The following is a 72,089-nucleotide window of genomic DNA, read 5'->3' on the forward strand; positions in this document are numbered from 1 at the left end:
TTCTTTTTTCTTTTGCCCTACCCAGGTACATGGGGAGTTTCTTGCCTTTTGGGAGGTCTGAGGTCTTCTGCCAGCGTTCAGTAGGTGTTCTGTAGGAGCAGTTCCACGTGTAGATGTATTTCTGATGTATTTGTGGGGAGGAAGGTGATCTCCACATCTTACTCTTCTGCCGTCTTGAAGGTCTCCCCCTATTCTGCTATTTATTAAATAGAAATAGCTGAGTAGTAAGACTGTGAAGAAAGCTGACAATGGTTAAAGTCATTTGTTAGAGAATAATCACCCAGTGAGACTCCCATTTCATATGAAAGCTCTTTTGAGGCTTCTCCTATTGTACCTGAAGGCAATAAAAATTAATGTCTTATAACTGGGGGGAGTAACGTGAGAAGAGGAAAAATGTTGATATTTCTTGACATTTGAGACCAATATGTCTCATCACTGGCCCAACAATCTGCATTTTGTTCCACCCACTTACCCTTTATCTTATTATTATAAAATTTAAACAAAGGTTCCCACGCCACCCCTGGTATAAGCAAACATTGTTAGTTTTCAAAACCAGTGGAGAAACTGAACCAAGCAGCGTTCTAAAACCACAAAGCTTATTTCTAGCAAATGTGAGCTAGCTGTGCCTTACCCACGCTGTCTTGCTCGGTTGTTCATTACATCAGGCACACAAGAGTGTCTTTCTCTTTAAAGAATCTTCATCTTTAATTGCATCAGCCTTCTAGACGTTAACCTGCGGTTTTTCTACCTAAAACTGGTATCCCAAAGTTGCAAACTCTTCTTAAACATTGGCTTTGCCCCCAGGAAAGAAAGTAATTTATGAGTCCATGCAAACTTTCAATGCATGAAGAGTCTGTGAATTCCTATAAGGCAGTTTTCTCTCTGTCCTTCAGGTCCTCGTGTGTGTGAGAGTGTGTGTGTGTGTGTGTGTGTGTGTGTGTGCACGCGCATGCATTTTTTTTCTTAAGACTCATTGCATATCCATATGTATATACACATATATAATGGTTCTTAAGAAAATGGTTCTCAACAGTCAGCCAGGGATTATCAGTTAGGGGAAACAGCTCACTTTCACCCAGACAGCATGGTGGGATTTTAGGGGTCAGGAGGGGATGTATCTCTACCTGGGCTGAGACTGTGGTCAAAAGCTGCTGGACAGAGTGAGGGGTCTGCAGGCATCCTGGAGAAGTGGTCCTTCCTCCTCCACTCACCCACCCACACACCACAGTGGATTTGCAGCACTATTCTTAGAACTGCAGTCTGTTTTCTGGCAGTTCACTGCACAAATGGTGGAGAAGAATTCATCTCTTGTCAGGAATCCATCCAAAAGTCAGGTGTACGAAAGGATTTTTCTCCTCCTAGGTCAGTTCAATAAGTGATTTTTAAGCACCTGGCCTAGTTGTCCTGGAGGAGTAATATTTACTGCACAGTTATGGCTTCCCACTGGTGTTTGGATAAAGACAAAATTCTTAACAAGTCCCCAAGCCCTGGGTGGCCCGACCCCTGCCGACTCTTCCAGCCTCATTTTGCTCAAGCCCCACTGCCGCCTCTGTCCTGAAGCCATGTGGTCTGTGGGAGAAAACTATCCCAGGGAAAGCCATCTTTGAGTCACTGGCTGATGCTGTACTCAGATCAGGGGGTGGCAAACTTTTTCTGCAAAGTGCCAGATAGTAAATTTTTTAGGCGTTGCAGGTCATAGGGTCTAGGTCACAACTACTCAACTCTGCCATTGTAGCACAAGAGTCCACAGATGACAACTACCTGAATGGGAAGGACTGGGTCCCAGTGAAACTTGATGACACTGAAATTTGAATTTCATATAATTTTCACATCACAAAATATTATTTTCCCTTGATTTTCTTCCAACCAATTAAGCTGTAAAAACTGATCTTAGCTCATGGGCCAAATAAAAGCAGGTGACAGGTCAGATTTGGCCCGTGGGCCATGGTTTCCAACCTTGCTCTAAATGAGCTGCCCTTGCAATCTCCGGATGAGGCCTTGATACTGACAGAAAAAGGGTTAATGGCAGTAAAGCTCCCTAAGCTAACCCATCAACGGGATAAAATCTTAGGCATTAGATGACCTAGAATCTATCAGAGAAACTATTCACATTATTCAATCATTATCACTGTGAGTTATCATTTCACAAAGATGCCTGTATTAATTTGCTTGGGCTGCCATAACAGAGTACCACAGACTGGGTAACTTAAACAACAAAAATTTATTGTCTCACAGTTCTGGAGGCTGGAAGTCTAAGATCAAGGTGCCAGCATGGTTGATGTCTGCTGAGACTTCTCCCCTGGAGCTGGCAGATGGCCCCCTCCCTACAACGTCTTTACATGGTCTTTCCTCTTGGGGTATTGTGTCCTAATCTCCTCTTCTTAGGACACCAGTCATATTGGATTAAGGCCCACCCTGATGACCTCATTTAACCTTAATCATCTCTTTAGAGATCCTACGTCCAAGTACAGTTCATTCTCAGGTATTAGGGTCGGGACATGAATATATGAATTTTGTGGGGAGGACACAATTCAGGCCATGACAATGCCTTACAGTCATCCTTTTGTCAAGATCCAAGAGCCAAAACACTTGGGGATGATACGCACAGGAAATGACAAGACTGGTCATTCTCACAGGTCAACTGGGATTGACCCTTTGGCTCCAAAAAAGACCTCCCTGATCTAATCCCACCCAGACCGCCCCGTTTCCTGTCTTGGCCAAAAACTCTTGTCAAGGCTAGTGATCCACGTGTCCAAACTTGTTGGCCTAAAATAACCTGGTGGAACTTTCAGGCCGGCAGCACATGGACTCTATATGTAAGGTTCCCCCTGGCAGCCCCCCGTTAGCCCACCACACTGCACGCTCCTCCGAGGAAACAGGGGAGATGGAGCAAGTGTCACCGAGGCTGCACTGTGTCTGTGACAAAAGACAGAGGCTGGGGTCCTGGGGAGGAGGGTTGATTCTCTTCCATCCACATCCCTGGTTTTCCACTTGACAAAGCTATATGGCATGAAGAATGGGCTCTTTCTCTCCACATTCACGTGCACATTTTCCAAAACGGCCTGCTGTGCACTGGGAACCCCAGTATCCCAACCTCGTCAGGAAGTTCTGAGACCCTGTGGGAGGGCCGGTTTCGCTTTCAGTCCTAGAAATATACAAGGATCTTCTCCCAAAAGAAAAGGAAAAGATGGGCAGATTTGTCATGTTACCCACGCACAGCACCTTGACTGCAGCCTTTGTGCCTTGCAGCGTGCTGCTGCCTCTGCCTGGAATGCCTTCCAGCCCAGCCTTCCTAATTTCTGCTTCAAGGTCACATCCTCCAGGGACCCTGCTCTGAAGTCCCCAGGCGGACTGGCGGGGGCACACCTCTATTGTTGCACTTCCCAATTGCACCCACAAGGTGGCAGCACAGGGCTGTGTTTGAGAGCCCAAGCTGCCTAAATTCAACCACCAGTTCGGTCAACTACTAGTTAAATGACCCTGGGAAAATCAACTAATGCCTCTGTGCCTCATTTTTTTTTTTTTTTTTTTTTTTGATCTGAAAGATGGACGTAAAACAGAATCTGCTTCATAAAATCGTTGTGTGGATTATACGAGCTAATACGTGAAAAGTGCTCAGAAAGTCCCATGGTAAATGCTCAGTAAGAACTAACTGTTAAATTTCAGTTTTCTGTTGAGGTGTCTGCCCCTCCCAGCCGACTGTGATTAGTATTTCATGTTTAAACATGAATAGGAGAGAATCTATTTCATAGGAGCCGCTTAATTCTATCCTAGGGGTTTCACATTTTCAAATTACTTGCGAATTTTCCTGGCCGGTTATAATTACCTCCTCTCCTTCCCCTCCCCCCTGCTTCCTTCTACTTTCCATGAACTGCTTGGTCAAACTCTTTGTTTTTTTTTATTTCCTCATGGGGGAACTTTTGAGAGCAGCTCTAATCATGCCACTCCCCTGCTTCAAAGTCCTGTCTGGTTCACCGTTGCCTGGAGGGTAAAGTCTGACCACCTCAGCCCAGTTTACAAAGGTCCACCGGGGTTCTGGATTAACTCTAGAGAACCATGAGGCCCTTTTCAATTCGCTTTCAAGAAGGGAAGAGGTCAAGTGAAGACAAGAGGCCTGAGACTAGGAGAGGGAGAGAGGCCGGCGCCTCCTGCCACGTGGAACCTGGAGGACCCACTGGCCATCTGAGTGCAACCAAAGGACACAGACATAAGAACCACCAAGCTGAACCCTGCCAGCCCACAGAACTGCAGGGGGTCATAAAGCAGCTGTTGTTTTAAACCACTAAGCCTGGGGGTGCTTCAGTGAGGCAACAGTAGATAATAGAAACATTCTTAATTACTAGTGGGTTTTCTGAAGACTCCCACCTTTGCCTCTTGCTGACTATTCTGAATTTTGACTGAGCAGGGCTGCCCCAGGCTGACGTGTGGTCAGTGTCCACAGAAAGCAGACTTTTTAGAAAACCCAGTGTGTCTAGATCTGGCGCTAGCCTGACGTGCTCCTGGGCAAGGACAGGTGCCCTTCATCCTTCTCTGAGCTCAAGCCCTGAAAACAATCAGCGCCCATTAAATATGTAATAAATTGAGCTGAATTGAACATAACTCCCTGCAATTTGGCTCTAAGTTCACTATTTCTATTTTCTATGGAAATAAAGAAAAATTGGTAGCCTAAGGATAATTCTTTACATTTTAAAAAAATGTATTACATTTCCATTAGAAATTGATTGGCTAAAGAAAAAAATAGCATTTATTTGATTAAGCACACTAACAATTTTATGAAATTTTTATTTGTATTCATTTTACTTATTTTTATGCCCCACAGACCCCTGCGTGCTTAAAATCTAAACTTGAGACTTTAGTCAGAGGTGAAGTCTAAGTATATGACCCTGACCAAGTAACAAGGTACGATTGTTAAATCATAGAAAAGAAAGGGAACACAGAAGATTGCCACTTCCTGGTGTCCAGAGGCTGGATGATGATGGTCAAAATACATGTGTAGACCTGACCGGGGACACCCCAAACATTACCTACATGGCTGAGAACTCCGGTATTTTGATTCCAGCCATTGCCTACATCAAAGAAGCAATAAAGTCAAGAGCATATAAACGTCATCATCATTCATTCATTCGTTCACTCACTCACTCATTCAGTAAAGCCTTGTCGATCCCGCTGGTCACTTTCTACATGCCAAGCCCGGTATAGCTCTGGGGATATGACATTACTAGCCATGGTTCCACATTCAACCAACAGCAAATCATTCTCCAGAGAGACAGTGAACATCCACTGTATTCATTTTTTATTGCTGCTGTAACGAATTACCACAAACTCTGTGGCTTAAAATACACATGTATTTATCTTACAGTCCCAGAGCTCCAAAGTCTAAATGGGTCTCACTGGAGAAGGTCAAGGTGACAGCAGAGCCATGATCTTCCGAGGCTCTGGGAGAAGACGGGTGCCTTTTAGAAAAGCTGCATTGCCTTGTGGTCCATCTTAGTACAGAATTACAGTTACCCAGGAAAAAATGACAATATGAATTATCAATTCATATTGAAAAATAAATAAATAAATCTTTCCTGCAACCTCTTAGCAAAGTTCAAAGTGGGAAATGGATCACAGAAGCCAGAAAAAAACACCCTAAAGATCTTCATCTCCTGACTCTCCAGCGCCCTCCACACCAGAGTGTGGCCAAACTTCTCACGTCTCCCCCGTCTCTCAAAACTACCCCCAAATTTCCAAAGAACTCAGTCTGGGCTTTCGTCTCTCATGAACCATCTATTTTCTTTCCTTGTCTAATCCTTCCCTATTCTCCAGATATAAATTGATTTTGTCTTTTTGAACTTCTTTCATTCTCTGCTCTCAGAACTAGCAGGCAAACTCAAAAACTGTAGGGTGGAGGGGAGGATGTCATTTTTACACATAACTCGCTTTTATCTGTGTAACATATGCGACACCTTATCTAAGATACTGTGCACACCCATATATATGTACCATGATGATCCCACTTCTGTAATTTTTACCTAGAAATAGGTGGCATGCAAGGGGCTAAGTGCAAGAAAAGAAAACAAAGCATCTTCTATGCTGTTTGTTAATGTTTGATTTTAAATGCACACAGACACATGTTTCCACACATATTCAACAAAATACCTCATGCTTTTTTGAAGACAAAGAACATAGCTATGACTGTGTTAATCATTTAAGAAGCTATTTTCTCCACTGTGAAAACAGAGCCTGGGGAAATGGCTGTAAAGATGCTTTACAGACAATTACGAAACTTTGCCCTTTCCTCGTCTGGTGCACTTTACTCTCTTGTGCTGTGTGCAAAGGGTCGGCACCCTTATTTTGCATAATTGTCATTCAAGCAAGTGAGTATTCTTTGTGCTATCTATGCAGCCAGCTTTCTTCTGTAGACCAGAACTTGTGTGCAGAACACCACAAAAGTGCTCCAGCCCCAGCTAGTAACCGTAGCTGCTGTTCCTTCAAAGGCAAACCATACCCCATTTAAAGTAAAATGTTAAATGAAAACATACCTGGGACCTGCCGCCTTTCATGTATTCACACAGATTTTAGTAACTGACTTCTGCTATCAAATGGTTCCTGGGTGTAGGTTTTGGAAAAGAAAGAGAACATATGAGTCACTGAATACAGGTGAAAGCATGAGCTCTCCTCCTCTTTCACCCCATCAACCTAAAGCACAGAATGGGGATGGGGTGAGGACACCAAGACCAACCATGATCTTCTTCACCAATTCCTCAGGCCAACCCTCCAAAATACCCATCCTGAATGCCAGCCAACTGCCTCACATAAATTAACATCATTGAGATATAGTCCAGCAACCCTGCACACACCTATGCACGTGGAGGAATCCACATCCTATGCTCCAGGAAGCTGACTATCTGTATGATTTGCTAAGCAGCTCCTCTGCCCCTTTTCTGTTTGTTCATCCTTGTTTTCCTTAGACCTTAATCATAAAGATGAGATCATTAGGCAACATTTAACTTAGCTCCTGATTTCTGCTTTTCTAAATATACGTAATACCTTGCCTAACGTGTTGATTCCTTTCCTGGATAAGCAGGAATAAGGATGAAGAATTAGTAAAGAATGACTGACTCTCTACCCCTAGCTTCCCCTAGGAAAATTTGCAGGCGGACACTGTGGGTGCAGGCAAACCACAGGGCCAAGAGAACATCCAACTAAAGGTGGACCACATGAGCAAGACAGCATCCCAAGGAAGATCAGTAGAAGTCAGCAGTCCTGCATGCAATGGAAAAATGAACTCCTGCCTTAATGGTTAACTGAGATTGTTTCCCCTTTTTTTCTTTAAAAATTGTCCTGGTTGAGCAGAATCTTGGGAGTTGGTCTCTGGATGCAAGTCCACCTTCTCCCAGATTGCCAGCTTTTCTGAATAAAGCATCTTTCTTCTCTACCAAAGCTTGCCCCTCGATTTATTGGTAGTTGAGTGGTGAGCAGCCCAACCTGCGTTCAGTTACACTAAGTATCTTCACCTGTAAATTTAGGTTCTGGAAATGGGAATAGTGCCCACTGAATCCCGAACACATCAAGAAATGTTGTTGTGATTAGAGTCTTAGCCAAATAATGGCCAACAAAAAGAAAGTTGTCTATCGAATGGAGAATACACATTGACAATGTGGTTGTGAACATATATAAGTAATAAGCTATTTTTTTTCAAAACTAATAAAGCTTTGTGTTTCTTTGGTTTTATTTTTAACATCTTTATTGGAGTATAATTGCTTTACAATGTTGTGTTAATTTCTGCTGTATAACAAAGCGAATCAGCTATATGCATATGTATATCCCCATATCCCTCCCTCTTGCGTCTCCCTCCCACCCTCCTTATCCCATCCCTCTTGGTGGTCACAAAGCACCGAGCTGATCTCCCTGTCCTATGCAGCTGATTCCCACTAGCTCTTTATTTTACATTTGGTAGTGTATATATGTCAATGCTACTCTCTCACTTCGTCCCAGCTTACCCTTTCCCCTCCCCGTGTCCTCAAGTCCATTCTCTATGCCTCTGTTTTCATTCTTGTCCTGCCCCTAGGTTCATCAGAACCATTTTCTTTTTTTGGATTCCGTATATATGTGTTAGCTTACGGTATTTGTTTTTCTCTTTCTGACTTACTTCACTCTGTATGACAGACTCTAGGTCCATCCACCTCACTACAAATAACTCAATTTCATTTCTTTTTATGGCTGAGTAATATTCCATTGTATATATGTGCCACATCTTCTTTATCCATTCACCTGTCTATGGACACTTAGGCTGCTTCCATGTCCTGGCTATTGTAAATAGTGCTGCAATGAACATTGTGGTACATGAACCTTTTTTTTTTTTTTTTTTACTTTAGCATGAAATGTATTTTCAGTATTTTTCATGGAATTGTGTCCTTACTTTTAATAAACGCAAAACTTAAACGCATATTTAACAAATATGGTATGATATCACTTATATGTGGAATCTAAAAAAATGATACAAATGAACTTATTTACAAAACAGAAATAGACTCACAGACATAGAAAACAAACTTACGGTTACCAAAAGGGAAAGGAGTTGGGGATAAATTAGAAGTTTGGGATTAACATAGACACATTACTATATATAAAATAAACAAAAAGGACCTACTATATAGCACAGGGAACTCTATTCAATATTTTGTAATAACCTATAATGGAAAAAAATCTGAAAAAAAAATGTATAACTGAATCACTGCTGTACACCTGAAACATTATAAATTGATTATACCTCAATAAAAAAACTAAAACAAGCTTTAATATTTTGTTTTAATTATCAGTGTAAACATTTTTTCAGCTTTACGCTTATTAGCCTCTTAATTTCAATATATATATGTCTACATATCTATATATATCCATGTGTGTCTATTTACAACTTCAGCCATCAGGTAATTTTTGTAACTTTGGTCTGATTAGTTGATGAGGTCCTAATCACAAGACAATGTGATCAGAGCAGAAGGTAGGGCTAAGTCCTTACAAAATAACATTTGATGCTTGAACCACACGGGTTTGAACTCTGAGGGTCCACTTATACTTGGATTTTTTTCAGTAGTAAATACCACAGTACCATACGATCTGAGGTTGGTTGAATCTGAGACTCGCAACTGCAGGTATGGAGGGCCAGCTATAAGTAATATGCAGATTTTTGACTGCATGGTGGGTGGGTACCCCTAACACCTGTGTTGTTCAAGGGTTAACTGTAGTCTGATTCTTGTTCATTTCTGCTAATGATGAGCCCAAAAACGCTTGATTTTGATCAGAAATTTGAAAATGATGACAACTGGAATTTCTGAGCATATCTTAAACCACATAAAAATTACCAGTGACAAAGAAAATAGGCTTATATTAAATAGTGTTAATTTTGAAGACATTTCAAACTTCCATGAAGGATAACCTTACAAGTGAAGAGTTCAATGTAGAAACCAGTACAAATTTTGGTTAGCTTGTTCAGAAACAAAATGTTCTAAGAATGTTCTGAATATTGTTTTCATTATTAAAGTGAAGATAATTTTTATAGTTGTTTGAGGTGCTGTAATATGTCTATTGATACTCCCAGCTGTTTTACCAAACTGGCTGTCTGTTCTAAAATCCAAGTGAGGCTTGGGTTTTCAGAATGTGCACACTCCTGTGTTCTACAACATTCTAAAGATGACCAATCTACCCCACTAAGATTCTTGCTACAGTTTTTGTTAAACTCAGCATTATTTTCATAGAATCTTTCATCTTTAGCTTCATCAATCTTTTCCTCAGCTGGAGCTATATGACAAAGGTCCATATCCTGAAGGGAGTCCAATAAATCTACAACATGGGGCTGTGGAGTGATTGATTTCAGATCTATGAGCACATAGTCTTCACACTGACCAACTGCATCCAGAAGATTATTTATTTTACTGATCAAAGACGAACTATTATCATGAAGGTGACACCAGGAGAGCAAAGCACTCAATGTTCCTCTGAGTTGTCCATAGTTTATAATGACTTCTGCACCTTCCTTAAAACCTTGATTGAAACCTTGTTGAAGAGTAACTGCTTTGCCAGCATCTATTCCATCTCTATAGCCTTCTTTGACTCATCTCTGCATGTGGCTCCACCATTCCCGCTGCACCAGGACTGACTCGACAGCTTCCTCGTCAGCCACGTCCCCCTCCTCTCCAGGACCTTGGACCAAAGGCACATGACTCTTTTTGGTTTTTTAATAAATTTATTTATTTATTTATTTATTTATTTATTTATTTATTTATTTATTTACTTTTGGCTGTGTTGGGTCTTCGTTTCTGTGTGAGGGCTTTCTCTAGTTGTGGTGAGTGGGGGCCACTCTTCATCACGGTGCGCGGGCCTCTCACTGTTGTGGCCTCTCTTGTTGCAGAGCACAGGCTCCAGATGCGCAGGCTCAGTAGTTGTGGCTCACGGGCCCAGTCGCTCCACGGCATGTGGGATCTTCCCAGACCAGGGCTCGAACCCGTGTCCCCTGCATTGGCAGGCAGATTCCCAACCACTGCACCACCAGGGAAGCCCCCACTCTTTCTGAATTATGGTTTTCTCAGGGTATATGACCAGTAGTGGGATTGCTGTGTCATATGGTAGTACTATTTTTAGTTTTTTAAGGAACCTCCATACTGTTCTCCATAGTGGCTGTATCAATTTACTTTCCCACCAACAGTGAAAGAAGGTTCCCTTTTCTCCACACCCTCTCCAGCATTTATTGTTTGTAGATTTTCTGATGATGGTCATTCTGTTTGGTGTGAGGTGATACCTCATTGTAGTTTTGATTTGCATTTCTCTAATGATTAGTGATGTTGAGCATCCTTTCATGTGTTTGTTGGCAATCTGTATATCTTCTTTGGAGAAATGTCTATTTAGGTCTTCTGCCCATTTTTGGATTGGGTTGTTGGTTTTTGTGATGAGCTGCATGAGCTGCTTGTAAATTCTGGAGATTAATCCTTTGTCCGTTGCTTCATTTGCAAATATTTTCTCCTATTCTGAGAGTTGTCTTTTCATCTTGTTTATTGTTTCTGTTGCTGTGCAAAAGCTTTTAAGTTTCATTAGGTCCCATTTGTTTATTTTTGTTTTTATTTCCATTTCTCTAGGAGGCGAGTCAAAAAGGATCTTGCTGTGATTTATGTTATAGAGTGTTCTGCCTATGTTTTCCTCTAAGAGTTTTATAGTGTCTGGCCTTACATTTAAGTCGTTAATCCATTTTGAGTTTATTTTTGTGTATGGTGTTAGGGAGTGTTCTAATTTCATTCTCTTCCATGTAGCTGTCCAGTTTTCCCAGCACCACTTATTGAAGAGGTTGTATTTTCTCCATTGTGTACTCTTGCCTCTTTTACCAAAGATAAGGTGACCATATGTGTGTCGGTTTATCTCTGGGCTTTCTATCCTGTTCCATTGATCTATTTTTCTGTTTTTGTGCCAGTACCATACTGTCTTGATTACTGTAGCTTTGTAGTATAGTCTGAAGTCTGGAGCCTGATTCCTACAGCTCCGCTTTTCTTTCTCAAGATTGTTTTGGCTATTCAGGGTCTTTTGTATTTCCATACAAACTGTGCAATTTTTTGTTCTAGTTCTGTGAAAAAATGCCATTGGTAATTTGATAGGGATTGCACTGAATCTGTAGATTGCTTTGGGTGGTATAGTCATTTTCACAATGTTGATTCTTCCAATCCAAGAATATGGTATATCTCTCCATCAGTTTATATCATCTTTAATTTCTTTAATCAGTGTCTTATAGTTTTCTGCATACAGGTCTTTTGTCTCCTTAGGTAGGTTTATTCTTAGGTATTTTATTATTTTTGTTGCAATGGTAAATGGGAGTGTTTCCTTAATTTCTCTTTCAGATTTTTCATCATTAGTGTATAGGAATGCAAGAGATTTCTGTGCATTAATTTTGTATCTTGCTACTTTACCAAATTCATTGATTAGCTCTAGTAGTTTCCTGGTAGCATCTTTAGGATTCTCTATGTATGGTATCATGTCATCTGCAAACAGTGACAGTTTTACTTCTTCTTTTCTGATTTGGATTTCTTTTATTTGTTTTTCATGTCTGATTGCTATGGCTAAAACTTCCGAAAGTATGTTGAATAATAGTGGTGAGAGTGGGCAACCTTGTCTTGTTCCTGATCTTAGAGGAAATGGTTTCAGTTTTTCACCATTGAGAATGATGTTCGCTGTGGGTTTGTCATATATGGCTTTTATTATGTTGAAGTAGGTCCCCTCTATGCCTACTTTCTGAAGAGTTTTTATCATAAACCAGTGTTGAATTTTGTCAAAAGCTTTTACTGCATCTATTGAGATGATCATATGGTTTTTCTCCTTCAATTTGTTAATATGGTTTATCACATTGACTGTTTTTCATATATTGAAGAATCCTTACATTCCTTGGATAAACCCCGCTTGATCATGGTGTATGATCCTTTTCATGTGCTGTTGGATTCTGTTTACTAATATTTTGTTGAGGACTTTTGCATCTATGTTCATCAGTGATATTGGCCTGTCGTTTTCTTTTTTTTGTGACATCTTTGTCTGGTTTTGGTAACAGGATGAGGATAGCCTTGTAGAATGAGTTTGGGAGTGGTCCTCCCTCTGCTATATTTTGGAAGAGTTTGAGAAAGATAGGTGCTGGCTCTTCTCTAAATGTTTGAGAGAATTTGCCTGTGAAGCCATCTGGTCCTGAGCTTTTGTTTTTTGGAAGATTTTTAATCCCAGTTTCAATTTCAGTGCTTGTGATTGGTCTGTTTATATTTTCTATTTCTTCCTGGTTCAGTCTCAGAAGGTTGTGCTTTTCTAAGAATTTGTCCATTTCTTCCAGGTTGTCCATTTTATTGGCATACAGTTGCTTGTAGTAATCTCTCATGATCCTTTGTATTTCTGCAGCATCAGTTGTTACTTCTCCTTTTTCATTTCTAATTCTATTGATCTGAGTCTTCTCCCTTTTTTTCTTGATGAGTCCAGCTAATGGTTTATTAATTTTGTTTATCTTCTCAAGGAACCAGCTTTTAGTTTATTGATCTTTGCTATTGTTTCCTTCACTTCTTTTTTATTTATTTCTGATCTGATCTTTATGATTTCTTTCCCCTGCTAACTTTGGGGTTTTTCTGTTCTTCTTTCTCTAACTGTTTTAGGTGTAAGGCTAGGTTGTTTATTTGAGATTTTTCTTGTTTCTTGAGGTAGGATTGTATTTCTATAAACTTCCATCTTAGAACTGCTATTCCTGCATCCCATAGGTTTTGGGTCATTGTGTTTTCATTGTCATTTGTTTCTAGGTATTTTTTTATTTCCTCTTTAATTTCTTCAGTGATCTCTTGGTTATTAAGTAGTGTATTGTTTAGCCTCCATGTGTTCGTATTTTTTATAGATTTTTTCCTGTAATTGATATCTAGTCTCATAGCGCTGTTGTCAGAAAAGATACTTGATATGATTTCAACTTTCTTAAATTTACCAAGGCTTGATTTGTGGTCCAATATACGGCCTATCTTGGAGAATGTTCCATGAGCACTTGAGAAGAAAGTGTATTCTGCCACTTTTGGGTGGAATGGTCTATAAATACCAATTAGATCTATCTGGTCTATTGTGTCATTTAAAGTTTGTGTTCCCTTATTTATTTTCATTTTGGATGATCTGTCTATTGGTGAAAGTGGGGTGTTAAAGTCCCCTACTATGATTGTGTTACTGTCAATTTCCCCTTTTATGGCGGTTAGCATTTGCCATATGTATTGAAGTGCTCCTATGTTGGACGCATAAATACTTACAATTGTTATATCTTCTTCTTGGATTGATCCCTTGATCACTATGTACTGTCCTTCTTTGTCTCTTGTAATAGTCTTTATTTTAAAGTCTATTTTGTCTGATATGAGAATTGCTACTCCAGATTTCTTTTGATTTCCATTTGCATGCAATATCTTTTTCCGTCCTCTCACTTTCGGTCTGTATGTGTCCCTATGTCTGAAGTGGGTCTCTTGTAGACAGCATATATACGGGTCTTGTTTTTGTGTCCATTCAGCCAGTCTATGTCTTTTGGTTGGAGCATTTAATTCATTTGCATTTAAGGTAATTATCGATATGTATGTTCCTATTACCATTTTCTTAATCGTTTTGGTTTTGTTTTGTAGGTCTTTTCCTTCTCTTGTGTTTCCTGCCTAGAGATGTTCCTTAGCATTTGTTGTAAAGCTGGTTTGGTCGCGCTGAATTCTCCTAACTTTTGCTTATCTGTAAAGGTTTTAATTTGTCCATCGAATCTGAATGAGATCCTTGCTGGGTAGAGTAATCTTGGTTGTAGGTTTTTCCCTTTCATTACTTTAAATATGTCCTGCCACTCCCTCTGGCTTGCAGAGCTTCTGCTGAAAGATCAGCTGTTAACCTTATGGGGATTTCCTTGTATGTTATTTTTTACTTTTCCCTTCTGCTTTTAATATTTTTTCTTTTGTAATATTTGTATTTGTATTAAATACAAATATTTGTATTTAATTTTTGATAGTTTGATTAATGTGTGTCTTGGCTTCTTTTTCTTTGGGTTCATCCTTTATGTTACTCTCTTCGCTTCCTGGGCTTTATTATTTCTTTTCCCATGTTAGGGAAGTTTTCAACATAATCTCTTCAAATATTTTCTCAAACCCTTTCTTTTCCTCTTCTTCTTCTGGGACCCCTATAATTTGAATGTTGGTGACTTTAATGAAGGGGAGAGGCAGCATGTCCAAAGGAGGGCCTCAGGAGTGTGGAGTTCCAGAGTTTGGGGGTAGGGCCCTGAATGAGGGTGTGTGGGTAGGCTTTAGGCCCAGCACGTTGGAAGGGGTCTCAGAGTGTAGAGGTCAGGCCCTGGGTGGGGGTGTAGGGGCGGGGCTTGGGTTCTGCACCCCGGAAGGGAGGCTTCGAGGGCAGAGGATTAGGTCCAGGAGCCCAACAGGCTCCCCGCTGCCTATGTGGACAGGGAGACTATGAGACTGGCCATAGGATAGGAAGACAAGAGGCAAATGGTTAAATTTCCAATTGGATCTCAGAACAAGAGGCAATGGTATGTCTCAGGGGAGATTCAGCCAAACCATTTTTCTCAAAGTCTTTGTTGACAAGTATGGCCTTGAGGGATGGCAAGTGGTATGAGAGAAGAACAATATGTGGAAAAGATGTCTACATTGAAGGAGAATGATTGACATAGATATCAAAAACAGAACTTATCTGAATGTCCACAAACAAGGTATGAGTATGAAGCTCAACCTCTGGAAATGAGAGGAAAGCTGGTCATTAATCATTAATGGTGCATGTGAAGTTCATCTCTTCCAATCTCACCTAACCTGCCTCTCTTTGGCATTATGCACAATTTACTGTTTTGAAGAATTATTGGATCCTTTTCTTTACCATGCATAAAAATAAAATAGGGGCTTCCCTGGTGGCGCAGTGGTTGAGAATCTGCCTGCCAATGCAGGGGACACGGGTTTGAGCCCTGGTTTGGGAAGATCCCACATGCCGCGGAGCAACTAGGCCCATGAGCCACAACTACTGAGCCTGCGCGCCTGGAGCCTGTGCTCCGCAAAGGGAGAGGCTGCGATAGTGAGAGGCCTGCGCACCACGATGAAGAGTGGCCCCCACTTGCCACAACTAGAGAAAGCCCTCGCACAGACACGAAGACCCAACACAGCCATAAATAAATAAATAAATAAATAAAATGCAGTAATTTAAAAAAAATAAAAAATAAAAAAATAAAATAGGCAGAAGTTTGGGGGAAATGAACATAGAGAAAGGTTTTTCATAAAGTATACCCTTTTCCTGCAGGAAGAAAGATCTCAGGGTGGATCAGTAGGAACCAATTGGAGAAGCTGAATTCTTGGGAAGCAACGGCAAAGAGAAGTAAACCACCAACATTTTTCTTGGCTCAAGTGCAGATGGCTTTTGTTGATTGCTTATTTTCTTTCTTGCTTATTTATGTTCCACTTTATTTCACAAAGGACTTGAGAGAGCTTTCAGAAAACACACAGAAAGATAAAGAGTTGAAAAAGTAATGGCAAAGGGAAAATATAGTGTGTAAATCAAAGCTAAGAGGAGAGATTAATACACAGAAATATACATTATTTAGTGCTACCCACCACTAGAGTCAATAAAAAGTTTTTAGGCTTCCTGCCAATCAAAGTCAGGCAGAGAGAGATATGAAACCCAATTAACATTGTATCCTTAGTGTTTAAAGTATGTACTTTAAAAAAAGTTTTTAGAAGTTTGTTTGGTAGATGACTTTTGCAAGAAGTGGCACTAGACTGTAACCCCTTCTCAGTAAACCAGACAAACTGATTCTTTCATGGACCTCAAAGACAATCATAAAGTTGCTGTGTCTTTCTCATTTTAAAAATAATTCTTAAAATAATTTTATAGTGTGTATATGTATCCATGCCAATGTATAGTAATGTTGAGGAAGGTCTTATATGCCATTTAAATTTACATAAATTGTATAATATTACGTCTTGCTGCATTTACTCGTTGTTTCTGAGGTCTTTATCCATGTTGACTTAGTTGACTACAGATGGTACCTGATTTAAGATGGTTTGATTTACAATCTTCTGACCTTGGGATGGTGCGAAAGCAATACGTATTCAGCAGAAATCCTATTTTGAATTTTGAATTGTACTCTTTTCCCAGGCTAGTGATCTACTCTACCATACTCAGTATCCTCTCATGTGGCATCAAGCCCCAGCTCCATGTCAGCCATGCGCATGACCATTCTGTTTTCCATGTTCAGTACAGTATTCAATCAATTACATGAGATAGTCAACACTTTATTATAAAATAGGTTTTGTGTTAGCCCAACTGTAGGCTAATGTAAGAGTTATGAGAATGTTTAAGGTAGGCTAGGCTAAGCTATGATGTTCAGTAGGTTAGGTGTACTAAATGTATTTCAATGTATGATATTTTCAACTTACAATAGGTTTATCAGGATGTAATTTAATACAGGATCTGTATTTAACTGTTATATAGTAGTCCATCATACGAAAATATTACCATTTGTTTAGGAATTTTTCATTCAAATTGTGCCCTTATACATATTGCTGCAATAAATATCTTTGTACATATTTTCTTGTATAAATTTAAAAGTTATTTTGAAACATGAACTTAAAATTTAATTGCTGATTTGGACTGTATGCACAAGAGAAAAGATATTGCCAAGTTGCTTTCCAAAATGTGGTTGTATCAATTTATACCCCCAACAGTGTACGATAGCTACTGTTTCCTTGAATCTTTACTAACTAGAACCTCTCCTCTCTCCCCCACTCACACACACTCACTCTAATCTGAGAGGTATAATATGGCATGTCGTTACAGTTTTAACTTGAATTTCCTTAAGATTGGAAATTATTTTATTTGAATTTCTTTTTCTGTAAATGGTCCATATGTATAGTTTATTTGATTTTTTTCTGTTGGGTTCTAGGCATTTTTAAAATTATCTTTGGTTGGGTTTTATATATACCTTAAAAAAATCTGTTGAAATTTTGTTTTGGAATTACATTAAAATTATATATTTATCTGAGAGAAAACAGACATCCTGACAAAACCATCCTCTTTTCATCCATGAACCTTGCATATTGCTTTGTTAGTTCAGGTTTTCTTTTATGCCCTTTAAATATTTTGTTATTTTCCCAGTGATGGTCTTCCACATTTTCTCTAAATTTATTCTTAGATACTTATAGCTTTTGTGAGAATAGTAAAAGGCGTCTTTTTCCATATTGCATTTTTGTTGGTTGTTGCTGATGTATAAAACAATATTAATTTTTATGTCAATTTCCAGCAACATTTCCATCTTATTCAGGGGTTGGAGGTTCACCCTGGTTTACTAGAGACACAGTTATATCATCCACAAATAATGATGATTTGTTTTTTCCATTTTGATCCTTATCCCTCACATATATTTTTCCTTGTCTTAGTAGCATTGACTAAGACCATCATTACTGTGGAACAGAAATGGTGACAGCACCCACACACACAAAAAAAATGAAATTTACTTCATACTTCTAAACAGCAACACTAGTAGCAAAAATACAAACAGGTACTGTTTTAAAATTTTGAAAAAAAACTTTTTGAATCCAGAATTTTATGTCTAGTTAAATTTTCATTCAAAAGTAACAGTGGAATATTCTCAGGCACACAAGATCTTAGAAGTTTTGTCACACACACACACACAAAAAAACCCAGTAGTGAAAATATTCTTGGAGGAAGTATTCAACAAGAAGAGGAAAAGCTTGAGGAGAATTATGACACATCCAAAATAACACTGTAAGAAATGAAGAAATTGGAGGTGAAAATTAAAATAGAATAGTGGTGAAGAGGGGTCACTGAGGTCTGGCTGCCTGGTCCAAACACTGGACAAAAGCTATGAGATGTGTGACTCCAGGAAAGTTACAGAATAGCTTCATGCCTCAGTTTTCTCCTCTGCACAAAAAAAGTTACTGTGAGTTTATCAAGCCAACACCCTCAAAGTCATTCTGAACTTTTCTATATTTCTCACACCTGAGTCCATCTTCTAGAAAACCCTGTCTCTAGTCTCAAACTCTATCCAAAAACTGTCCACTTCTATTTTTTGTCTCTCCTGCTTCATCTCTCACCTGAATTATTATAGAGCCTCCCAACTGGTCTCTCTGCTTCTCCACTTGGCCCCCATCTACCTACCCATAGTACACTTGCAACAAAGTGTCCTGGGTGATCATTTTAAAACATAAATCATAACACTTTAATCCTCTGCTCAAATTCCTACAAAGTAGAGATTTAAGTGTTTACAGTGACCAAGAAAGAGAGAGAAAGAGAGAGAGAAAGAAAGAAAGGAAGGAAGAAAAAGAGTGAAAGAAGGAAGGGAGAGAAGGAAAGGAAAGAGGGAGGGAAAAAATCAACTGCAGGCAGTAGTAGACAGTTTTAATAATTACTATCTCATAGATAATTTTGTTTCCTGTATAACCTAATTCATTCATCTTCCCCCAGGTTATTCTGAAACAAACCTCAGACATTATATGTCACATCCTTTTAGTAGAAGTCATTCTAAAATTATTTTATTAAGTAGCTCTAAAAGATAAGAAGTCTTTTTTAACTAAATTATCACACCAAAAAAGAAGGTGTATATATATATATATATATAGATATAGATATATATAGATATAGATATATATAGATATAGATATATACCTATATAACTATATATATGTATATGTATGTATATATATATATATATCTGTGTGTTTGTATATATGTGCATAGATAGATAGACAGTTGGTTAGTTTGAATCAGGATCCAAACAAGATCGCATATTACAATTGGTCAATATGTTGCCCAAATCTTTTTAAAATTATAGCCACTCCCCATCCTTTTTTGTTTTCCTTGTAATTATTTGTTGAAGACACTGGGTTGCTTGTACTGTGGAGTTCCCCACCATCTGGATTTTTATTATTGTGTCTTCATGGTATTATTTAGCTTGTTCTCTTGTGCTCTGTATCTCCTATAAATTGGTAATTAGATTTCCAGCATGATCATATTTAAGTTCAATATTTTCTGTAAGAATATTATAGGAGGTTTGTGGCACATACTGTTGGTTATCTCATGTTTGTGATTTTTATCAGCCATTGATACCCCTTAATATTGATATTAACCATTGACAATTATTGCCCAAATCCATGATTTCATTGCAAGATGAAAAATGGTGATATTCTAATTTGGTCATTTCTTTTTCCATTAGTAGTAGGAATATTTGTCTATTAAAAAAGAAACCCCTTGTCAACTACTTGATAACCCTGAGATACTGTTCATAAAGGAAAGTCAGGATAAATGCTTATTTACTAGTAGTTTTCAAAATAATCAGTTGGTTCCCTAGCATCTTCCAAAGTGTGATCAATAGGTTGTTTTTGTTTTGTTTAATTGTCATTGTGAACTCATAGGTTTAAACATAATTAATACTTCAATTCATTGCCATAGCATTCTTATTAATACTCAAACTGTCTTACATTCGGCCAGTGGGAACCTCTCTAAGTTGGTTCCTAAGTCCTCTTAACAGCTTTTTAGAAGAAAATGGTATTTAGAGACCACAGTCTATGCCCTAGGAGCATTCATTGCTAGTAGGCTGATCACTGTTTCTAGATCTTCTCGGTGGACAGAGTAGGACAATTTAAATATCCCATTAGTTCGTATAGATACTTCTCATTCAAAATCAAGACTACAGAGGTTTTACCAACTGTACTTACGTAAGTACTCATTTGTTTTATCCCATAGCACATACACAACCTAACAATACCAAACCACCACCAAACAATACCAAACCACCACCAAAAATTGTTCACCAAACACCAGTTTTGTTTGGTTTTGTAGTCCTTTTGTGCTTAGAGTATATTTCACTAGAGATGTACAAGTCAAATAAACTACTATGCTTTAAAGTCACTTGCAATAGTTTCTGTGTGGTTAGGCTGCCTACTCAATTCACATTTAAGCTCATCTGTTTCATTTACTTTCAATTTCAAGTGTTAATTGTGCTGAATAATTATGTAAAATATTCACATGGTTCCAAAGTCAAATGCACAAAACAAGATATGTTCAGAAAAGTGCAACTTCTGTTCCCTCTTTCTCCAAATTGGGAATCAATGTTTTTAACTTTTTAATTTACTTTGCACTTTTTGAAAGTTATAAGCAAATACATACATTTTCAAAATCCTCTTTCTTAGATAAACCTACCAAATTCTTTAAAATACTTAATTCCTTCCTTAAAAATTTATGTTAGAAAATAGAAAAAAAAGAAGTGAAAGCTGCCTTCATCATTTTATGAGAAGAATGTAAAATTGATTCCAAACTAAGGGTCATGCCTGAGGAGAAATGTGTAGTGACATTCCACTTATAAAATTCACTACTTCACTAGATTGAAGGAGAAAATTTAAAAGACTATCTCAATTTTTTTATGCAGAAAAAAAATTTCATAAAATTTGAAAGCTATTTATGGTTTATGAAAAGAATATCTCTTATCCACCTAGAAATGTCTAGTTAACTTACAACAAACATTATGTTTAACAAAGAGACTTTAGCTGTATTCTAGTTACTGTCAGAAACAATACCGGATGCCTAGAAATATTAATAGAACCAAGTGATAAATCATTAGATCTAATAAGAGAGCTCAGAAAGGTGACCAGATGTAGGACCAAATAAAAGAAATCAATAGCAGTTCTTTATATACCACTCTTAAATGCAGGATATTCAACCCCTATAATTTCCTAGGTTTGCTGTAACAAAGTGCCACAAACTGGGTGAGTGAAAACAATAGAAATTTATTGTTTCACAGTTCTGGAGGCCAGAAGTCTGAAATCAAGGTGCCTGCAGGACCATACTCCCTCTGAAACCTGTAGGAGAGGATCCTTCCTTGCCTCTTCCTAGCTTCTGGTGGTTTTCTGGCTATCTTTGGCGTTCCTTGGCTTGAAGCTGCATAACGCCAATCTCTGCCTTCGTTATCACGTGGTGTTCTTCCTGTGTGTCTGTCTTCATATGGCCATCTTCTTATAAGGACACCAGTCCTATTGAATTAGGGGCTCACCCTACTCCAGTATGACCTCATCTCAGCTAATTACATCTACAATGACCCTATTTCTAAATAAGGTCACATTCTGAGGTCCTGGGGGGTTGGGACTTCAACATATGAATTTTTGAGGGAGGAAGACACCATTCAACCTATACAATGCTCATCTACAGCAGAATATAGCAAGTGCCCTGAGAGTGGGCCAGGCGAAAGGCTATAAAAGACAAGAGTGATGCCTTGTACCCCAGCACATTATGAAAGGCGGAGAGAGCACTTCAAACTGACTTTGTAGGGACTTCTCTGGCAGCGCAGTGGTTAAGAATCCACCTGCCAATGCAGGGGACACGGGTTCAAGCCCTGGTCCGGGAAGACCCCACATGCCGCAGAGCAGCTAAGCCCGTGCGTCACAACTATTGAGCCTGCGATCTAGAGCCCGCGAGCCACAACTACGGAGCCCACGTGCTGCAACTACTGAAGCCTACGTGCCTAGAACCCATGCTCCGCAACGTGAGAAGCCACTGCAATGAGAAGCCCATGCACCGCAACGAAGAGTAGCCCCCGCTCACCGCAACTAGAGAAAGCCCGCGTGCAGCAACGAAGACCCAACGCAGCCAAAAATAAAATAAATAAATAAATAAATTTTAAAAACAAAAAAACAAATTGACTTTGTAAATTTGGTGATGGCAGAAAGCATATTCCAGGTGGAGAAAAATCATCGAATTCTTTTTTTTTTTTTTTATTGAATTCTTGACATCAGAAATAGTGGAAGAAAGTGTGTGACTTAATGCAAATATAGATTGAATGAAGAGAAATTGAAAAAATTAAATTCAGAAAAAAGGCTGAGGAAGGTCTTGAAGGCATCGGTACTTGAGCAATCAGGAAATCGGACTCTTCCTCTTTTTGGCAGGAAAGAGCCTTTTGCAGGAAAGAGCTCTCTGCAGGAGGCCCCTTTTGTCTTGTCATGAACCTTAAACCAGGCGCCTCCAAGCTCCACTCATTTCTGGCCCTAGCACACCTTTCAAATCTTTTTATCACACAATACCTTGACCAACCTGTTAGTTCTTTCCATAGATCAGAGAAGTAGAAATGAAGAATAAGTAATTAACAGATGACCAGATCTCTTCCCTACCTCCCGCTTCAGTCATCTCGTGAAAAAACTGTGTGAACAAAACAGCATCAAGAGAAAGATTGCAAGAAGTCGACAAGCCTGCACACAGTGGGGAATGACAACTCTGACCCCTTATCTCAATGACTAACTGAGATCACTTCTCTTTTTCCTTTTAAAAACTTTCATGGCTGAGCAGAATCTTTGGAGGTGGTTTCTGGGGGACCCTGAGTCCACCATCTCCCCAGATTGCCAGCATTCTGATTAAAAGCAACTTTCCTTTCTACCAACATTTGCCTCTCTTGGGTATTGATTTTCAAGCAGCAAGCAGCCAGACCTGAGTTCGGTAACACTAGTCCAATCTCTACAGACATTCAGTTACTCGTTCTTTTTCTTTTTTTCACTCTACTGATTTGTATTGAGTGACCAGCACAAGTTATTCCTGGTTCTGGAGACATAGCACTAAACCAGACTCTCATGACACTTGCGCTAAATATGGGGGGGTATCAGACCATAAAAGGCAAATTCCTATCATTTCAGTATATGAGAAATGCTATGATGACAGTCAAACAGAGCAAGGGCAGAAGGCATCTCTGAGGAAGTAGCTTTTGACTGAAGGATGACAAGGGGCCAGAAGTGCAAAAATCTAGGGAAAGTGTGTTCTAGGAAGATGGAACAGTAGGTGCAAAGGCCCTGAGGCAGGGAAGATTAACGAACAGACTGCCTGGAGCACAGAGTGAGGGAGAACACTAGAAGCCAGTAGCCAAGGACCAGATCGCATAGAGACTTGGTCAGGAGAAGCCTTCAAATGACAATGAATTTTAAACAGAAATGCTAATATTCAATTCACGTTGTTCATGTCAAAGTTTGAGGGGTGTGGAAAAATAGAATAATATCACCAAATAATGTCAGCGAAGCTGATTGGTGGGGTGCCCAGAAGAGACCTGACTCTTGTTGGAGTCTCTTTCTTGATTTCACTGCTATTCCAAAAAAATAAAAATCAATAAGATATGCTTCTGAATGTGAAAATATCTATACTTAAATGAAAAAAGACAGTCGTCTGCAGGGACAGGAATGGGACAGACATCTTGCTTCATACTTCATAAACTTCTATATTGTTTGAATTTTGCCAGTCTTGTATTCATATACTACCTGTGCCATTTTTTTAAAGTGTGGCTAAGATGGCAACAGCTTATTTTAACTAGTTCTTCAAAGACAGCATCAATTTTAAGTGTCTTAGCTGTAAACTCGTCCCAGTCATACCTCCCTGAGGTTACACCCATCACTATCTAATCAGATTTCAGGTGTTCCTGAATCTCCTTAATCATACATCCCCAGGCAGTTTCTTTGGATTATTTCTTCATGAACCGACGTCATCATGACTTTTTTTTTTCCTCTGAAAAAAATGGTGCAAAAATTTTAATGTACAAAAAAAGACAAACAGTGAAAAATAAATTTCCCTCCCTCTCCTGTTCTTCAGCCACCCAATTCCCCTCCCTTGTCATTATCTTGAGTATCTTTCTAAAGCAGCGGTCCCTGACCTTTTTGGCACCAGGTTTCAAGGTTTCCTGGAAGACAATTTTTCCAGGGACAGGGCAGGCAGAGGGGGTTGTTCAGGCTGTAATGGGAGCGATGGAGAGCAGCAGATGAAGCTTCGCTCACTTACCTGCTGCTCACCTCCTGCTGTGTGGCCTGGTTCCTAACAGGCAGCCGTCTGTGGCCCTGGGGCTGGGGACACCTGTTCTAAAGCATAGTTTACCATTCTGTTCCTCACATTGAAAGTAGTACATAGACAGCTGCTTCATTTTTGTTCATTGCTACATTTTATTCTTTTTCATCTATGTACTGTAACTTAACTAAGTCTTCCTTGGATGGATCTTTAAAGGTTTCCATTTTTTTTCCTTCTACAAATAACGCAACAAATATCCTGGTACACACATCATTTTGCCCCTGTAGGATGCATAGATTATATTAGAAATCTTCTTAATTTTATTCTTAGAAGTTAATTTTGATTCTAGTTTGAGGCTCCCTTAATACCATGTGTTCTGTTTAAACTACTCCACCTTGGTGGGTTTACAATAAGAGTATGTGTTATGAACTGAATTGTGTCCCCTCAAAATTCATATGTTGAAGGTTTAATCTCCAGTGTGACTGTATTTGGAGATAGGACCCTTTAGGAGGTAATTAAAGACAAAGGGGGTCATTAAGGGTGAGGCTCTGATCCAATATTACAGAGGTCCTTTTAAGAAGAGAAAGAGACACCAGGGATGTTAGCACACAGTAAAAAGGCAAGAAGATGGCTGTCTGCAAACCAAGAGGCCTTAGTATAGAGAGGCCTCAGGAGAAACCAAACCTCCCAAGACCTTGATCTTGGACTTCCAGCCCCCAGAACTGGAAGTATAAATTTAAATAAAATAAATAAATTTCTGTTGTTCAAGCCATTCATTCTGTGGTCTTTTGTTATAACATCCTTAGGAAATGAATGCAGTGTATACTCTTGGCAGATGATGGACTTAGAAGTTAGTTAAATTGTTTAGTATGTTACACCACATTTCTTAGTAATTGATCCTTGATATTTATGTAATTAAAAGCGAAATATTAGAATACTTTTTTCTTTATCACTGGAGGTTTAATTCAGTATCATATTATTTTAGGTTAATTAGTCTAACAAATATTAAAAAACAGTTATTACTTAAATCAATTGAAAATGTAGGGTAGATTGAAGGCACCATGCTATTAGTTCAGGTTCTTGCCAAGTTCTAAAGGTACTCTCATGTTGATGAAACCTGAGTCACTGACCAATACAGAAAGTCAGTAAGGCTCTGTTTTAACTTCAGGCATCTTTATGAAAATTGGTCTTTTTTCCTTTGACAGCAAAGAGAGCCATGAGTCAAGTCCAAAGAGAAATCTAAATAGACCAAATCTCACCTTTCCAAAGTGTAAGGTGTGTGTGTGTATACACATATATATATATGTGTGTGTATACACACACATATACACACACACACAATATACACAGTGTCTACTCAAACAGTATTTATTAGCAAACTATAGTATGTGCCAAGCCCTATGATCCATACAAATTATGTTTGGGGTCTACAGTCTGAATCTAATATTCCTCTTAGAAATGAAGGCAAAAGATCTTGATTAGATAAGTAGACCAAAACAGCGATTTTTTTCAAGCCTAGATCTTTTTTGGTTTAGCCAACGTAGCAAATTAAGCAGACCTGCTTCTTCTTGAAACACTCATGCCACTGAAATAGAATAAATACACCGTGAATGGGAACAGAATGATTTATGAGAGAATTTAACCTGTAATTCCTTGGACGGCTCTTTTAGGTTGTTATCGACTCCCTTTACCTTTATGCCTTACAGAGTGAAACAAACAACCTTAAAGGAAATGGTCAGTCCCTCACCTAATTGCTGTCCCTATTTAATACAAATTTTAAAATGGGCTACCTTGTACAGTATCCCATGTCTCTCAGAAAAAAAGAATAAAGGCCACCATATACTGTTCCATCACTCTGTCAGTCAGCTTAGGCTGCCATAACAAAATACCATAGCCTGGGTGGCTTACACAGCAGAGATTTATTTTCTCACAGTTCTGGAGGCTGGAAGTCTGAGATCAGTGTACCAGTATGGTCCGGGTTCTGGTGAGGGCTTTCTTCCTGCCACCTTCTCACTGTGTCTTCACATGGCAGAGAGAGAGCTCTGGTATCTCTTCCTCTTCTTGTACTGATCCCATCATGAGGCCCACACCTTCAGGACCTCATCTAAACATAATTAACTCCCAAAGACCCCATCTCCAAAGACTGTCACATTGGGGGTTAGGACTTCAGCACATGAGTCTGGGGGATACAATTCAGTCCACAGCAATCACCATTGTTATCTCGCCTATGTGTAATGGTAGACATTGTAGACATTTATTGGGGTTTGTACTTGCCCACAAATACCCTGGCTGTCCCTACTCTGCCATTGTTTCAAGTCTTTATTGTTTGTCCCAGGATTACTGACATAGCTGCAGTTCTCCCCATGAACCAATTAACTCTGCAGGTTGCTGCACAAAAGTCCCTTCTCGAAAACCTTCACTGGCCTACAGCATTGCTGCATGTCAGAGCTCCACCACCAGCAGCTGCTGTGTGCTTTAAGCAAGTGATTTAACCTCTCTGTGCAATGGGCATTATAATAGTGCGTCTATCAAAACATGTAGTACATTCTTAGAAGAATGCCTGGCTTTTAAGGGCAACATGTATGCTGGTCGGTGCTGTCATTGTAAATGACAGACCTAGCCTTTTCAGTGCTCATTTCTAACTATTTATATTGATATACTCTGTACTTAGGTCAAACTCATGGCTTGCTAGTTCCCATATGTGTCTTGAACCTTCCCATACATTACCAACATTAGTGCGTGGGAACACAGCCACTCGTGTCAAAAATCTATTTATATTATAAACATAACGAAGTAAAATCATGATAGGTAATATTTCGTTTTTTTGAAAACATTACATACGATGGATTTTTTGTTCTTTTCTGTTGTACATTTACTGACTTTTTCCCCGTTTCTATGTTTTGTAAAAAAAAAAAAAAAAAAAAAAAAAGGAACTCTTTCTTAATTAAAAAATGATCTTTCCTTATTCTAATGTGTCTCTCTGTACTATGAGATGTACACCAGCCCATGGGTGAGGCCAATGGCACAAAAGACGAAGAGTGATACTCAAAGATCGGGATGGGTTTCAGTTAATGGATGATTGGTCCTCTACTGTCCTATATCTGGTTTTACAATAAAGATAGAAATTTGGGGGGAAATCCCCAACCTTTAGCTGTCAATATCATTGAGGGAAATTCCTGTGCTCTCCTACAGATGCTGTTATGACATCTGTGTCTGCATCTGAGTTCTGGTTTTAAGAGTTGACAGCCCCAGTGTGGCCGGTCAGAGCTTCACTCCCTCACTCTATGTGTTTTTTACTCACTCATTCAGCCAGCAAATACGTGCTGTATTAGGCCAGATATTCAGCCAAGCACTAGAGGTCTGAGGTTAAACAATCACTTGCCTTCAAGGAGTCAACATCAGAGAGGGAAATGGAGAGTCAATTACAACACAGCTTTCTATTTCAGTTTTCTTTGTCTGGTCACCTTTTCTCAGTGATTGATCCTATATCAGCAATCAAATAGATTCTTGGGTACATTATTGCAGCCACTTTGATGAGTACCAATGTAAGAGACACTCAATTCACTTCCTGTACAAGCCAACCAAGGGAATAGTTGACACTTTCCACAGGGCTTTTCATCCAGCCTCCCAGCAACAAATGACACAGTTGACCTCTCCCTCCTCCCTGATCACACCACCCCACCCTTTTTTTTCTCCTTCCTATTCAGCCTTCTCTGCGGGTCCTTTCCCGACATTGGTACCCAAGGCTCAGGACTTTGCCCTCTTCTCCATCATTCTACACCCTCATCTGATCTCTACTCTTTTTTCTTTCCCATAGTACTCACCACTTTCTAACATACCATAACATTCATAACTTTACCATGCTTACCCTTTGTCATTCTCTCTGCCTCACCCCACACCCAACTAGAATGTACAAAGATTCTCACTCTTGCTCACTGACATTTCTCTAGCACCTAGAGCAGTGACTGGCACATAGTATGTACTCAAGAAATAGCTTCATAATGAACAGATTATTTTTGTAAACTTTTTTAATCATGGAAAATGTCAAACACACACAAAAGTGGAGAACAGTACAAGAAATTCCTAAGAACCATCACCCGAGACAACAACTGTTAACACATCGCTCCTCCCTTGTCATCTACGCCCTCACCCACCCGCCTCCCACCACTGGATCATACAGAATGGAATCCTCACATCGTCTCCTCAGCAAATATGTTTAGGTTTCTATGAATGAAAGAATTCCTCATCATCTCTCTCTGGCTTAGACTATGGCTAAGAGATATCGGAGAAACACAGCAGTAAACTTCTCAAGGTCCAAGGTGAGATGGTCTCTCAGGGAGATGTGTAGAGGGAATACATGACACCCTCACCTTTAAGAAAATTTCAGTTTTCCCTGGGAGGGCCCTACAATTTACTCATTGCCACTCCTGTGGTGCATCTTGGTAATTTATAGGCAGACTTCTTAAAAGTCACAGGAGGATGAGAATAGAAAATCTAAGCCAGTAGGACTTAGTGACCCAAGACACCTGGGGAGACTTTTAATCAATTCCATTTTCACTAGGAGTCTTTAGAAACTAAGCAGTGTTCATCTTCGGAGAGAGTTTTCTATTTCCAGCAACAGATAAAGAAGTTTTTAAAAAAATCTATTTTAAGCAATGAGAACTTCATAATGCTTTTTTAAAAATCTCTGCTTAATAAAAAGTATTTAATACATGGACTATTTGTATTAGAAAATTCTCAAAGCTCCAGAAAACCTCCCACCTCACCACCTTTAAAAACAAAAACAAAAACAGTGGTTATACACATTGGCTCTGGAGCCAGGATACTCTGACAAAAATCCAGGCTTCTCTATTTACCAGTCTTATTTCCTTCAGCCTCACTTTATTTGCAACATGGGGATCATGACAGAGCCTCTCTCATAAATTCTTGGAATAAATGGATTTATACGAAATGACCATATTTATAAGCAGATGATCGACACTGCATTCTGCTCATCTTGCTTTATTTCGTTGGGTATCAACATACTACTTTCAGCTGGTCTTTTCAGGTACAGAGCTGTTTGCCCGCAGACCGCGGATTCCCGCCTCTAGTTCAAAGGTTCTGGAAGCTTGTAAATAGCCCTCACAAAACTTTGGGGCGGGGCCGCCGGCTCCGAGAAGGGCCGGCCCCGCCCTGGCCCCGCCTCCGGCCCCGCCCCCGCTGCTACCTTTAGAGCCCGGCTTCATCCTACCCGACCGCTGAGGGTGCTGGTCCCGGGGGCTTGATATCCCGGGCTGTGAGCGAGTTGGCGAGCAGAAATCCCCTCCTATAGGTAAGAATGTCTCCAGGAGGTAAATTAATTGAAGAAATACCTTCCTCCCTCGGCCGCCTCGCCACTCCTTCCGCCAGTTTGGGAGCTTGAGCCGGGCGGGTACCTGCGCTGCAGCAGGCGGGTTCGGACTGGCCTGCGTTACATCCCTGGGCCCTTGGCGGACAGCCAGCCTCTTCCTGCTGCTTCTCCCCCCTCGGATCCATAGCTCTGCCATCCACAGTGCTGAGACTCGCCCAAGTAGGTTTGGCTAGAATTGCTACTTTCAACCACCTGGAAAAGCAGATTAAATAAAACCTGAATTCTGATAAAGGGCCAGCATTCCCCATAGTTACATCCATGGTCACAGCTTTTAACTGAAAGGAAATCTTAGCGCACAATTCCAAATCCCCATCCAAGAATGTCGAAAAGGTCCTAGTGAGGAAAAGAAAGGGGACTTTAAAGGTAAGAGATCCGGGACCCTGTTGAGACTACTTTAACTGAAATTTTAAAATAATACAGTCGTATCTTACGATAATATTTCTGGAAAGGATACCTAATTCATTAAAAACGTGTAACAATTACTTATCAAGTCCGTGTTGCTGCCGTAAATATGCAAAAGGTTTGAGCTTGTGGAGTGCTTAAAATTTGAAAAGGGTGAAGGAAATAATGTTTTCTAAAAATACACAGAAGTGTTTTGCTTCTCCAGACAACAGAACATGTTGGCGTCTCGTAAGGCAAAAGGTATGTTTTCATTAAGGTACGTATTTTAAACATGACGTATTTAAAACATGACTTCCAAATACAGACATAATTCCCTTTATTGAGTTTTTTTTTAATACATTTGCTCACTTCTGTGTCTCTGTGTCACATTTTGGTAATTTTCACAGTATTTTCAACTTTTTTATTATTATTGTATTTGTTATGGTGATCTGTGACTTTTGATGTTACTACCACCACTTGCTGAAGCCTCCAATGATGGTTAGCATTTTTTAGCACTAAAGTATTTTTAAATCAAGGTATGTACATGAGTTTTTTAGACAACGCTATTGCACACTTAACAGGATACGGTATAGTGTACACATAACTTTTATATGCCCTGGGAAACCAAAAAACTCCTGTGACTCGCTTTATTGCAATATTAGCTTTATTGGGATGGTCTCGAACCAAACCCACGGTAGCTGGGAAGTACGCTTACATGTTTTTTTTTTTTTCAAACTGTCTTAGTGGTAGCTGAAATGGACAAAAATACTAATTTCTTTCGGTCATTATTGGTTATGGACCAACAGTGGTTTCTCAAGGTTAGGTAATGGTAAATGCAATTCAAGCCTAAGTATTTAAAGATGAATTGATTTGGCTCACTGCCGCCTTAGCAGTTTAGGTGAAATTATCTACTGTGTACCTTTCTGAAATTACTGTCTCTGAACTATGAGGGCCCAGCTGTGTTCATTCTGGATGGATATGCAATGTCTGCTTGCATGAGGGAGATGGGAAGGAAGCTGTATTGAGCGCCTCATATGGGCCAAGAACCAGATGGACCAGTCCCTGAAATAACCTTATGGGGTGGGTGTGATTATCCCCATTTTAAGAGGAGGCTGGAAAAGGTTAAATGCCTGCCATAAACGGGCGGGGCCAGGGGGAACATGGGCTTCAGACTCTAAACCTATGCTCTTTCCACGGGACCACACTGGCTACCACAAACACAAACCTAGGGAAAAGAATTAAATAAAATATGTACAAAATAGATAACTAATGAGAACATGCTGTATAGCACAGGGAACCCTGCTTCACTTTGCTATACAGTAGAAACTAGGACAACATTGTAAAACAACTATATCCCAATAAAAAAAAATTAAATAAACAAGCTTAATGCTGGGTAGTCTGCAGTGAGATGTCAAAAGACCAAAGCTCATTCGGTAATTTAACAACTAGTCGCAAATCATTTAGATTCAGAAGAATAAATTGGAGGTTATTTGCATGGGCTGGAGGCACAGTGAATACTTAACAAGTGTTAAAAGATACTTTTCAGAAAGAGATAGTCATGACTCTCATAGAGATTGAAAAATAAACACATGTTAAAGTTTTATTAACTCCTTAATGAGGAAACTGGTAAGGCTGTGAGAACCAGATCAAAGGAGAATCCAAAGAATTGGTAACATTTATAGATCAGGAATGTTGAAATGGAGGTAAAACTGGTTTTCCACAGAAGTGAGGGGAAGAAAGCTATACCTTCCTTGGACAGAACTCATTTTCATGTCTACAGACAAGAGTTATTTCACATTGCCTATGAGTTACTACAATTACTGTGCAGAGTTGCGAAATAGCTCAGACAATGCCTAGTTTTTCCTTGAAGCACTTTTTCCCTCCACCTCCACCCCACCCCGTGCCTTTGACTAGTTACCACACTGCATTTCAGTGGTTGGATGTGATGGGGTGACCTCACCAGTGTGATGGTTTGATAGGCATATTGCTCCAGCTGCACCTAAGACCAGATTGATCCAAGCATAGACATACAGAGAATAAACTATCTGGGAGGGGATGATTAATTCCTCAGCATATGTTTCGTGCAAGTAAAAAAAGAGTGCCACATGCGATAAGATGGAATTCGAAGGGTGTAGTTTAAAGGTCACCTGTATCTACTCTTGCTGTGGTTTTGACCAAAAGCAGAACTCTTCGAGCCCGCATATTGAATATCTGGACCTAATTACCTTTTAAAGTTGTGTGGAGCTTTGAATTTATGTGTGTGCTTCATTTCAGGGATGATTCCATGGTTTTGGTTTCACTTAGGTTTGGTTTGGGGGAAGGGGGATACCTGAAGGATTATGAGTGGGTGGTGGGTGAGAGGGCTACTTCATAGTTTCCTTAGATTCTAAGTCACTTCGTACAAAATTCTAGAGAGACTAAATTAGATTACTTTAGTAATGGCACTCAGAGGGAAGTGTTTTGTTATTTTTACCTCCCTAATCATCTGTGTTTTAGAGAGATCTGAATCTCTTTGTCTGTTTTAGTCAATGGCATTCTAAAGAGGGTGGCTACGGAAGAGGGTGGGTTCCAGAGTATGAAGCCATCAGAAGGGGGGTGAGGTTTGGTGCATATAAAGCCATTGCTCCTGACAGCTCCATTCTGAAGGAGGAGGGCTTGAAACACCAATGAAAGGAAGGGGCATTGTAACAGCGACTCGTAGCAGCTGGCAGCAGGAAGGAGCTGAAGTTGGATCTGAAGGCAGGAAACTGGACTAAGTTCAGGGCACAGAAGGAACAGGTAACTCTGATTCTATCTGTATTATTTTGAAGGATGTCATATGTGCCCAGACTTACAAAGTTTGTTGACCTGTCCTAGATTTGATTTATGGGCACTGTTTCCATTCTAATATTCTAGAACAGACCCAGTTTCAAAGATGATGTCCTTTTTTTTCGGATTAAATAGAGGCCTTGCCCCGATGTAGAATTTGGAAAAACCTTAGTTGTTGCACCAATAAGAAAAGTCCAGGGCTTTGGGGAGTCCTACACAGTAAAATGCTCTGATGGGGAGGAAGGTGTATTTCTTTTAACTGAGGTATAATGTATACACAATATAAAGTATAGATTTTAGGTTTGAGTGTTTATAATTGTATACACCCATGTAACTATAGCTTATCAATATATAGGATATTTCATCACCCCCAGAAAATTCCCTCATGCCCCTTTACAGACAGTTCCCACCCCACCTGCCGCCAGAGGTGACCACTGTTCTGACTTCTATCAGTAGTAGCATCATATGAGGGTGTCCTTTTTGTGTCTGGATTCTTTTTAGGCAGCATAATATTTGAGATTTATTTTGTTTTATTCCGTGTATCAATGATTCGTTCTGTTTTTTCAAATTATCTTTATTGAGGTATAGTTTACTTGCGTATAATAAAATGTACATAAAATGCAAATGAATTTTGACAAATGTAAGTTTGTAATCGCCGCTACTATCAAGATGTAGAGCATTTTCATCACTCCAGAAAGTTCCCTTGTATTCCACTACAATCAGTCGCTCCCTTATCATCTCCTACCCCAGGCAACCACTGATCCAATTGCTATCACTACAGATTAGTTTTGCTCGTTTTAGAACTTTATATGTATTAATGGAATGTACAGTTTTAAGTCTTGATTCTTTGGGACAGCATAATGTTTTCCACATTCAACCAAGTTTTTGCAATAGTTCATTCCTTTCTATTGCTGATTAAATCAGTATTGGTTGCTTAAATATACAGCATTGTTTATTCATTCACCTTTTAATGGACATTTCAGTTGTTTCCCTTTTTTTTCTTTTGCAATTATGAATACTTGAACTTTCTTGTATAGATTGCCAAAAGGTTTTCCAAAGAGTTGGTACCATTTCACATTCTCACAGGCTACGTGTACAAACCCAGTTGCTCTAAATCTTCGTGAACATTTGGTATGCTAGTGTTTTTGTACTTAGACCTTCTAGTGGTTGGGAAGTGTTCTCTGTGGTTTTTCTTTCCAGTTTCTTAATGGTATCTCTTGAAGAGTAAATATGGTTTTTTTGATGAAATTCAATTTATCACTCTTTTTCTTTTAAGTTGTGTCCTTGCTGTCACTGCAATGAAACATTTGCCAGCCCTTAGGTCACAAAGATGTTTTCTTCTAGATGGTACTCTATGATACTAGAGTTTATGATGTCAAATTAGTTTTTCTGCAGAGAGTGAGATAGAGATAAGTAAAATGCATTTTAAATACGATGAAGTCACAGCTAAAATGCAGTAGCTCACTAGAAACTGGTGCAATCACCCTGCAACCCTGATTTTGCAGCAGAGAACAGTAATTAAGCGATTCCCTGGAGTCCGTTCCCCGGCCCTTCCTCCAGCACTGCCTTGCCTTGACTTAAGCAGACTGCATCTCTTTGATCTGGATGTTTTACTCAAAATCATATTTTCTTCTATTTTAGTAGTAAGTAGATTAAAAAGCATAATTCGTTGTTATACTCAATGAGCAAAAAGCGAATGTTTCAGTTTTCGGTGATTAAATTTTTGATTTGCTTCTAGCTGGTGAGGAGCTTGGCCTGGAAGTGTTGAAAACCTAAAAGGGGAGCTTGAGCTTTTTTGGAAAATGTAACAAATATTGGTTCTACCTCTGTTTTTACAAAAGCTTTGGGCCTTGGGGAGTGAAACCCTTTTGCAAACGTCATCTACTTGCCCCGCTGCCCAAACCCTTTGGAATTTAGAGGCTGTGAGATTCATAATTCTTTTAAATTATCAATCTCTTGCTCCGTTATTTGAGATAGGTGTTTTGACTACAGTGAAGGTTCTGAAAATTATGCCAGCCCGCTTGCCAGGTGCTGGGCATCTTGTCAGGCACCCTCTCCGAGATGAATGGAGTGATTAGTCAAGAGGGGTGGCTAGGGACTGGCTGGAGACCGAGGCTTCCAGATAGTTTCCTTCAAAATTATTAGCATCTCAGTGAGCTCTGGCAGCATCTTCTAAACAAGCGTGGAAGTGGATATGATAAAATGATTCCTTTCTGCTGACCTAGTCCCTTATACTCCGGGCCCTCTGTTGTGAGAACCATTGCAAAACCGCTTTGGGGGAAGGTCTTTGCTCTAATCAAGTCACCTTGACCCCTGCCTCAGGGAGCCCCGCAGCTCTGAAAACTTTGGCTCTGGGAGCAGAATTCCATCTCCTGGGAGTGGGTGGGGGGATGTGATCAACTAAGGTCCTTTTTAGCTAGGAAATCCACTCAGATCTCAGAGCCAGGAAGCCTACAGGTGTGCGTCAATTTCTACAGTTCTTGCTTTTTCATAGCTGCCTGTCCTACGCCACTGGAAATATGTATTTAGAAATTTGTGGCCATAAGAATTTTTGTGTATATATACACAGCCTATGGATTAGGAAATAGGACACTGTCCATGCCTGAAATTTAGATGAAGTCCAAGTTGTCATAGGCCCAATATGGGTCCCTGTGGTAGACAGGAATAATACATGAAAATTTTTATGTGCACAAACATGGAAAAGGTTTATTTCACACAATGAGTCTACAAGTTAAGACTAACTGAAGGACATACAGCAAAGTGGAGGGCTCTGGACTCCCTGGTAGAGGAACCAGGAAATGTGCATTCTAGGTTAACCTTGAAACTCACTCAAAATGGGATCCTGGCAACAAAGTCAATATTTTTGTTTGCTTTCCATTAAAAAAAAGTTTTATTTTCCCCATACCATAGAATTATAATGACAAATGAACTTCTTTTGCAGTCAATATAAGAAAAATGGGAGTTTCAGGGATGATATTATAAATTAGGGAAACACTTAGGATTATTCCTAAAGCTATGCACATTCATATGGAAAAGAGTGTTGGCCTGAAACCAGTTGGAAAGATTTAAGGATGTGATTAAAGAACAAAAGAAATGGAAAAATTCAACAACATAGTAATTATTGGAATAAAAGAGGAGAGGAAAAACTGAACTCTGATACCAAGACACTAAAAACAGGTAAAAGGTTACATAGAAAGAAATTTTTCCAAGGCAGATGGAAACAACCAGCCCAACTTGATCATAGTCGAAAGTAAATCTTAGTTTTTTTAGGAGATTAAGAAAAGTCTCTGAGCACCTCAAAATGAATTCAGATTAGAAGGGGATTGTTATGTTAAGAAGGTTACTGTCTCCACATACCCTGAAGAAAGGGAAGCAGCAGTAAAAATGTGGGACCTTCTAGGACTAGGTCCAAATTAGAGATTGAGAGACGCTGAAGACTTAACAGTAGAATATGAAGGATCCCTGGTGGGATGGCTGTGGACTTTAAAGAAAAAAAATCATTATCCCCCTGCCAGCAAAAAGAGAAAGGAACACATAGATCTCAAAGTAATTTAGGTGGGTCCCTTCCCATAGCAAAGGTGTTGGTGGTCTTTGGGGTTCGTTCCAGGTCACATGGGCTGGCTGGTCACCCCAGTGGTGCACAAGGCAGTGTACGCCCAGGGCCCGTGTGATGTGCCCCCTGTGTGTGCAGATAGCACAGCTGGGTCTGGCCTGCGGGGTAGGCGGAGCAGGGAGACTGCAACCTGCCTGGGGCCACCATGGCTCAGGAGTGACGCAGAGGCTAAAGCTCAGCGCTCACCTGCTCCGTCTGCTGTGTCAACTGGAGTTCGCCCTCTGAAGAGTGCTGCAGGGCATCCCAGGCCACCAAGGGAGTCTCTATGGTAGATGTAGCTGCTCCAAATCTCTGCTGATTCATACAGCCTCTCGTGTTACTTGCGCCGTCTTCATTGTAGATTTTGGGTCACGGTAGCCAGATAGGCTGACTTTTGTTTGGAGACTGTCCTTTTTTTTTTTTTTTTTTTTTTTCTCCTTTAACTTATTGCCTGCACAGTGTCCTCGTACCTTTTTTAAAACGGTGATGGAGCATGTGAGTAATGTGTGAGAATTACTGCCACAGGAGCAACTTTGGAAAGGATTATCTTATTTGGAAAATGCAGAAAGGGGAAAGAAAAACATCTCCTTTCAAAAGTGCCAACTCAGAAAATCAACCTGATTCATGTCCTCAGGATAGATTCAATGAAGCAAAGGGAGGCTTAGAGTACTCTTTAGGAGGAGGATAATTTTATGGGGTTCAAGTGGAATGATAAGTGGTAAAGTAGCAAAAAAAACAGCCTGTTCCAGAATGGTGCGTTGCCCTGAAGGCTGTGGTCCTTCCAGATAGAATAGGTGTTCTATGATGACGTAAACAGGTGTGCTTATGAGGGATGTCGTTCAATATTTAGTCTTATTCTTTCCTCTGAAACTTCTAACCCAGTGGCTGTATCCACAGTAATATAATGTACAGTGTAGCCATATATATATATACAGTTGACCCTTGAACAACATGGTTTTGAGTTGCACAGGTCTGCTTATCTACAGACTTTTTTCAATAGTAAATACGCCAGTAGTACACAAGCTGGTTGGTTGAATCCGCAGATCCAGAATCATGGATAGGGTGAAACTGTGGACACAGAAGGCCGACTATAAGCTATACTTGGATTTTCAACTGCGAGGAAAGTGGGCACCCCTAACCCCCCGTGGTTCAAGGGTCAACTGTATTGATATATTCCAAACAGAAGTTTTGGAAAAAACAGGCATACTCTGCAGTGCGCTTTGATATTTAATGTTTTTCTGAAACATTTTTTTTTTAATCCTGTTGGCAACCCACTAAAATTTTTTGATACTGACAATCTGAAAAACACTATTCTAAAATAAATTTGAATTGGAATTTTGAGGATATAGCCAGTCACTCTCAACACAGTGTAAGAGGAAAGATTACTGAACTTGTAGTTAGAAAAACTGAGTCCAAGTTCAGGTTTTAATGTTGGTTAAATGTGAAAACCGGCACAAACCTTATTGCCTCTGGCCCTCAGTTTCCTTATATATAAAACAAGGACAATACCACCTCCTCTATCTACTTCACTTCTCTTCTAATTTGTCAAAGAAAAATTAAAATAATTTGCAGCCGCTGTGGAAAACAGTGTAGAGATTCCTTAAAAACTAAAAATAAAGCTACCACATGATCCAGCAATTTCACTCCTGGGTGTATATCCGGAAAAAATGAAAATGCTAATTCGAAATGACACCTGCATCCCAGTGTTCATAGCAGCACTATTTATAATAGCCAAGACATGGAAGCAACCCAAGTATCCAGCAACAGACAATTGGATTAAGAAGATGTGGTATGGGACTTTCCTGGTGGCACAGTGGTTAAGAATCCACCTGCCAATGCAGGGGACACTTGTTCGAGCCCTGGTCCGGGAAGATCCAACATGCCACGGAGCAGCTAAGCCCATGTGCCACAACTACTGAGCCTGCACTCTAGAGCCCACGAGCCACATCTAATGAGCCCGCGCGCCACAACTACTGAAGCCCACACGCCTAGAGCCCGTGCTCCACAACAAGAGAAGCCACTGCAATGAGAAGCCCGCGCACCGCAACAAAGAGTAGCCCCCCCTTGCTACAACTGGAGAAAGCCCGCGTGCAGCAACGAAGACCCAGTGCAGCCAGAAAGAAAAGAAGGAAAGAAGGAAGGAAGGAAAGAAGGAAGGAAGGAAGGAAGAAAGGATAAGTTAACGTGTTAAAAAAAAAAAAAGATGTGATACGTATATACACAATGGAATATTACTCAGAATGAAATACTACCATTTGCAGCAACATGGATGGACCTGGAGAATATTATGCTTAGTGAAATACATCAGACAGAGAAAGACAAATACTACATGATATCACTTATATGTGGAATCTAAAAAATAATACAAATGAATGTATATACAAAACAGAAACACACTCGGACATAGAAAACAAGCTTGTTGTTACCCAAAGAGAGAGGGAAGGCGAAAGGGACAGATTAGGAGTATGGGATTAACAGATACAAGCTACTATACGTAAAACAGATAAGCATCAAGGACCTACCGTATAGCACAGGGAACTGTTTTCAATATCTTGTAATAACCTATAATGGAAAAGTATCTGAAAAAAAAAAAAATATATATATATACATATAAACTTAATCACTTTGTTGTACACCTGAAACTAACACAATATTGTAAATCTACGGTACTTCAATTTAAAATTTTAAAATAATTTTCCAAATGTAAACATCGTAGAAAGAAATTGCATAAGTAATTTGATTATCATAGTCATAGTCATGATGACGGAAAGAGCAGCACCTCCTCTATAAGATAAAAACAAAAGATGATAGCCAGTGCTTCCGAGCATCGTGAGGCCAGTAGCCTCAGGCTTCTCCAGTAAGAGAGGGAGGATTTGGGCGGGGCCCAGGTTGTTCGGTTGGAATCCTAGAGCCCATATTGACAGCGCTTTTTGGGGTAGCTAGCAAGGAAATGAGAAGAAGAAAATGTCGAGATGGTGGGCATGGTGCCACGGAAGTAGGAGGCATCTACCCCTCAGAGAAAAGTAAGATGTAAACTTGGAGCCAACAGACCCAACCCTGAACTCAGCTTTAACCTTTTTTAGCTGAGTGGCCATGAGCTCTGGGGAGGTTCAGTTCCCATGTCTGAGAAACTGGGGGGTCATATAGATATATATATATATATATATAGATATATAGATATATAGATATATATATATATATATATATATATATATATATAAAATCTATAATATAGTTGCTTTATATAATTATTTGTCTCTAATCCTTAGAACAATCCTAATTTTATGTAAATTTTATATATACTCTATTGTATACAGATCTTCCTTGACTTACAAGGGTTAGGGTTAGGCCCCAGTAAACCCATCGGAAGTTGAAAATATCCTAAGTCAACAATACATTTAATGCACCTAACCTACCAAACATCATAGCTTAGCCTCACCTACCTTAAACGTGCTCAGAACACTTACATTAGTCTACAGTTGGGCAAAATCATCTACTACAAAGCCTGTTTTATACTAAAGTATTGAATGTCTCATGTAATGTATGGAATACTGTACTGAAAGTGAAAGACAGAATGGTCGTCAGGGTCCAGAAAGGTGGTAAGTGTGTCGGTTGTTCACCCTGATCGCCTGGCTGAGTGGAGGCTGCCGCTGCCCAGCATGACGGGAGGGGATGGGACAGACCACGTGTCACTCGCCTGGGAAAGGATCAAAATTCAGAGTGCAAAGTACACTGTCTACTGAAGGCATGTCACTTCCGCACCATCTTAGAGTCAAAATATCCTAAGTTGAACCATTGATAAGCTGGGCATTACTGTATTATATAATATATAATTATAATTAATTATATATCATATTATATATAAATATATTGTATTTTATAAGTAATATGTAAATATATATAAATATATTTATGTACTATATAAACTATATATTATATATAACATAAATATATAAATTTATAAATTTTATAATATATAAATTATATTTATATATAATATAAATATATTATAAATATAAATATATGTTATAAATATATAATATATTTTGATATGACAAATATAAAATATATTAACATTATATTATAATTTAACATAATATATATAAATGTATGATAAAAATATGTATGCATATTTAAATATATGTTAATCGCTGTGGTAACTGAAGGAGCCAGAGCCGTGGTGCTTTGTTCAGGGCTGAACACAGACACCGTCGGATAAGCAGTTTAGGTTGGATGGGACAGAACGCGTCACAGACAGAGTGCTGTGTGCATGTGAAGGGGATAGTGGGTGGGGCAGGGCTGGAGAGTCTTATCTGAAACGTCGGAATCCCCTGAGGATTCTTCCACCCGTCCTGGACTCTCCAGGGCCTAGAGGTCCAGCAGAGAATTTGGGGGTAATAGGTGTAGGTGTAGGTGTGGGAAAGCTCCCTGGATGATTTCCTCCACTTCCCCCACCACACTGTGGCGTGGAGCTGCTCAGCCCAGCGCATGGATAAGGGAGGAGGGGTTCTTGGGCCTCTGGCATCAGACTCACTCAGCGCCTATAAATGCAGATGCCTAGGCCTCACTGTGCCTACTGAGTCACACTTCAGGGCTGGAGTCCCAGAAGCCGTATTTTCACCAAACCCCCGGTGAAGATGATGCGAGTCAAGTTCACAGTCGTAGTAACTGGCCAGGGGTGAGAAGGGCTATGCAGTGAGGCAAGTGCTTGACGACGAGACCCTGGGTGGGGGTGGGGGGAGGGAGAAGTACAGCCAGACATCAGCAGCCGAGAGTCTCAGAGTCTCCCGGGGGGGGGGGGGGGGGCAGCAGGCAGCCGGCGGGGACAGGGACCGTGGCCCTGAAGGCTGAAGCATCGCCACCAGGTGAGACAGGGTCTCTGAAAGGGTGTAGGAGCTCCTGCTGCAGCTAAACCAGGAAACTCCAGCTACTCTACTCAGTCCTCCTCGGTTGAAGGACTCCTGCTCCTGTTCGCTTAGATGCCTTCTCTCATTTTCTCTGGCAGAAAAACTAGCTTTGGAGCATATGTCTGTTTCTGTGGGAAGGGGCTGGAAAAGGAGGAGGGAAGGAAGCCCAGCACCCTCGGGGTCACGCATGACCCCCCCCACCCAGGTGTTTCTCAGTTGTTTTCAGCTAAAGCCAGACACCCTCCCTCATTTTCTGCTCATTAAGCCCGAATCACTGTGGGGCCTGCCACGTGGAGAGCAGACGGAGGGAAAATGACACGTCTGAGCAGCAGCTCTGTGCCCAGCAAGGCGCCAAGCCCCTTCCAGGTATCCAAGCCCTTGGTGCCCGCAAAAAGCCCACACATGCAGGTAGCATCGTTATCCCACTTCACAGACGAGCAACTGAGTGCAAGGTGCTTGTACACTTGAAAACCTCCTTGGCCTTTACCTGATGCTACGAGGAAGGGCCCTCAGGAAATCCAGACAGAGCTTTCCTGCTTCGCAGAGGTTCGTCCCCTTCCTTCTACGAGACTTACTGTGTGGAGAGCTCTTCTAGGCACAGGGATAGAGCAATGACCCAAACAGACAAAAGGCTCTGCCCTCCTGCTTACATATACTGTCTTTCTCTGCTTGACCTTCCCAACTAAATCCAATGGGGCAGCACTATTAGAACAGTTCTGTCTATGGCCCTGGCACGCTGGATGCACCCCATCTCACCTGATGTCGGAAGCTAAGCAGGGTCGGGCCTGGTCGGTATGAATACTTGGGTGGGAGGACAGTTATCAGATGGAAAGATAGATGATCCAGGGGTCTCTTAGCGGCCCAGGGACCACGGGCATATTTCTAGGTCTCTGAGATGCACAGAGAGGACAATGACTTGTGGAGTTAGTGCACAATCCATGGTCAGCAGATGGAGAGAATGTTCTAGATGTAGAGTCAGCTGATGTCACCCCATTAAGACTACCCTTCGAAAGATGGCCAAGCCTCAGTAATTGCCTACCCAGGATAGCCCTTTCTATAAGAACATTACTCACAAACGCTGGTAGCAACTCAGGAAGAAGATAAATCCCATGCATTCTAGGCTGTGGCAGGAGGTGGAGGACCGTCAGATCCCATAAGCTCTTGGCAAGAAGTTCACATTGTCACATTGCTCACATTGTTGTAATCCACTTCCGTATCCATATCCTTCCCCTGATCTCTGTGCAGCCTCATCAAGGGTTTTGTTGACAGAAACAAACTGATTTAACTTAAGAGAGGAACTTCGCAGCTGTCTGGGACCACCTTGTGAATGGGTCGGGTGGGTGGCAGGCCAGTGGTGTGACTCAGCTGGTCCCCCACCTCCTCGGCCCCTAGCAGAGCTCCCACCCCACCCAGGTGACTTGCTCTTCTGGAGCGAGTGTCATCTCCCCTCTCTCTGGCCCACTTTCAACCTGCAATTGCCCCTGGAAGCTCTGGGTATTAAGCCATACTCTTCAGCATGAATGTGTTCCTAAAAGCACTTCCCTCACTGTGGGGAGAGGAGGTCATTCGGTTAATAACAGCAGCCAAGGAAGAAGGCCACCAGAATGAGGCCAAGTGGAGCAGGTGACAGGACCCTGGAGCTGGGAGCCAGGAAGACCTGGATTCAAATCTTGACATTGTGGTTTGAAGCCAGTTGTTGGACATCTTGGATCTCCCATATCCTCACCTGGGAATTTGGGAAATTATTGTGTGTTATAGTTATTATGAGGATTTAGTTAGATTAGATACAGAAAAACATCATACAGCAGGTTCGTTTCTTTCCTAGGACTTATCTCAGAGAACTTAACCACGCCCAAGACCACCAAAAGATGTGTCCTCTTTCCAAAGTAAAGCTTGATCCAAAATATGAAGGCATGAGAGTGAGTTTTCCCGTTGCACATTGTAATCCACATGAAAAAGCAAGATGTTTTCAAACGTGGCCACCATAAAATAAGGGTTTTGTCGTTCCTGTTTTTCTGTGCAGTGATAAATGAGATCCTCTACTGGAGTTTTTGTCTGAAATTTGAAGTTCAAGCAATTTTATTTCTGGGTTAGGAAAAAAGTATGAACTGAGTATGAACTGTTAATGAGCTACCTGCCCCACTGAGTAGTGTGAAACTTCAGACTCAGAGACGAGATGGGCCCAGTCATAAAGAAAAGCGGAATAACAGTCTAAGACGTGATGCCGTCTATTCCCAGCCCAGAGTTAGCACCAGGATGGAAAGGGGGGGAAATATGGAAAAGATGGCAAGTCAGAGCTTTATCCAGTTTAATTTTTTAACTGAAGAATTATAAATTCTCAGATCATAGATACCTAACAAAAATAACTTGGAGGTCTATTATGTGTCGAGCACAACACTAAGCACGGGAGAGTCTGATGGAGGGAAAAGGTGAAAATAAATACATTCAGTGTATTAAGATTTCTGAGTCAGAAGTTTCCGTGCAAAATAAAGTGTGCAGACAGAGGAAGCCTTGACCAACTCAGTCTCTGTTCTCTTGGTTTTGACCTCCTAGAAGGTCATGTCCAGACAGACCTCGTTTTATTGCACTTGACTTTATTGCCCTTCGCAGATGCTGCAGTTTTTACAGATTGAAGGTTTGTGGCAACACTGCCTGGAACAAATCTATCAACACCACTTTTCCAACATCATTTGCTCACTTCGTGTCTCTGTGTCACATTTCAGTAATCCTCACAATGTTTCAAACTTTTTCATTTTTATTATGTTTGTCATGGTGACCTGTGACTAGTGATCTTGGATGTTAACATGGCAAAAAGATGACGAGTCGCTGAAGGCTCAAATGACGGTTAGCATTTTTTAGCAATAAAGTATTTTTTAATGAAGGTACGCACATAGCTTTGTAGACATGATGCTGTTTCAAACTTAATAGACTACAGTACAGTGTAAACATAATTTTCACATGCAGTGGGAAACCAAAAAATGTGTGCTATTTGCTTTATTGTAATATTTGCTTTGTTGCAGTGGTCTGGAACCAAACCGGCAGTAACTCTGAGGTATGCCTATACACCAGTAATTCACTAGCCAATGTTTTACTTACTTTTAAACATCCACTGGCCCATTGTTTACCAATTATTAGTAGCTACTTATTACCATGTTTATGACGGAGTGCACTAAAGAGGTGGGACTCTTCCCCCAGCAATAATGAGTAAGAAGTTTGTTGGCAAAGGAGGGTTGACTGATTCTCCTAAGGAATATTTGAAAGCAGTTATTCATCACTCACCTTTTCAGGTCAGCTTCCGATGGATGAAACTTTGTCCTTTCATTAAACATTTAGAAATGAGCTTTTCATAACATCCAGGATGCCAGAAGGAATAAACATCAGTTAATTTTTGTTTTGTTTCCATTTGATCAGCCATGAGTTGTTTCCAAACTTCAGCGAGCCATTCCTGGATTTATCCCACGGTGATCCTCTGCCTGTTTGGATTTTTCTCCATGATGAGACCCTCAGAACCCTTCCTTATGCTGTATTTATCTGGACCAGATAAAAACCTGACCAGTGAAGAGGTGAGCTAATATACGTACATATCTTGATGTGGTTTAATCTTACAGGACTCGAACAAGGACCTAGAGGGAGGTTTTCATTCAGCTGGAAATAAGATTAACACACTGACCTCAATGAATCCCATCTTCACAGTATGTGTTATTTTATAGAACTGTTCAAACTACTCTTTCCTCCTCACACTTGCTAAAATGGGAAACCAAAACACATTGCATATGTAATAAATATTTTCACTTTTATAGACTTCTAACATTAGGCTTAATGCATGGGAACATGTCAAGTCTTCATTGATTCTATTATACTAATCCTAAAATAAAATCAATGCCAGGCACAAGATCTAGTCCTAATAAACTTTTAGCCTGCTGGGGTATAAGCAGAATCTGTTTAAAAATTGTAGCATTTCTTTAGGACACTAACTCAGTTTCGAAAAACTATTTATCATCAGGTGAGACATTAACAGCTTTATCTCCCAGCTTTATCTTCCCCAGAAGTCCCAATTCTCTTACTCAAAGTATCCACCTCTTTTTTTTTTTTTTTTTTTTTATGACAAGTGCAACAAGAAAGTGCACTGACCCAGTCGGAGAATTACCCTGGACTGGTTTTAGAGACTCCAGCCATAGCTAAGAAAACACTGTAGAGTGTGTGGCTTCACCTGAAAGGCTCACTGATGCTGCTTTATTTGGTGATAAGGTGGTACAGACGGAAGGGCAAGCTTATTCTGCCGTAGTGTAAAATCACTTAGGGGCAACTCTGTTTCAAAGTTTCCCAGATGGAAGCATGTCACTATTAAGACAAAGCAAACAACAGATAGATGTCCAGAATCAACCAGTGAACCCCAGGGGTCTGCTTCCTTAACCACTATGGACCAGCTGGACCTCAAAGGTGCAGCCCAGTTACATTAGCCTTTCAAATCACTGAACTTTCCTGTCATTGAAACAGGAACCCACTGAGGTTGCTGGAGAAAGCGGGGGAGGGGGCACAGAACAAAGTCTAATGCAGCTGACCTGCACCTGTACCCACCATGCCCCAAAGATCAACAACTTCTTCAGTCCTTTCTGTGAATGAACCTTGAGGTGCTACGTATTTCTGACTAAATCCATGAGATGACCCACATTAAACTGAGGCCAGAACTGAGTAAGCAGAGACAAATCAGTAGACTTGGAGGGAAACGAGGTTGGGAGCCCAGCAAGTTTGGCCAGGAAGGAGATGAAATGCATTGCTTGTTCCCACACCGTAATTCTGCAAGATGATTTACTCTGTGCTGTCTTCATGTGTGTGTTCATCCAGACTTGCAAGGGCTGAGATTTTTGTCATAATGATGAATCACATAAAGATAAAGGTTGCTGGATTATTCTAACACTGTAGCTGCTTTATCTAGTGTTGTTAATCTCTGAACAAGAAGAGAATCGCACTTTTTAATAGCCTGAAAAACCCACAAGTGTCTGTTGAACAATTTTTAACTAGTTTACAGGCACACCTCAGAGATATTGCAGGTTTGGTTCCAGACCGCCGCAATAAAGTGAACATTGCAATAAAGCAAGTCACACAAATTTTTTAAAAAATGTCCCAGTGCATAAAACAGTTATGTTTTCACTATACTATAGTCTATTAAGTGTGCAATAACATTATGTCTAAAAAATGTATATACATTAATTTAAAAATATTTTATTGCTAAAAAAAGTCAAAACAATTACAATAGTAACATCAGAGATTACTGATCATAGATCACCATAACAAATATAATAATAATGAAAAGTCTTGAAATATTGCAAGAATTACCAAAATGTGACAAAGACATGAGGTGAGCAAATGCTGTTGGAAAAATGGTGTCAATAGACTTGCTGAGTGCAGGTCGCCACAAACCTTTAATCTGTGAAAAACAAAACAAAACAAAACACGGTATCTGCAAAGCACAATAAAGCAAAACACAATAAAATGAGGCATGCCTGGGCTCTAGTGTACATACTATTATAAATTTAATATAGTTCAGATTGCACATTAAGCCAATATCTTCTCCCACTGAGATGCATGTAAGTATATGAAGTGGGTTTTTTGGGGGGGTAGGGGGGAGCTCTCCTTTCCTACTGGTTTCCTTGAAAATCAGTTTTCTATTGTGCTTTCTCATAATATGAAGAATACCCTATTTGATTGGATGCAGAGTTTTGTATCAGGCAAGCGACATGTACCTTAGTAATACACAAATCTGAGAAAGGTAGCCCTCCTCACTTCCTGGTGCTTCATGGTCACAGGATCCATTTTTCAACTCTGCAGATCACAAATGAGATCTTCCCCGTGTGGACATACTCATATCTGGTGCTGCTTCTCCCGGTGTTTATCCTCACCGATTACGTCCGCTACAAGCCAGTCATCGTCCTACAAGGGATTAGCTTCATCATTACCTGGCTGCTGCTGTTGTTTGGCCAAGGAGTGAAGACCATGCAGGTTGTAGAGTTCTTCTATGGGATGGTCTCCGCCACCGAGGTGGCCTACTATGCCTACATTTACAGCATGGTCAGCCCAGAGCACTATCAGAAAGTGAGCGGCTACTGCAGGAGTGCCACGCTGGTGGCCTACACGGTGGCCTCAGTGCTGGCCCAACTCTTGGTATCCCTGGCCAACCTATCATACTTTTACCTCAACGTCCTATCCTTGGCCTCTGTTTCCATGGCCTTCCTTTTCTCACTTTTCCTACCAATGCCTAAGAAGAGCATGTTTTTTCATGCAAAACCCAGCAAAGAAGCTCCTCCAAAGCCAGCAGGAAAGGATGCTGTCTTAGAGGAACCTCAAAAGGATCACGAACCGGCTGGACAAGTATTCACTGTTTCAGGGAACCCATATGATGGCCAGTGGAGCAGCCCAAAGCCGGAAAATGTAGCTTTGAGAGTTTTTGTGCAGTGGTTACAAGATTTGAAGGAGTGCTACTCCTCAAAACATCTTTTTTACTGGTCCCTATGGTGGGCTTTTTCCACAGCAGGTTTTAACCAGGTTTTGAACTATGTTCAAGTCCTGTGGGATTACAAGGCCCCAGGCCAGAGTTCTGTAATATATAATGGAGCAGTAGAAGCTATTGCAACCTTTGGAGGTAAGTAAACTTTGATCTTCCTTTGATGGGCTACCCCCCACTAAGTTCATTTCTCCAGTTGCTAAATTCTCCATGGTGGTAAATTAGGTCTGTTCAGAAGGCATATTAATCTTTTTCAGGAATAGAAGGCAGTGGGGCAAACAGAGGGACATGACATTTCTATTTGATATGTTGCAGTCACTGGTAACTCAAGAGCTCAGAATTCAGCACCAAGTGATAACATTCTAGCCAGATTCCTAAGATTCCATTTCATCATCAAGAAAAGTGTTAATAATGCCCCCTGTTCTTTCAGGATTGTTTTTAATATCAAAGAGAAAATAGGCATCTTGCATATAAACAAGGTGTTTTTATTATTTTAGAAAATGAACTAAACTATTAAGACTTCTAAATTATCACTGGAAGGGTTTTTGTCAATAAAGATTTTGATTTAGCGAGTGCCCACCTTTAAGCAATTCCAGGCTCTACACCACAAATTTTCAAAATTAGCTTTGTTATGAGATTTAAATCAGAAGTGGAAGATATTATGTGAGTCAGGATTCTAATATCAGAGGGAAATCTGCCTTTGAAGTTCCCTCTACAATAAATATTTATATCCTGGTTAATGGAAGCTTAAATTCAACTAAGACTTTGAAGGTATTTTTCTAGGAAATAGGAGATTTCCACACCCTTTTTTACATAAATTTTCAGAAACCTCATGGGGTGTCCGTTTTATTATTGTCTCCCTTTTAGGAGATTTCAGTTTAACTCCTGGCAACCAAGACTGTACTAGAATTAGTTCACTGAAATTATCTCTCCTACATTCCAAATTCTGGGAAGAAAAGTAACTTTATTTCTTTTGCAGTATGGTTCTTGCCTAGATCATATGTGGAAAAGTTAATCAAATCTCAGTAATTTGAAACATAAATATCTCTCACTTTGTTAAAGAGAACTATAATTACTAACCCTAATTACTGTCAATTATTCAATCTCTTAAACTCTGTAAATTGTTCACCCAAAACCTCAAGTAAATTAAGCCAGATCTTGAAGACATTAAGATGGAGATTAGAAGTAAGATTAAGAAAGATTAGTAATAAAGACTAAAACTTACTACCTGATGCAACGTATCTGTTACCTATCACTGAGGAAAACAATAAAGAAAGGCAAATATGAACAGGCTAGGTGTACTGCCAGAGCAGTTGTTTCACCTTTATCTATCCCTGCCCTGAGCATGTTGTATTAAGTGACTGAGTTTACGTATCATTTCTCCCCACTCTGTGTGTGGTTAGGAACCTTTCTAGTCCCTCTGCATAGAACAGTGCTTGGCATGTAGTTGATGCTAATTAAAAGTGTGACAACTAAATGACTGAAAGAATAGAAATTAAAGAGAGTAGCCAAAGGAAAACATGCTTGAGAAATGGATAAATCCCCATTTAGGTGGATCACACTATTTTCACGAATTGGGAAAGCAACAGGTTCATCTTTCAGAATTACCTGAGACCTGAGTTCTTAAGAGAGCATGTTGATAGTTCCTATGGGCAAAGTCAATATGTTGGATCTTCCTTAATGTTTCTTCTTTAGGGGCCCTGGCTGCCTTTGCAGTGGGTTTTGTGAAAGTCAACTGGGATCTTCTGGGAGAGCTGGCTCTGGCCATCTTCTCGGTTGTCAATGCAGGCTCTCTATTTCTCATGCATTACACGACCAACATATGGGTATGCTATGCTGGCTATTTGTTATTCAAGACCGGCTATATGCTTCTTATCACCATAGCAGTGTAAGTATTACTAAGCATTTCTTCCCACTCCTAAAACTAAACCATATTCTCTTTTCTGCATTCCTATAATTCTTTTGAGAACTTTGGAAGGATTTTAATCAATTGCAATATTAAATGTTGACTACTTCATATTAAACTAGGCACAATTTAGCCATCTTTTCACTTAACTGCTCACCGAATATTGCTAATATTAATCAGCAAGGAAAACAAGTTCTGTAAGTTCATAAACCAAAGACAATGATACATTGTCAGGTTGTGATTTTTATTTCAAACAGTTTGCCAATTTGCACGGTGTAATATAATTTGATTTTGAATTAATTTGATTTTGAATGATTAAGTTTAGATTACACCTCTGATTTCACTTGAGTTGCTTGAGTAATTCCAGGCATATACTTTTATATGAAACAAAATATTCTCAGCAAGTTGGATACTGAAAAAAGTAGATGCAAAGATTACAAGAAACTATGAATCCCAGAGATCATTTTTTTTAATGATTAAAAACATTTGGTTCTATATATAAGTGCAGAGAAAGCTGACTATAGGATATATGCTTTGGTATTAACCAAAAGAGATAAGAAACATTTGAATTTCAAATCACATGAACGAAGTAGAGCCAAAAGCTTTATAAAGTTTTGGGTTTTAGTCTGTGAAAAATGTTTGATAAGTAACTGACAAAACACGGAAATGTGGACCCTGAGAAAACATCATGAAACAAAGGAAAGAGATGAAACTTGAAGCAAGTTCATTTTTTTCACCAAAGGGTATCCGTTTAATGTATCAAACTCACGTGTCTTGAGTTTTTTCTAAGGCGAGTATTTTGTTAAGGTAGGATGACATTGTTTCTTTTCATTTTAAGAATATTCAGAACCCAAAGCCTTTACCTGCATTCCAAGGAAGAACTATAAATAACATATATCTGCCAGTCTTTCAAAAGTGCTTTGTAATAAGATTTCAAAATCTATATAATTGTAAAAAATAAGTTAATTATAGATTCACTCAGTTGTACCACCAGTCATGGTCTGGATCTTCCAAAGAATAATTGACCTACCAAACTTTGAAACTGTCAGTACAGTCAACAATAAAGAGAATAACTCTCCAAAAAATTCCTTAGGTTGGGTGTTGCTGAATTTCATAAAAATTCACTGTGAAACTGTATCTAAAATCAGATAGCATCCCATATTCTCAAGTTATGAGAATTAGAACATTTAGGTTTAATTTCTGGAAGCATTAAATCGGATAGGAGGAATTTTGCCGTATTTCCTTTAAGTATATTTTAATTCAGCCTTTAAGTATAAATTTTTTCCTTGCTCTGCCCGTTTGTCTATACTGGAGGAGATTTAGACAAAAAGTGCTGTTAACAAGACACTGCTTTCTCTTTATTTTCTTTTAAAGATAAGAATCCCATGTATGTTCTCATTAAAAATCTTATTCTATGTTGAATGACAGGTTTCAGATCGCAGTTAATCTGAGTGTGGAACGCTATGCCCTGGTGTTTGGAATCAACACCTTCATTGCCCTGGTGATTCAGACCATTATAACCGTGATCGTAGTAGATCAGGGAGGATTGGGGCTGCCAATCAGCATTCAGGTAAGGTGCAGAACTTCCATTTTCCTATTCACGAAGTTGGGGGGATGTAGAATAACTCAAAGGGTCATCTCAAAGGGTTTTTCAACCTTACCACTGGCAGTATTTAATTTCTTGAATTTCTTGGCTAGGCAAATTTTAAAATAAACCATGCCTTAGGACTTCCCTGGCAGTCCAGTGGTTAAGACTTCACCTTCCAATGCAGGGGGTGCAGGTTTGAGCCCTGGTCGGGGAGATAAGAACCCACGTGCCTCGTGGCCAAAACACCAAAACAAAAAACAGAAGCAATATAGTAACAAATTCAATAAAGACTTTTAAAATGGTCCACATCAGAAAAAAAAAAAACGTAAAAAATAAAATAAAGTAAAATAAGCCATGCCTTTAACTATCAACTGTAAAACCAAGTAGGTTTTGAGCAGTAGTCACTATAGGTTAGCATTTGCCTTTGGTCCATAAAACCCCATCAGGTAACACTCTTGCCTTCATGTCCCCCTTATGTCTCCTCTTTCCCCTGTGGTCCAGTACCACAATTTACTAAGATGCAACTGGGAAGGGGTACGTAGCTGCAGAGTTCACTTCCCTTTTAAGTCTCTCAGAGTACTGAGAGACTTAAAATTAGTCCAATTTCACATTTTACATGTGGATCTGAAAAAAAGGGGATACGGCAGATAAAAAGTAACCTCAGTGTCGAAAATTCATTCCTGGAGACATTACATATAGCATTGCACTATCCTCCAAACAGAGTCACGTAAATCAGTGGGATTTAGTGTTTTTTTCACTATTGGTGACATGTGCTAGAATTTGAATTCAAGCAACCCTGACTCCAGAGCCCACACTCTTAGTTACTGCATTGCTTACCCTTTCATGCCTGGTTCTTCTAAGAGGGGAGAAGAGAGTATTGTGCAAATCTAAAAGATCCATATTAAGATCCTGATTCTCGGTTACACCATAATCCAAGTAAATCAACAGCATCACTATATATTATCAGTAACATAGGTAGTCATATTTCATGTGTGTCTAATTAACTCTGTTTTTCTCTAGTTTTTAGTTTATGGGAGTTATTTTGCAGTCATTGCTAGCATTTTCCTAATGAGAAGCATATTCATTATCTACTCAACCAAATGCCGAAAGACAGTGCAGAGCTCTGCTACAAGTCAGAATCCATATGGGCCACACCCAGAAGAGCCAGAGAACAACTAATGAACAAGGCTCTAACCTCTGTCAATCACTACAGCCTCTGAGCAAGGACTCTGCTTGTCACAAAGTCATGGAGTGCCATAAATTGACACACTTCACAAGTCTGGATTCCAGTGAACCTTTTCAAAGCCAGGAAAGTTCAGCTTTGGACCAGATATCTATGTACCCAGCTGAACTGGATGCGGCTGTTCAGGTATACCATCTCAATTAAACAGCTTATGTTGGGGAACCCCCGTGAGTAGCAATGACTGGAAAATTCTGGTTTTGATTGCTTGTAAGGATGTGCAAGTGGCATGGAAACAAACCATGAGAAAACTCCAGCCATCCTAGAGTTTGATATTCCCCATTTGTGAGCAGAAATACTAACTGAAGTGACCCTCTTGCTTGGCTTAGATATTTGTTTTACTTTACCCAAAACAGGCAACACAATGGATATTTTTTGTCACATGAGCCATTGTCCTTCTTCTTCCATTAAGTATATTTCTTTAAAACTTACAATTCCTTGAGAGAATTATAAGGCTTGATCCCATTTCTAAGGAATCCTTTTCTCTCCTGATAACACAATATTATTCACAAGCTATTATTTGATAATATAACCACTTAATTTTTTCATCATTACTCTTCACTTTGTGCTCTACTGAGCTTTGTCGTTGAAACTCTACCTCAGGAATAACTCCAGACACTCCTGTGTGGCCACAGAATGACATTCATGCCAATTCCCAGTGGCCCCAGGAGAGGCAATGAGCTTTCTTCTATCATGACCCCAGACAAGTGTTTTAATGTCATGTCGGTGTGATGTCTGCCTAAAACAGAAAAACTTAAGTAGAAATTTTCAGGGATTTCTAGAAGTACTAGTAAATAAGACAACACTGATGGGGGGGAAAACACCTAATTTTTAGATGACAGAGATTGTGCTAAATAAAATAAATTTGTGCAAAAATATTAAAGAGCCTTTCTGATTTTTTGGTGAATTGTACTGAAAATTGTCTGAGTTTATCTGTCATTTGAATCTTCAACAAAAATCTCATTGAACAGTCTGCCACTGGGAATAATGAATGCTGATTCAAGATTTGTGTTTCAAATAGACTTTTCTCCAAATCTCAAAATTCAATCTCTGGACAAAAAATTAAAATTCAGTCCAAAAGCCAATACAGTGGAGAAAACTAATAACTAATTACATCAATAGCAAGAAAAGAATGAACACTGTTATCCTTCTCGGTTATTGTCCTGAAGATATAGCCAACACAGTTAGACAAGAAAAAAAAATGAAAAGTCAAAAGTTGGAAAGGAAGAGGCAAAACCATCACAATTCCAGAGGCTACAAGTATGCACCCAAGAGTCTCAACTAAAAAGTGAGTTAGTAATATAGAAAGCAAGTAAATAGAAACCAAAAGCTTTCATGATACAACAACCATTTAGAAGATACATGGGAGTAAAAGACCACATTTATAGTAGAATAAAAATAAAATACCTAAGATTATATTTAATCTATTTACTAATTTAATAAATGTGTAAGGTATATATAAATGTGCCTGAAAACACTTTTGGAGATTATGAAATAACACCTAAACGTATGGAAAAGCCTACCTTGTTCTTGGTTAGGAAGAAAAAAATATATAAAGACATCAGTCTTCTTAAATAAATTTATATGTTAAATCCTATCCCAGAGAAAAAAAATACTTTTTTAACTAGTAAAGGTGATTCTTACTTTATTTGGAAATTAACAAAGAAGAACGAGGAAAATGTTTTTTAAGTGGAAAAATGAGATTAAATTATTTGCAGAGAATAAAATCCTACTCTAAATGCTTAATTACAGTAACATAATCAGCATGAAGAGACAGCCCAATGCAACAGGGTAGGAAGTTCTGAAATAGTCCCTAATTCATATGGGATTTTAGACTATGATAAAGATAGCATTTCATACAAGAAGGAAAAGATACAATATTTAATAAGATTGGAACAATTTTTTTCAAAGGAAAAATTAAGTTGGACCCAAGAGTGCTAGAATAACCATCAGTGTGTGATGTGTATCAATATGCAGATGTGAAAAATGAAACTACAAAAGTACCAGGAGGAAACATGCAAAAATTATAACGTCAAACCTGTCTAAAGTAACAGAAAACCTAGAAGTCATAAAAAAGTGAATTGACAGCATAAAACTAAACTTATGCATGGAAGAAAAAGCAATATAAGCAAAGCCAAAAGACAAGTGATAATCTGGAAGAAATACTGCAACTCATCAAAGCTACTTTCCCTAATTTATATAGAACCAATACAAATTGATAAGAAAAAAGGTCAAAACCCTGATGGAAAGATGGGCAAAGGATGTGAACGGGGAATTCAGAGAAAGGGCTCAGACATGTGAAAAAATGCTCATAAGAGAAATGTGTATAAAAACTACAGTGAAGAAGATGGATTCAAGATGGCAATGTGGGAAGACATGGAGTTAGCTTCTCCCCACAACTAGGGTGCCTGCCGGCCGCTGGTGGGGGACTCTGACACCCAAAGAGATGGGAGGAATCCCAGAGTGAACTGGTAGGACATAACGGGACTGAGGGGGGAGGAGAAGTGGAGGCCATACAGGATCGGTGCCCCTGAGGCCGGGGAGATCAGGAGAGGCAGATGGCAGGGACTCTCTAGGAAGAGCGGGAGAGGAGCAGAGGGTGATCACCTGGCCCACTTGGGCCAGGGAGCCTGCTGAGCTCCCAAGCCGGTACCCCCCACTCCAAAGCCCCATCCAGGCCACGTGGGTCCTGGGGGCATAGGAGGGAGGCCAAGGGGAGAACAGGAGAGGCAGGTGGGAAGGGCCCTCCGGGATGAGTGGGAGAGGAGCAGAGGACAATTGCCCTGCCCAGTCAGGCTCAGGGAGTCTGCTGAGCTCCCAGGCTGGTCCCCTGCAATCCAAAGCCCCCTCCAGGTCACGTGGGTCCTGGGGTCATAGGAGGGAGACCAGGGAGATCAGGAGAGGCAGGCGGGAGGGACCCTCCGAGACCCCAGACCGGAGGAGCAGGAGAGGAGAGGAGGGCATTTGCCCTGCCCTCTCAAGCCCAGGAAGCCTGCTGGGCTCCCAGGTGAGGTCCCCTGCCCTCTGAGACCAGGGGTTGGGGACACGCCTGGGCCCCTTCTGTTCCTTGAGCCTAAGCCCCACCCCCCACAGCCCCCAGGGCCTTTTCCAGCCCTGTAGGTCCTGAGCATTGGCCCCGCCCACCACCCAAACCTTGCCCTTGCTTAGTCCCTGCCCTCCATAGTCAAGGCCTTCCCCCCACCATTTTTCTTTTCTCTTCCCTCCTTCTCTTTTTGACTATTGTGGTACTGATGTACCTTCCAGTTGTTGATTCATGTATGTTTTTATTTTTACATTCTTTCTAACATATCTGTTAGTTTCATAGTCTAATTTTATTTTTTATTTTGTTATTCTTTGTTTTTGTTTTTGTTTTTTTCCACCCCACACGGCTTGCGAGATCCTGGTTCACAAGCCTGGGGTCAGGCAGAAGCTCCTGCGGTGGGAGCTCCAAGTCCAAACCACTGGACTAATAGAGAAGCTCAGACCCCAGGGAATATTCATCGGAGTGAGGTCTCACAGAGGTCCTCATCTCAGCACCAAGACCCAGCTCTACCCAATAGCCTACAAACTCCAGTGTTGGAAGCCTCAGGCCAAACAACCAGTAAAACAGGAACATAATCCTAGTCATAAAAAAAAAAAAAAAAAAAAAAGAGACAGCAAAAAAATATGTAACAGATGACGGAGCAAGGTAAAAACCTACAAGACCAAATAAATGAAGAGGAAATAGGCAATCTACCTAAAAAAGAATTCAGAGTAATGATAGTAAACATGATCCAGAATCTCAGAAGTAGAATGGAAGCACAGATTGAGAAAATACAAGAAATGTTTAACAAAGATCTAGAAGAACTAAAGAACAAACAGAGATGAACAACACAATAACTGAAATGAAAAATACACTAGAAGGAATCAGTAACAGAATAACTGAGGCAGAAGAATGAATAAGTGAGCTGGAAGACAAAATGGTGGAAATAACTGCCAAGGAGCAGAATAAAGATAAAAGAATGAAAAGAATTGAAGACAATCTCAGAGACCTCTGGGACAACACTAAACACACCAACATTCGAATTATAGGGGTCCCAGAAGAAGAAGAGAAAAAGAAAGGGTCTGAGAAAATATCTGAAGAGATTATAGTTGAAAACTTCCCTAACATGGGAAAGGAAATAGTCACCCAAGTCCAGGAAGCAGAGAGAGTCCCATACAGGATAAACCCTAAGAAAAACACACCAAGACATATATTAATCAAACTAACAAAAATTAAATTCAAAGAAAAAAATATTAAAAGCAGCAAGGGAAAAACAAAAAATAACATACAAAGGAATCCCCATAAGGTTATCAGCTGATTTTTCAGTGGAAACTCTGAAAAATCCAAGGAAGGACACTACATAATGATCAAAGGATCAATCCAAGAAGAAGATATAACAATTATAAATGTTTATGCACCCAACATAAGGGCACCTCAATACATAAGGCAAATGCTAACAACCATGAGAGGAGAAATCGACAGTAACATAATAATAGAAGGGGTCTTTAACACCCCACTTACACCAATGGACAGATCATCCAAACAGAAAATAAATAAGGAAGCACAAGCTTTAAGTGACACAATAGATGAGATAGATCTAATTGATATTTATAGAACATTCTACCCAAAAGTGGCAGAATACACTTTCTTCTCAAGTGCACATGGAACATTCTCCAGGATAGATCACATCTTGGGTCACAAATCAAGCCTCAGAAATTTAAGAAAATTGACATTGTGTCAAGCATCTTTTCTGACCACAACACTATGAGATTGGAAATCAATTACAGGAAAAAAAAATTGTAAAAAACACAAATACATGGAGGCTAAACAGTGCACTACTAAATAACCAAGAGATCACTGAAGAAATCGAAGCAGAAATAAAAAAATACATAGAAACAAATGACAATGAAAACATGACGAACCAAAACCTATGGGATGCAGCAAAAGCAGTTCTAAGAGGGAAGTTTATAGCAAGTCAATCTCACCTCAAGAAACAAGAAAAATCTCAAATAAACACTCTAACCCTACACTTAAAACCACTAGAGAAAGAAGAACAAAGAAAACCCAAAGTCAGTAGAAGGAAAGAAATCATAAATATCAGATCAGAAATAAATGAAATAGAAATGAAGAAAACACTAGCAAAGATCAATAAAACTAAAAGCTGGTTCTTGGAGAAGATAAACAAAATTGATAAACCCTTAGCCAGACTCATCAAGAAAAAAAGGGAGAGGACACAAATCAATAAAATTAGAAATGAAAAAGGAGAAATCACAGCTGACGCTGCAGAAATACAAAGGATTATAAGAGACTACTTACAAACTATATGCCAGGAAAATGGACAAGCATGAAGAAATGGACAAATTCTTGGAAAGGTACAATTTTCCAAGACTGAACCAGGAAGAATTAGAAAATATAAACAAACCTATCACAAGTAATGAAATTGAAACCATAATTAAAACTCTTCCAACAAAAGTCCATGACCAGATGGCTTCACAGGCAAATTCTATCAAACATTTAGAGAAGAGCTAACACTGATCCTTCTCAAACTCTTCCAAAAAATTGCAGAGGGAGAAACACTCCCAAATTCGTTCTACGAAGCCCCCATCACCCTGATACCAAAACCAGAAAAAGGTATCACAAAAAAAGAAAATTATAGACCAATATCACTGATGAAAATAGATGCAAAAATCCTGAACAAAATACTAGCAAACAGAATCCAACAGCACTTTGAAAGGATCATACACCATGATCAAGTGGGATTTATCCCAGGGATGCAAGGATTCTTCAGTATATGCAAATCAATCAAAGTGATACACCACATTAACAAATTAAGGAATAAAAACCATATGATCATGTCAGTAGATGCAGAAAAAGCCCTTGACAAAATTCAACACCTATTCATGACCAAAAACTCTCCAGAAAATGGACATAGAGGGAACCTACCTCAACATAATAAAGGCCATATATGACAAACCCACAGCAAGCATCATACTCAATGGTGAAAAACTGAAAGCATTTCCACTAAGATCAGGAACAAGACAAGGATGTCCACTCTCGCCACTCTTATTCAACATAGTTTTGGAAGTCCTAGCCCACAGCAATCAGAGAAGAAAAAGAAATAAAGGAATACAAATTGGAAGAGAAGTAAAACTGTCACTGTTTGCCGATGACATGATTCTATACATAGAAAATCCTAAGATGCCACCAGAAAGCTACTAGAACTAATCAATGAATTTGGTAAGGTTGCAGGATACAAAATTAATGCACAAAAATCTCTGGCATTCCTATACACCAACAACAAAAAATCAGAAAGAGAAATTAAGAAAACACTCCCATTTACCACTGCAACAAAAAGAATAAGATACCTAGGAATAAACCTGCCTAAGGATGTGAAAGACTTGTACTCAGAAAACTATAAAACACTGATGAAAGAATTCAAAGGTGACATAAACAGATGGAGAAATATACCATGCTCCTGGATTGGAAGAATCAACATTGTGAAAATGACTATAGTACCCAAAGCAATCTACAGATTCAATGCAATCCCTATCAAACTACCAATGGCATTTTTCATAAAATTAGAACAAAAAAATCTTACAATTCGTATGGAAACACAAAAGATCCTGAATAGCCAAAGCAATCTTGAGAAAGAAAAACGGAGTTGGAGGAATCACGCTCCCTGACTTCGAACTATACCACAAAGCTACCATAATCAAGACAGTATGGTACTGGCACAAAAACAGAAATATAGACCAATGGAACAGGATAGAATGCCCAGAGATAAACCCACGCACATATGGGCACCTAATTTATAACAAAGGAGGCAAGAACATACAATGGAGAAAAGACAGCTTCTTCAATAAGTAGTGATGGGAAAACTGGACAGCTACATGTAAAAGTATGAAATTAGAACACTCCCTAACACCATACACAAAAATAAACTCCAAGTGGATTAAGACTTAAATGTAAGACCAGACACTATAAAACTTCTAGAGGAAAACATAGGAAAAACACTCTTTGACATAAACCACAGCAAGATCTTTTTTGACCCACCTTCTAGAGTAACAGAAATAAAAACAAAAATAAACAAATGGGACTTAATTAAACTTAAAAGCTTTTGCATAGCAAAGGAAACCATAAACAAGACAAAAAGACCACCCTCAGAATGGGAGAAAATATTTGCCAATGAAACAACAGACAAAGGATCGATCTCCAAAATATACAAACAGCTCATGGAGCTCAATATCAAAAAAACAAACAATCCACTTAAAAAATGGGCAGAAGACCAAAATAGACATTTCACCAAGGAAGACATACAGATGACCAAGAGGAACATGAAAAGATGCTCAACATCACTAATTATTAGAGAAATGCAAATCAAAACTACAATGAGATATCACCTCATGCCGGTCAGAATGGCCATTATCAAAAAAGCTAGAAACAATAAATGCTGGAAAGGGTATGTTGAAAAGGGAACCCTCTTGCACTGTTGGTGGGAATGTAAATTGATACAGCCACTATGGAGAACAGTATGGAGGTTCCTTAAAAAACTAAAAATAGAACTATCATATGACACAGCAATCCCACTACTGGGCATATATCCTGAGAAAACCATAATTCATAAAGAGACATGCACCACAATGTTCATTGCAGCACTATTTACAATAGCCAGGACATGGAAACAACCTAAATGTCCATCAACAGATGAATGGATAAAGAAGATGTGATACATATATACAATGGAATATTACTCAGCCATAAAAAGAAACAAAATTGAGTTATTTGTAGTGAGGTGGATAGACCTAGAGTCTGTCATACAGAGTGAAGTAAGTCAGAAAGAGAAAAACAAATACCGTATGCTAATGCATATATATGGAATCTAAAAAAAAAAAAAAAAGAATGGTACTAATGAACCCAGTTGCAGGGCAGGAATAAAGAGGGAAACATAGAGAATGGACTTGATGACATGGGGTGGGTGGGCGAAGCTGAGGCAATGTGAGAGTAGCGTCGACATATATACACTACGGAATGTAAAATAGTTGGCTGGTGGGAAGCAGCAGCGTAGCACAGGGAGATCAGCTCAGTGCTTTGCGATGACCTAGAGGGGTGGGATAGGGAGGATGGAAGGGAGCCTCAAGAGAGAGGGGATATGGGGACATGTGTATGCATATGGCTGATTTGCTTTGTTGTGCAACAGAAACTAACATGGTATTGTGAAGCAATTATACTCCAATAAAGATCTATTAAAAAAAAAAACTGTAATGTATAAAAAAAAAAAAAACTACAACGAAGCACTGTTTTTCACCTGTCAGAGTAGAAAATAATCTAACTGTGTGATGACAGAATTTGTTCTCTCGGAATGGGTCCACAGTCAGTCTCGAAGATTCTTGGTGGGAGTGTACATTAATTTCATTGCTACAAGGGAAAATTCAGCATTCTTAAGATTAGAAATGTGTATATCTTTCCACCTACAGATTTCTCTGATAGAAATATATACTTCTGATATACTTGCGTGCCTGAGAACTGATTTGTATAAAAGGTTTTTCATTACAGTAAAGTTTCTAAACACAAAGGATTGGAAACTATTCAAATTTCATTAAATGGGGATGGGAAGATGTATTATGGGACACCAGTATATTCACTTGTAATAATACTAACTAGATTAAAAAAATGAGGAATATCTTTTCATAGTGATAAAGGGCTCTAAAATATATTATTATTATTAAGTAAATAGTAATAATTTATTATTATTAAGTAAATAATAATAATTTATTATTATTATTAAGTGGAGAAAAGTCAAATGCCAAAATAATAATGAATGCAATAGCTCATCATTTGTGTAAAAGTAAGGAGAAAATATCTATATTGGCTTATATACACATACAAGTTTTCTGGAAGTACCAAAAAAAAAACCCAAACACCTAATAATAATAATTCCCTGCTGTGGGGTAATGGGAAACAGAGGGAGATGTCATCTCATCATGGTTTTTGATGTTCGCACCATATAAATTACCCACTCCCAAATTAAAATATTAATTTTCAAAAAGGCGTTTAAGGGCTTCCCTGGTGGCGCAGTGGTTGAGAATCTGCCTGCCAATGCAGGGGACACGGGTTCGAGCCCTGGTCTGGGAAGATCCCATGTGCCGCGGAGCAACTAAGCCCGTGAGCCACAATTACTGAGCCTGCGCATCTGGAGCCTGTGCTCCGCAACAAGAGAGGTCGCGATAGTGAGAGGCCCGCGCACCGTGATGAAGAGCGGCCCCCACTTGCCACAACTAGAGAAAGCCCTCGCACAGAAACGAAGACCCAACACAGCCATAAATAATAAATAAACTTAAAAAAAAAAAAGTATAAGTATTATTAAAAAAAAAAAAAAAGACGTTTAAAGTCTAGGGAAATAAATTAACATTGGAGAATAAGGAGCTAGAATTTTTTCGTTTTTTATATGTAACCATTCTGATGTTTTTACATTTTTGGCAATACGCATGGAGAAGTAAATGTGCGTTTATAATTAAAAGGAGCAAACACAGAAGAAAAAAATCAAATATTTTTTAAATAAAAATTTTTATTTGGTATCTCATTAGAAAGAAAGATTATTACTCTTTTGAATTAAAACATAGGTTTGCTTTGTAAGGCGTAGGGTTTTGTGACTGGTAAGAACACCTTATGGAGAAATACTTCAAATGTTTTGTTTTGTACATAGAATGACTCGGAAACAACAACAGAAACAGAACTCGTAGACAAATAACAGAAATAAGGGGATAGAAATGGCAAGACCATAGCCATTTCTGAGAAGAAAAAAATAAGGTGATAGTTCTAGCTTGTTTGGACTTGCCCTTTGCCTATATTTAGGCCTTGACATAGGTGAAATCTGTAGATCTGGTTGAGAAAGTTGTCACTGGAGAGGCATGTGATGCACTTTTGACAGATGAGCAGGGTCGCGGGGCCTTTAGGGAAGAGGCACACAAGGTAGCAGGAGCTGAATTATCTTAGGGAATCATCCATCTCATGAGATGGGAAAACGGCATGTGGCTGGGAGGCCTGGACCCCAGAGGCCTGGTGCGTGCATTGCTGTCTCTGCACGTGGGTCATTCAACTTTTTCAAGAAGATGGAAATCTGTTGTTGCCGTAGCAGAATAAAAGCAGAATTCCTGAGGGTCGGTTTTCGTGTTTTATTAGGAAATTTAGGCAGGAGCTATGTGATGACTGGAAACAATAGTAATAGGACTAGAGCAGGTGAGAGTAATAGGCATAGTGCGCACACAGAGAGGTAGAAGTACCAAGCTGCAAGGCTGCAAAACACCCATCAGGTAGAACACTCAGAACTGTGATCCCTTTGGCTGGGTTTACAGCTCTGTAATGGCCATTTCTTGTTTGTTTGGAATTTTTTTCAAACCATTTCTTGTTTGTTTGGAATGTTTTTCAAATAAAAAGGTTTAAGACCATCATTTTGAAAGAGAGGGGCACAGAGTTCAAAAACCGGAGATATTGTCCAAAAGAATAAGTCCCAGGAGATCCAGGTGACAGCAAGTGGGAAGAGGAAGGGAAGTCTCCTTAACTGCAGAGAACAGCTTCCAGCATCTCTTACCCCAGAAGCAGGGCTGGGCCAGGCCACCTAGCAGCAGCATTGCTTCTGGCAGCAGCTCTTCTGCTGGCAGCAGCTCTTCTGCTGGCAACAGCCCTTCCCAAACCCGCAGCCATACGAGTTGCAGCTACAGGTGCGGCGATGGCGGCAGCAGACCACAGGGGCGCTGCAGGGAGAAGAAAAGAAAGAAAAACGGCGGTGGAAGGAATGAGTGGACGTGTATCTTACCTTCTCCCTGGGGAACTCTGTTCACCTTGAGAGAGTAATCCTGAGTGTCCCCTGGCACTGAGGAAGTACGAGGAGGAGAGCTGGTTGTGCCAGCTGCTGAGGTTGCCAGGGGTCCTGAGGTTGGGCAGGAGCAAAATGATCCCGGAAGTAAGGACTTGAGGGCAGACATCCAGGATTAGGATCAAACGGGAGATACAGCCCATCTTCCAGGCTTCCGGCAGCATCAGAGAGAGCCCACTTGGGGCTGTGTCATCAAGGAAGGACCACTGGGTCTTGACTGGGGCCAGAGAACAGGTTTTACTCGTATGTAGCCCACTTACCTTTATTCCATCATCATAACCACAGACTATATCTAAATCTCCCTATCGTCCTATAAACGTACACCATGGGTTGGCAGGTTGACTTAGGCGAGGAAATGTGTATTACTCAGAGCAAATCATTACCACCTCTAGACACACAATTGAAAGTACATATCCTTCTGACAATAACATGGCAATGTCATTCATCCTGTCACCCATATCTGATGTGTTGACTTGCAAACACAAAGATGATCATGGATGGACAAAATAGAATTAAAGAAATTATGAAAATAACTTGTGCAATTGAAATCTTATTTTGTATCTGAACCAAGTTTTCCTTTGAATTTTGAATTCTATGAGAGTCTTCATCTCTCTGGTTTCTCCCACTACAGTCTTAAAATGTAAGCCTTAATTCAGATTACAGGGGAATCTGAAGAAAAAGTGCTAGATGTTTGATCGGTTTCCAAAAATGGGTAAGAGTCTGTCCATGCCCTCAAGATATTGAATGAAGAAGAAAATATATTTCTTTACAGAGGGGTACTGTAAGGATACTTGTCATCACACAGAGTCTTTTATCTTTCTTAGTGATACGTGAATGAGTGGTATTTCTTACAATCAATGATATCTTGGGTTCAATTATGTATAGAAATATAAAAAGGTTAATATATGTATAAAGAAATAAAAGAAGCCAATATAAATATGACAAAGGAACACAAGGTTATCAACAATTACTAAATACATTTACAAAAGAAGCAAATTTCTAGAATGTCTAGAAATGAAAAATAACTGACTTTTAAAACCCAATAGAAAGGTTAAACATATCATTAGACACAGCTGAAGAGAAAACCAGAGACAGAAAACACAGCTTAATAAATTACTTACAATTCAGCACAGAGAGGCATAAAGATTAAAAATATGAAGGTGAAAAGACTTAGATGAAAGAGTGAAGATTTATACAGTGGTCCCCAAGCAGAGATACTTAGTTTTAGGGGTATTTGGGTATGTCTGAAGGCACTTTCATCACAATAATAACATTTAGTGCCTGGGAACCAAGAATGTAAAATGTCCTATAATGCAAGGAATAGTCTCACACAATAAAGAATCTCCTATCCAAATTTACAGTAGTACTTTTGTTGAGAAACATTAGTTTAATAAATATCTAACTGAAGTTGGAGAAGACTTAATATTCAAAGGTAGTGGCTCATCATTTTCCAAAGTGATGTAAGATACCAATCCTCAAATTCAAGTATCTCAACAAACACCAAGTTGGAGAAAATCAAAGAAATCCACACTTTACACATCAGAGTGAAACTGAAGAACACACAAAAATAAAATCTAAACATAGCCAGTTTAAAAAAAAAAAGAGAAAATTACCTACAAAGAAATGATTACTAAATCAAAGGCAGATATCTCAACACAATGAAAGTCAGGAGACAGTAGAAGATAAAAGTCAACCAAGAATTGTATCCAAAAGAAACTCCCTTTCAAGTGTTCTTACCACAAGGAAGAAGGATGGTCCCTCTACTGGACAGAATTCATTTGCACGTGCACAGATGAGAATTATTTCCTGTTGCTTTTAGTTATCTACAATATACAGCTCTGTGAAATAACCCATTTGGCAGAGAAAGGCTAGAATCAGGTAACTGGAAAGCATGTGCTCTAGAGCAGCGGTCCCCAACCTTTTTGGCACCAGGGACCGGTTTCGTGGAAGACAATTTTTCCACGGAGCATGGAGGTGGGGGGATGGTTCAGGTAGTAATGCGAGCGATGGGGAGAGATGGGAAGCAGCAGATGAAGCTTCGCTCTCTCGCTCGTCCGCCACTCACCTCCTGCTGTGCGGCCTGGTTCCTTAACAGGCCGTGGACCGGTACCGGTCTGCGGCCCGGGGGTTGGGGACCCCTGCTCTAGAGTCTAGTTAATGTCTAGCTCTCCACTGATGCACAAATTCTTCCCTATATATCCAAACATCTCATATTCAACTGAAAAGTTAAAAGCCAGATAAAAGCAACAACATTCTAACCCCACCATTCCGTGTCCCTTTGCTTCTGCAGAGGCTGGAAAAACATCACGGGGGGACGGGGAGGTGGGGGGAGTATTCTGGTGGCAGTGACTCTGGGCGGGAAGCTATCCTGGGAGACTTTTCTAAATCTGAGGTTCTAGGACTTTAGGCCGCTGAACACAAAATTCTAAAGAAATTCTGAATTAGGTTTCTTTGATCATATCAGTCTGGGGAAAATCTTGGTTTATGCTTTTTTCCCCAGCTACCCATATTTCCAGAAAGAACTGGACCCAAGAATCGAGTTTTTGTGTGACTTTACAAAAGAAGTTGACTTCAGCCGGGTGTATGCCTCAGTGTCCAGACTATGCCCTTACAGTTTAGCAGTGAAGGGGGGGTGGCTGTGGGGGTCTCAGAAGCTGGGCGATCACGGATACTGGGAGCAGGAGAAGCAGAAATAAGAACTCATCCAGAAAGGAATCAAAACAGGCAGAAATGAGAAAAGGTAACTCCATCCATTTGCCAACCTCCTGTCTTCCTTGATGACAGAAGAGCGAATCGGGTGATTTGATATGGTATTCTGATGGAGCTTCAGGGGGATTTGTTTTATTTGTGCAGTCAAGCTGCCCAGCTTCCCATCCCTGTGCACCGAATGACTTGGGGAAAGATGCTTAACATTTTTGTACCTCAGTTTTCTCACCTACAAAATGGGGACAAGAATGATCTTACATCATAAGATTTTTGTGAGGATTAAATGGGTTAAGACATACATGCCATGCACCCAAGAGGGCCCAGGACACAGTAAGCCCTGGGTAAGTCTTGGCTAATATTACTGTTAATGATATTTCTCTAAATGTGAGATGTTCAGGCATACATGTTTTCTCGAGCTACCCAAGTTTTGACTCAGAGACCACATTGTTAGCATTTTTCTAGGACAAAGTTTCAAATATCTCACTGTACTGAGTAATTACGTAGCAGAGCAGTAGTTTGGGTTTTGGAAACTACTGTCACTGCACTAATAGGAAAATTGGAGGTCTTGAAGGGAGACGGTCTGCTTGAGGTTGAAAATATTGAATTGCCCTGGAGAAGATCCCATCGAAAGTAAGACCTTTTATGTACTAGTAATTAATGGAGTGCTTGATATGAACCAGTCATTGTTCTAGGTCCTGCATTAATCAGAAGGCTTAAAAAAACCACCTTCCATTTTCCTATTTTCAGCAGAGAAATAGAAATCAAACAGCTCTCTTCTCTTCCCTTAGCATTCTCTTCTGCTTCAACTGGACCAGATTAGATCTTGGCCCAGATCAGGACATCATATGATGGCTTTATCTAAATGGATGGGGGATTTTCCTTGCTTTAACACTAGGAGTAAATTAGAAATTTATTTTATTTGAATGTATATGAAATTCAACTAAATCTTTCAATTTCCATTTTTAGGTATTCAATTTTTGTAGTCCCTACCCTCAGCCCCCAATCTATAACTTTATTGTCAGAGTTTATTCTGGGGACAGTATAAGGAAATAGTGGGTTATGAAGAAGGGTGTAAAACATTGTTGCCAAAATAATGTGGGCATTTGGGGCAATGAAAATCAATCATTTACAAATTTCTTATCCCCAGCTTAGCTCTTCTAGACCATTGGAATTAAAAAGGAGGGGAGGAGTGAAAAAATACTGGGGCATTTGGCTGTGTCCAGAGACACTATTATTAGAGGTACTGCGTTTGAGTTTCTTTCCCAGGATGACCCAGAAAGATAAGGGATGAATCTTGAAGGGCAAGGGGAGGCTAAAATTCCCCAAAGCAAATTCTTAAGTGTATTTGGCGGAATGTACATCCCACATCCTGTTCCCTTCTACTTTGCACAAATTGGAATCTTGGCAACACTGTTGTTCCTTTTTGTTTTCTTCATGCATGTCATTTCTCTTTCAGATCTTTCAAAATGATGACAGTCGATCCTTCGTATCTAAGGGGTTCACATCCACAGATTCAACCAACCTCAGAGCGAAAATGTTCAAAAAAAATTCCAAAAAGAAAAAAAAAAAGATCCCACATGCCATGTGGCGAGGCCAAAAAAAAAAATTCCAAAAAAGTTCCAAAAAGCAAAACCTGAATTTGCCACTCCTTGGTCACTATTAATATAGCATTTACATTGTATTAGATATATAAGTACTCTAGAGATGATTTAAAGCATACAGGAGGATGTTTGTAGGTTCTATGCAAAAGTTATGCCATTTTATATAGGGACTTGAGCATCTGTGGATTTTGGTATCCAAGGGGGTCCTGGAATCAATTCCCTACAAGTACCGAGGGATGGCTGTATAAAGACAGCTGACCTAACCTAAGAATGTTTGTGGGCTTCAGGGCCATTATATAAAATCCATAGTGCTGACAGGCAAACATCTAGCCCTGTGAGCTATACCCACATACAGACAGAAGAATGCTGGCCTGGAGACAATGCAAATGTCTTAAAGGAGGTGATACAAGAACAGGTTGTAAGTGTTATAACAGGAAAAATGAGGCAGCACACTAATAATTGCAATAAAAGGAGGTAGGTGTCTAAATTTTAATCCTAAAAGACCAAAATGCTTTTGTGATCCTGGAAAGAAGACTTTACCAAAGAAAATGGTAGAGGAAAAAACACGACCAACTTTGGAGATAGGAATTAATAAAATGTCATAGAGAAAAAGGACAAGTGTGCAGACTTCTAAAAGTTCAACCCAATTAAATGTTCCAGGAAGAAAACTGTGACTTTAGAAAAGCCCTATGGCAAAGATTAACATATGAAGCTAGTGAAATAGTTAAGAATGGAACTGTTCTTCTGGTCACTAACAAAATTAGGTGCTGAGAAAATCCAAAAACTTAACTTCTTCAAGAAGTTGTTGATATAATAGTAGTAATTTATTTTTTTTTAACATCTTTATTGAAGTATAATTGCCTTACAATAGTAATTTATTTTTAATACAAGGAAAAATCAATTCTCTCCAATGCAACAGCAGACGTTTCATTAACCTGCGGTAATGGAACTCTGACGTGGTCCTTCCTGTTTGCTGAGGATGGTGGCATTCCATGGTGTGCTTCATTGCTCAGTAAAGATTTGTGGCAAGTGTTATCCCATCTGCCCTATAGATGGGAACTTTGAGATTGTGACTGATTGCGGCTGGCTTTTGTGTTCCAGTGGAGCAGAGTACAGAACTCCACATTCACCTTGTTAATTCTGTTTTTTTTTTTTTTTTTTTGGCTAACACTCTCCCTTTGTGTAAAGGCTTCTCTTCCAAGACCACAAAGGTAAGCCCAGACAAGCTTGACTTAATCTGCTGGAAGAGGCAGCTGATGAAAGACATCTTTCTAGTTTTTGCTTCAGACATTGGTTTCACCAAATATCAAACCACTCTTACTTGATCTTAATACGGTAAAATATAGTATGGAAAAATTATTCATTCCAGAGGGAAGAAAAAATGTTACATCAGAACAGAGAGGGCAATAGCAAAACAGCAATTTGTATGAATTCTTATTTCTACTCCTCATTGGGTTTGTTATGGAGAAGGTCTTTACATGAGTCAAATAATGATTTAAATGTCATTGATCTTGTAATTTGCCATAGGTTGGAGAGGGTCTGCAACATATACTCAAAATTATATACCATTAGGTGCAATAATAAAGGCAAAACATCTTCGAAGCAACCTCCAAAACTCTGTTAGTAGCACCAGCAGCAGACAGGAACGGGGGTCCTGGGGGAAGGGAAGAAAAGCGGTCTTCCCCCTTCCTGCATCCCCAGGCCTCACAGACACAGGCGGCTCTCAGTGTAAATGCTCCTTCCCTTTCATCTGAACTTTCAATTCAGGAACCTTTCCAGATGATAATTAAGTGTCTTACCACTGAAAGCCTGACAACTGGTAGATGTCACCAGCAGTATAGTCAAGGATCACTTTGGTATAAGGAACAGCTTTTGGGGATGGGGTGCTTAAACTAGTCAAAGGAGATCTTCTATAAATGTCCACTGAAATAATCTCAAGAACGCACGCTCCACTTCGTATCAGTTGGGGTGACACATGAACATTTATGATACTCACCATTTTAGATGACAATCTTAAATTGGGAACTCATCCCAGGTTCAATCTCTAGGAGTAGGCAGCAAGGACAGAGGAAGTAAACAAGCTTGTGGACCAGCCTGAAACGAATAAGAGAAAGAAACTGAGATTATCACGTCCTAACCCAGTAGAAAAAAAAAAAAAAAAGAGTTCAGGCTTTACATCCTTACAGAACTGGATTCTAAATTCTATGACCCTGGGCAAGCCACATTATCTGTCTCTGAATTTCTGTTTTCTCATCCACCGAATGGAGATAATAGCTACTTTGCAAATTTTTCAAAGGATTAGAGACAAGGCATGGAAAGCAAGTGGTATAAAGAGCTGTCCAAGTAGGAATTAAGTAAAAAAAAAAAAGAAAAACGGCAATTACCAGCAGTGTTACTTTTATGAGCTTGTTGATAGCATTTGTTAGGAAGAATTGATTTAGGGTTTTTTTGGGGTTTTGGTTTTTGGTTGTTTTTTTTTTTTTGCCACACCTCATGGCTTGCAGGATCTTAGTTCCCCAACTAGGGATTGAACCCGGGCCCACGGCAGCGAAAGCACCAAGTCCTAACCACTGGACCGCCAGGGAATTCCCAGAATTGATTTGGTTTTGATGGAGAATTGCATACTTGGAAGACAAGCTGAACGCTCAGAAACTCAGGAAATGTGGACAGACAGGGACAAGCGGACCGAATTAGGTTGCTAGAAGCCATATTTATAGGCGGTTATTAAAATTAAAGAGGTTTTAGAAGAAGACAAGTCATATTTTACTTGTGGGACTTCCAGGAGGTGTGTAGGTGGTAGAAGTCTTTTGTGGGCTGAAGAGTGTCAGATATTTATGTGCATGTCTCCTTTAGCCAGTGTAGCCCTGCCATACCACTTTGTACAGCACTAAACCAGGACAGCATGCAGACCTGACACTCAGGTGATCCCTTTCTGGGAAAGCAATCTGGGCAGGGACGCCAGAGTGGTCCTCAGCTTAGGGGTGGAGCACATCAGAAACAGAAGAATCACAGAGTAGAAGCTGAAAATTGCACATAGGAGATTCTAGTACCTCTTCTTGGAAGGGCACTCCAGGATCTCCATGAGAGACGCAGAAAACGCGAAGTACAATAGTTGTAATAAACTCACCTCCTACCTTTGTTAATGGCCATCCTTGTACATACCTCAGGGGGTTGTCTTTGGGAAACCTGGGCCAATGGAGAGCATGAAATGCAGTGTCCCTTGGTCTGCTGCTACAAACTGTGACCATTCCATCAGTAAAACTACTGCTTTGTAAACCTGCAGATTCTTGGGCTTCAAACTTTATCTATTCAATCAGAAGCTATAGAGATAAGACCAGGACCTTTGTATTTTTACCAAGTTCCCCAAGTGAATACAATGCTAAAAGCTACTCATTATAGTCCTGGTAAATGGCCTGTGTGTGAGAGAATCAAAGGATAAGGCCGGCACATAAATGAATCAACTGCGACAGTCACCCAAACATTGGAATAAAGATAGAATTGGAGGAGTGCCCACATCTGAGCATTTGAGAGGCAGGATTCAGGCTCAGAAGCCTCCCAGCAGATCGCAGAGCTGAGGTCGAAGGTCAAAGCCAATAAAATTGCTTCTTACCAAGGAATCCTCTGATGACCGCTGAAAACCTCAGCTCTCCTCTGCAGTCCTGGACCCTGGCCTCTCTGCCCATCCTCCGAAGATCAAAGGTCTGTTGGCTGTTCTGAGCAGATGGTCTTCCTGTCACTTCTTCTGGCAGAAACACCTGCTCCAGGCACAGTGGGCGTGGTCAAGGGTCTGGAGAAATATAGGCTAAGGGAGCCTCTGAACCTCCCCAGAGGTCAGCAATGAACCCTCCACCCGTCCCCAGGCCACTACTCATTGTTTCCGTCCGCCGAGACCAGGGTCTGGACCACTGAACACCCACACACTCATGCAGGCAGGTAAACAGTTGCTAGTTATAAAATGGGAGGAAGGAAAAGGGGGAAGAAGGAAAAAAATTGAACCAAAACTATATTGAGCAGTAACTTTATGCCAGATACCGTGTTGGGTTCCTTCCATGCACAGATCTCAGTTAATCTTCACCAGCATTACTCTGAAGCCTATATTATGATCCCTACTTTTAAAAATGAGGCAACTGGGGCTCAGTAGATTTTCCATTCATTTAAAAAATATTTATTAAGCCCATACTGTACCAGACCATTTCTTAGGCACTGCGAATAAACTTGCAAATAAAATAACACACTTAATCCCTGATGTCATGGAGTTTACAGCCTAA

General features: G+C 39.8%; 1 protein-coding gene and 1 pseudogene across 1 annotated transcript; one reads left to right on the top strand and one right to left on the bottom strand.

Annotated features, from left to right (window-relative positions):
- Positions 1 to 9,535: 9,535 nt before the first annotated feature.
- LOC137764590 (protein YAE1 homolog pseudogene) lies at positions 9,536 to 29,831 on the bottom strand (annotated as a pseudogene).
- Positions 29,508 to 53,458, top strand: SLC19A3 (solute carrier family 19 member 3). Its single transcript, XM_068543752.1, has 6 exons — positions 29,508 to 29,617; positions 44,795 to 44,946; positions 47,213 to 48,023; positions 49,581 to 49,773; positions 51,220 to 51,361; positions 52,400 to 53,458. The coding sequence occupies exons 2-6, from the start codon at positions 44,797 to 44,799 to the stop codon at positions 52,556 to 52,558; spliced, it is 1,455 nt and encodes a 484-aa protein (XP_068399853.1). The 5' UTR covers positions 29,508 to 29,617; positions 44,795 to 44,796; the 3' UTR covers positions 52,559 to 53,458.
- The last annotated feature ends 18,631 nt before the right edge of the window (positions 53,459 to 72,089 follow it).

This window comes from Eschrichtius robustus, chromosome 5 (genome assembly GCF_028021215.1).
Source record: "Eschrichtius robustus isolate mEscRob2 chromosome 5, mEscRob2.pri, whole genome shotgun sequence".
NCBI classification, from domain to species: Eukaryota; Metazoa; Chordata; class Mammalia; order Artiodactyla; family Eschrichtiidae; genus Eschrichtius; species Eschrichtius robustus.

Excerpts from the sequence above, each read along its gene's own strand:
- SLC19A3 (XM_068543752.1), top strand. The coding sequence starts at position 44,797 with ATGAGTTGTTTCCAAACTTCAGCGAGCCATTCCTGGATTTATCCCACG. Across the intron at positions 44,947-47,212 it reads AAAACCTGACCAGTGAAGAG|ATCACAAATGAGATCTTCCC; the intron begins GTGAGCTAATAT and ends TCAACTCTGCAG. Across the intron at positions 51,362-52,399 it reads GGCTGCCAATCAGCATTCAG|TTTTTAGTTTATGGGAGTTA; the intron begins GTAAGGTGCAGA and ends GTTTTTCTCTAG.